The sequence below is a fragment of the Coregonus lavaretus genome, assembly GCF_964263955.1.
Source record: "Coregonus lavaretus genome assembly, chromosome: 31".
In the NCBI taxonomy this organism is placed as follows: domain Eukaryota; kingdom Metazoa; phylum Chordata; class Actinopteri; order Salmoniformes; family Salmonidae; genus Coregonus; species Coregonus lavaretus.
This window is the reverse complement of record NC_140018.1, coordinates 24,342,231-24,408,321: the sequence shown is the minus strand read 5'-3', so window position 1 is coordinate 24,408,321 and position 66,091 is coordinate 24,342,231. Positions and strand designations below refer to the sequence as shown.

The window sequence follows — 66,091 nt, the reverse complement described above, 5'->3', positions numbered from 1 at the left end:
TTCAGGTCATTGACCAGGTCCTGCCGTGTAGTTCTGGGCTGATCCCTCACCTTCCTCATGATCATTGATGCCCCACGAGGTGAGATCTTGCATGGAGCCCCAGACCGAGGGTGATTGACCGTCATCTTGAACTTCTTCCATTTGCTAATAATTGCGCCAACAGTTGTTGCCTTCTCACCAAGCTGCTTGCCTATTGTCCTGTATTCCATCCCAGCCTTGTGCAGGTCTAAATTTTATCCCTGATGTCCTTACACAGCTCTCTGGTCTTGGCCATTGTGGAGAGGTTGGAGTCTGTTTGATTGAGTGTGTGGACAGGTGTCTTTTATACAGGTAATGAGTTCAAACAGGTGCAGTTAATACAGGTAATGAGTGGAGAACAGGAGCGCTTCTTAAAGAAAAACTAACAGGTCGGTGAGAGCCGGAATTCTTACTGGTTGGTAGGTGATCAAATACTTATGTCATGCAATAAAATGCAAATTAATTACTTAAAAATCATACAATGTGTTTTTCAGGATTTTTGTTTTAGATTCCGTCTCTCACAGTTGAAGTGTACCTATGATAAAAATTACAGACCTCTACATGCTTTGTAAGTAGGAAAACCTGCAAAATTGGCAGTGTATCAAATACTTGTTCTCCCCACTGTATATATATACACATGTACAGTCGTGGTCAAAAGTTTTGAGAATGACACAAATACTAATTTTCACAAAGTCTGCTGCCTCAGTTTCAATTATGGCAATTTGCATATAGTCCAGAACGTCATGAAGAGTGATCAGATTAATTGCAATTAATTGCAAAGTCCCTCTTTACCATGAAAATGAACTTAATCCCCCAAAAACATTTCCACTGCATTTCAGCCCTGCCACAAAAGGATCAGCTGCCATCATGTCAGTGATTCTTTTGTTAACACAGGTGAGAGTGTTGACGAGGACAAGGCTGGAGATCACTCTGTCATGCTGATTGAGTTAGAATAACAGACTGGAAGCTTTAAAAGGAGGGTGGTGCTTGAAATCATTGTTCTTCCTCTGTTAACCATGGTTACCTGCAAGGTAACACATGCCATCATCATTGCTTTGCACAAAAAGGGCTTCACAGGCAAGGATATTGCTGCTATTAAGATTGCACCTAAATCAACCATTTATCGGATCATCATGAACTTCAAGGAGAGAGGTTCAATTGTTGTGAAGAAGGCGTCAGGGCGCCCAAGAAAGTCCAGCTAGCGCCAGGACCGTCTCCTAAATTTGATTGAGCTGCGGGATCGGGGAACCACCAGTGCAGAGCTTGCTCAGGAATGGCAGCAGGCAGGTGTGAGTGCATCTGCACGCACAGTGAGGCAAAGACTTTTGGAGGATGGCCTGGTGTCAAGAATGGCAGCAAAGAAGCCACTTCTCTCCAGGAAAAACATCAGGGACAGACTGATATTCTGCAAAAGGTACAGGAATTGGACTGCTGAGGACTGGGGTAAAGTCATTTTCTCTGATGAATCCCCTTTCCGATTGTTTGGGACATCCAGAAAACACCTTGTCCGGAGAAGACAATGTGAGCGCTACCATCAGTCCTGTGTCATGCCAACAGTAAAGCATCCTGAGACCATTCATGTGTGGGGTTGCTTCTCAGCCAAGGGAATGGGCTCACTCACAATTTTGCCTGAGAACACAGCTGAATAAAGAATGGTACCAACACATCCTCCGAGAGCAACTTCTCCCAACCATCCAAGAACAGTTTGGTGACGACCAATGCCTTTTCCAGCATGATGGAGCACCTTGCCGTAAGGCAAAAGTGATAACTAAGTGGCTCAGGGAACAAAATATTGAAATTTTGGGTCCATGGCCAGGAAACTCCCCAGACCTTAATCCCATTGAGAACTTGTGGTCAATCCTCAAGAGGCGGCTGGACAAACAAAACCCCACACATTTTGACAAACTCAAAGCATTGATTATGCAAGAATGGGCTGCCATCAGTCAGGATGTGGCCCAGAAGTTAATTGACAGCATGCCAGGGCGGATTGCAGAGGTCTTGAAAAAGAAGGGTCAACACTGCAAATATTGACTCTTTGCATAAACGTCATGTAATTGTCAATAAAAGACTTTGACACTTATGGAATGCTTGTAATTATACTTCAGTATACCATAGTAACATCTGACAAAAATATCTAAAAACACTGAAGCAGCAAACTTTGTGAAGACCAATACTTGTGTCATTCTCAAAACATTTGACCACGACTGTATATATAATAATCAATAATTAATATGCCATTTAGCAGACGCTTTTATCTAAAGCAACTTAGTCATGCTTGCATACATTTTACATAGGTGTGGTCCCGGGAATCAAACACACTACCCTAGCGTTACATGCGCTATTCTCTACCAACTGAGCTAAAGGACCATTTTTAATGCCTGAACACGTTCATTACTGGCTACTACGCCTCTTCTCCTCCGCAACGCAACCCTGCAGTGTCTTAGAGACACAGCCAAGATAAAACGGGACAACAAAACAATGCACAGCTGCCTCTAACATATAACACCAGGGACATAGATGGAAAGACTGTGTGAAGTCATCTAAAAGACATAAAAGAGGATGTTTGGATGTTAAAAACATTTTAAACAAAGCCTTGGATAATCCATAGGGACTCCTCAATAACTGAACAGATGCTCTAAGCGATACTTAGACTGGGTATTACTCCCTTATTAACTAACATTGTGTCATTGCTCTCCATGTTGAATACAAGCCTCTAAAGTAATAACAGTTACTCCCTGATCAAAGTAAGACAGTGTAATCTCTACTTTTGCTGTGCTGTGTGTGTGTTCACTGCTCTGCCGCCCTCCCTTGAAATTGACAGTCATATTCCACAGATTCCAGTTCCCCAGGGGCCTGCCCAGTTGCAAAATCTTGACAGTAATCCACAGATTAAATGTTTTGCGGCATCAACCCAGCCAGCAGAAACAAAAGCGATGTGAGGAGCGGCGACTGATGACAGTCTGCTTGACCATAATGAGGGCTGGTAATTAGCGTAGACTTGACCTACTGGGGTCCCTCGCATTGACCTCATAACTACAGCTCTTAAGGTTTTCAGGAAGCATAGAGCACTTTACAGGGCCTAAGCCTACGTGACAGCATTAACCGTGCCGTATTACCCTCTTAATTGGCTACAGTTCGGTACAGATAAAAGGAATGCAACACAATCCTATTCAGACAGAGAAAGATTGACATGTAGAGCTTGTGTTCTGAGTTTTTACATCTTAAATCATAGATTGTTTATGTTACATCACAAATATATATAGCAACACTCTCCATTACATAAGCAAGGCAGGCTGTTGAGTTCCTAGTATCCTCCTAGTTCACTCTGTAAGGCGATACAAAGGGCAGAGGGGGCATATAATGGCATTAAGTCCACTAAGGCTTAAGAGCTTTGCCTTCTGTCACTATTGTCTGTGTGGATTATTGGTTTGAAATGTAGAGGCTTGGAGGCTTCTGAAATAACATGCCTTGCTTCTCATACGATGCCTAGAATACTGTTGATAGTTAAAGTGTCTTTCATGGGCTTAGCCACATCCCTCGCTCACCTCAGTTCCACCCTACCCAAAGTATTTTTCAGTGTCTACAGTGTCTTCAGAAATCATTCACACCACTTGACCTTTTCCACATTTTGTTGGGTTACAGCCTGAATTGAAAAAGGACTAAATTGAGATTTTTTTGTCACTGGCCTACACACAATACCCCATAATGTCAAAGTGGAATTATGTTAATTTTCTTATATTTATTTTTACAAATTAATACAAAAAATGAAAAGCTGCAATGTCTTGAGTCAATAAGTATTCAACCCCTTTACTATGGCAAGCCTAAATAAGTTCCGGAGTAAAAGGTGCTTAACAAGTTGCATAATAACTTATAGACTCACTCTGTGTACAATAATAATGTTCAACATGATTTCTGAATGACTACCTCATCTCTGTACCCCACACATACAATTATCTGTAAGGTCCCTCAGTCGAGCACAGACACAGATTCAACCACAAAGACCAGGGAGGTTTTCCAATGCCTCGCAAAGAAGAGAACCAATTGGTAGATGGGTAAAAATAAAAAGCAGACATTGAATATCATGGAGAATGGTGAAGTTATTCATTACACTTTGGATGGTGTATCAATATACCCAGTCACTACAAAGATACAGGCGTCCTTCCTAAATCAGTTGCTGGAGAGGAAGGAAACCGCTCAAGGATTTCACCATGAGCCCAATGGTGACTTTAAAACAGTTACAGAGTTGAATGGCTGTGATAGGAGAAAACTGAGGATGGATCAACAGTATTGTAGTAACTCCACAATACTAACCTAAATGACCGAGTGAAAAGAAGGAAGCCTGTACATAATACAAATATTCTAAAACATGCATCCTGTTTGCAACAAGGCACTAAAGTAATACTGCAAAAAAAATTGGAAAAGCAATTAACCTTTTGTCCTGAATACAAAGTGTTATGTTTGGGCAAATCCAATACATCAATGAGTACCAATCTTCATATTTTCACGCATGATGGTGGCTGCATCATGTTATCGGTATGCTTGCCATCAGCAAGGACTAGGGAGTTTGTTCTTCCATCCTATCATCTCTTCCCTCTGCTAAATCCTTCTCCCTCCGATCTCCTGATTCTGCCTCCTCAACCCTCCTCTCCTCCCATTCTGCATCTTTTGACTCTCTATGTCCCCTATCCTCCCGGCCGGCTCGGTCCTCCCCTCCTGCTCCGTGGCTTGACGACTCATTGCGAGCTCACAGAACAGGGCTCCGGGCAGCCGAGCGGAAATGGAGGAAAACTAGACTCCCTGCGTACCTGTCATCTTTTCACTCCCTCCTCTCTACATTTTCTTCCTCTGTTTCTGCTGCTAAAGCCACTTTCTACCACTCAAAATTTCAAGCCTCTGCCTCTAACCCTAGGAATCTCTTTGCCACCTTCTCCTCCCTGCTGAATCCTCCTCCTCCTCCCTCCTTCCTCTCTGTGGATGACTTCGTCAACCATTTTGAAAAGAAGGTTGATTACATCCGATCCTCATTTATTAAGTCAAATGACACCGCTGGTCCTGCTCACACTGCCCTACCCTATGCTTTGACTTCTTTCTCCCCTCTCTCTCCAGATGAAATCTTGCGACTTGTGACGGCCGGCCGCCCAACAACCTTGACCCTATCCCCTCCTCTCTTCTCCAGACCATTTCCGGAGACCTTCTCCCTTACCTCACCTCGCTCATCAACTCATCCTTGACCACTGGCTATTTCCCTTTCGTCTTCAAGAGAGCGAGAGATGCACCCCTCCTCAAAAAACCTACACTCGATCCATCCGATGTCAACAACTACAGACCAGTATCCCTTTTTTCTTTTCTCTCCAAAACTCTTGAGCGTGCCGTCTCTAGCCAACTCTCCTGCTATCTCTCTCAGAATGACCTTTTTGATCCAAACCAGTCAGGTTTCAAGACTGGTCATTCAACTGAGACTGCTCTTCTCTGTGTCACGGAGGCTCTCCGCACTGCTAAAGCTAACTCTCTCTCCTCTGCTCTTATTCTTCTAGACCTATCTGCTGCCTTTGATACGGTGAACCATCAGATCCTCCTCTCTACCCTCTCCGAGTTGGGCATCTCCGGCACTGCTCACTCTTGGATTGCATCCTACCTGTCACTCCTACCAGGTGGCGTGGCGAGAATCTGTCTCTGCACCACGTGCTCTCACCACTGGTGTCCCCCAGGGCTCAGTTCTAGGCCTTCTCCTATTCTCTCTATACACCAAGTCACTTGGCTCTGTCATATCCTCACATGGTCTCTCCTATCATTGCTACGCAGACGACACACAATTAATTTTCTCCTTTCCCCCTTCTGATAACCAGGTGGCGAATCGCTTCTCTGCATGAAAGGCAGACATAACAGTGTGGATGTCGGATCACCACCTCAAGCTGAACGTCGGCAAGACGGAGCTGCTCTTCCTCCCGGGGAAGGACTGCCTCCTCCATGATCTCGCCATCACGGTTGACAACTCCAGTGTGTGCTCCTCCCAGAGTGCAAAGAACCTTGGCGTGACCCTGGACAACACCCTGTCGTTCTCCGCTAACATCAAAGTGGTGACCCGATCCTGCAGGTTCATGCTCTACAACATTCGCAGAGCATGACTCTACCTTACACAGAAAGCGGCACAGGTCCTAATCCAGGCACTTGTCATCTACCGTCTGGATTACTGCAACTCGCTGTTGGCTGGGCTCCCTGCCTGTGCCATTAAACCCCTACAACTTATCCAGAACGCTGCAGCCCGTCTGGTGTTCAACCTTCCCAAGTTCTCTCATGTCACCCTGCTCCTCCGCACACTCCACTGGCTTCCAGTTGAAGCTCGCATCTACCACAAAACCATAGTGCTTGCCTACGGAGCTGTGAGGGGAACGGCACCTCCTTACCTTCAGGCTCTGATCAGACCCTACACCCAAACGGGGGCACTACGTTCATCCACCTCTGGCCTGCTAGCCCCCCTTCCTCTACGGAAGCACAGTTCCCGCTCAGCCCAGTCAAAGCTATTCGCTGCTCTGGCACCCCAATGGTGGAACAAGCTCCCCCACGACGCCAGGACAGCGAATTCACTGACCACCTTCCGGAGACACTTGAAACCCTACCCCTTTAAGGAATACCTGGAATAGTATAACAGTAATCCTTCTACCCCCCCCCCCCCCCACCCCACCCCACCCCACAGTCTCCTGCTAGATTTATACTGTTGTTTAAGGCCTGAACCCTGGACAACCCAGGGAGGCTTGCGGGTAGTGAAGACTGAAGAGCAAGAGTCCCATTCTAGTCTCAAACAGAGTCACATCGGCAGCGCAAATATTGACCCATCTCTCTCTCGCTTGCTCCATCAGTGGCTGGTCCTTTGAGGGGAACCAGCCCGTCTGATTGGTAGTCCAGTGATTCACGCTTATTAGTGCATCACAGAGTCATTAGTGAGGCCTGCCAGAGTTCTGCTGCAGTTACCCCGGAGTCGTCTTTATCACCATGTCAACCGCTAACCTCATTTCCACAGTCCCTTCCACCAGGCATTGTGACTCTCCCAGACTCTCTCAGCCCCTGAATGCTAATGACTAAACCCAGTTGAGGGCATATGAGTGGAAAGATTTCGTCCCCAAATCCAAAAGGCAAGGGTAGATAGTCCTTCTGGACTGTGGAGAGAGGGGGAGAGAAGAGGGGAACAAAGGGAGAGGAGGAGAGGGTCGAATAGGGTTGGGGGCTGTCTGATCCCCCCGCAGTGGTTTGGTCTAGAGAGGCATTTGCTAGCTTTTCATTTTCTCCAGCGAGGTCATGAGTTAACCTCTGTCACAGCATAGCTACAGAGGGGACTGGGGAGCAGGTGAAGAGGAGAATGGTAGCATAACAGCTGGAAAAACTATCTCCAAACTAGGGCCACGTTGATACAGAGAGTTTGATCTCTGCACATGAGAAACTGATGGTGTCTCAGAGAAAAAAGAAATTCACAACAACTTACAAATGCTGAGTAAATTGTTGTGCCATCTTTTCTTTTCGGAAAATAAACAGGAAAATAAAAAGCATTTTTCTCATGAATAACCTCACTTTTTGTGCAACAGTTCCACTTGGAGTCAATTCGCTTCATACGGGTGTCTATGAGCAGGGGTTGTGAGAGAGAGCTTTCAATTTTGTGTAGATGAGGGATATACATTTTTAAATATAGTATACATCTAATCAAAAAAAATGTATTGTCCTATCATGATGGAACGATCTCCAACCCTATATCCTGGACACCCACCTGAGCGACCCATACACCAAAGAGAAGTTCCCATCTGTTTTATGGACCTGATGTAAATTGCCTATATGCAGCCTACACAGATAAATAAATGCGGTCAAAGACCTACTTAACCAGCACTGCCCCCTCAAGATTCTGAGCCTGCCTGGCAGGGTTAGTCCTACAAAGCCAGAGCCCCCGATGGGGGAGCATAATATACAAGGAAATTCTCAAAGCTGCTAATGAGAACCTTGACGACCTTGTACCTAGCCGGTGGGGATTCCGGTGGGGTACCCCCACCCAGGTGGTGGCAGTGCTGGCAACACTGGCTGCAGTAACCCATGGGGAGGGGGTCACACTCGGACAATCAGAGAGGGGGCTTACTATTGTGGCCCAAGTGGCACAAAATAATCAAAGGTATGACTGCACGGAGATGCTTGGGAAAATGGTTACAACGGGGAACCAGAGTGTTTGTGTCTCAGGTGAAGAGGGTGGATCTGATCTCCATCACCTAGGACTTAACATAGATTAAATAGATTAATCAAATCTCACATTGTTGTTCACTTTTGCTCAATCTTGCATGCTTTCTCAAATGGCTGTAACTGTATATGCATTCGTAGATCAGGTCGTTTCTTGAGTTGGGCGATGGGATGTATCAACTATTGAGCATCTGATCTTGTGGCCCTCGGGGGCATAGGGATCCGGGGGTCAGGGGTTATATGCTGATCACTGGGATGACGGCCCAACTTGGGATGGGGAGGGGTTTTAGCGGGGGAATTAGTGGAGAACAATTGGAGGGTTATTTAGTAACATTGCAAATACCATGGTATAGATATATGGACACTCAATCACTATGGTATTTTCTATTGGTAAATTTACAAACATATATAATGACAAATAGATTTGAAACTTGTATCTCATTATGGTATGTGGTGAAATAAGTATAGCCAGTTATAATAATATAATAGGGCCACGTTGATACAGAGAGTTTGATCTCTGCACATGAGAAACTGATGGTGTCTCAGAGAAAAAAGAAATTCACAACAACTTACAAATGCTGAGTAAATTGTTGTGCCATCTTTTCTTTTCGGAAAATAAACAGGAAAATAAAAAGCATTTTTCTCATGAATAACCTCACTTTTTGTGCAACAGTTCCACTTGGAGTCAATTCGCTTCATACGGGTGTCTATGAGCAGGGGTTGTGAGAGAGAGCTTTCAATTTTGTGTAGATGAGGGATATACATTTTTAAATATAGTATACATCTAATCAAACATTTTTTATTGTCCTATCATGATGGAACGATCTCCAACCCTATATCCTGGACACCCACCTGAGCGACCCATACACCAAAGAGAAGTTCCCATCTGTTTTATGGACCTGCTGTAAATTGCCTATATGCAGCCTACACAGATAAATAAATGCGGTCAGAGACCTACTTGAGCAGCACTGCCCCCTCAAGATTCTGAGCCTGCCTGGCAGGGTTAGTCCTACAAAGCCAGAGCCCCCGATGGGGGAGCATAATATACAAGGAAATTCTCAAAGCTGCTAATGAGAACCTTGACGACCTTGTACCTAGCCGGTGGGGATTCCGGTGGGGTACCCCCACCCAGGTGGTGGCAGTGCTGGCAACACTGGCTGCAGTAACCCATGGGGAGGGGGTCACACTCGGACAATCAGAGAGGGGGCTTACTATTGTGGCCCAAGTGGCACAAAATAATCAAAGGTATGACTGCACGGAGATGCTTGGGAAAATGGTTACAACGGGGAACCAGAGTGTTTGTGTCTCAGGTGAAGAGGGTGGATCTGATCTCCATCACCTAGGACTTAACATAGATTAAATAGATTAATCAAATCTCACATTGTTGTTCACTTTTGCTCAATCTTGCATGCTTTCTCAAATGGCTGTAACTGTATATGCATTCGTAGATCAGGTCGTTTCTTGAGTTGGGCGATGGGATGTATCAACTATTGAGCATCTGATCTTGTGGCCCTCGGGGGCATAGGGATCCGGGGGTCAGGGGTGGTATGCTGATCACTGGGATGACGGCCCAACTTGGGATGGGGAGGGGTTTTAGCGGGGGAATTAGTGGAGAACAATTGGAGGGTTATTTAGTAACATTGCAAATACCATGGTATAGATATATGGACACTCAATCACTATGGTATTTTCTATTGGTAAATTTACAAACATATATAATGACAAATAGATCTGAAACTTGTATCTCATTATGGTATGTGGTGAAATAAGTATAGGCAGTTATAATTGTAATGGCTTAGCAGATAATAACAAAAGAAGAACAATATTTACATGGCTCAAAGAGAAGGAATATAATATATATTGTTTACAGGAAACCCTTTCAACAATTCTAGATGAAGTTGTGTGGAAATAGGAATGAGGGGGGCGAAATATACTTCTCCCATGGGCTAAGAAACTCAAAAGGGGTGATGATATTAATTAGATGGATTATTTTAAATATGTTATTGGACCATAAAAAAATATGGCTCATTAACCTTTACGGACCAAATATTGATGATCCACACTTCTTTGAAAATATATATATTGAATTATCGACCTTGCAAGCAATTCAAGACTCCATTATTATGGTGGGAGATTATAATACCGTTTTAAATAGCTCAGTGGACGGTAAAGGAAATCACACTACAAACAATCACACTCATGCTCTTATGGAAATCGTGAATGTCATGGATACATTAGAACTAGTAGATATATGGAGGCTTAAATATCCTGATCTAGTGAGATATACATGGCGGAGACTCAATCAAGCTAGTCGTCTTGACTTCTTTCTTATGTCATTCTCGTTGGCACCAAAAGTTTAAAAAGTGTTGATAGGGGACAGAATGTGGTTGGACCATCATATAATTGGCATATACATTACTCTTACTGAATTTCCACGTGGGCGAGGATATTGGAAATGTAATCAAAGCCTATTGGATGATAACTTGTTTTTAACTAGGACAGAGGAATTTATAACTGATTTTTTCCGACATAACATAGGTACAGCAAATCCCCTTATTGTATGGGACACCTTTAAATGTGCCTTTAGAGGCCATGCAATTCAGTACTCATCTCGAAAACAAGAGCAATTTAGGTCAAAAGAGTCCACACTAACAAAGGAAATAGAAGGTCTAACAGAACAGATAGATAGCAATAAAAACTGTAACATAGAGGCTCAGAATAAAAAGAAATTGAGAAACTTATTCAAGAAAGATCAAGTGTAATATATTATAAAAATAAAGCAAACTGGATGGAATATGGGGAAAAATGCACCAAATTATTTTGTAATCTTCAACATAGGAATGCTACCAAAAATAATTTATTGAAACTGGTTACAAATGACGGAGTCACCCATGATTCACCAAATTATATTTTGAAGGAGGAAACAAAGTACTTTAAGCATATGTTTTCGTTTCAGTCGCCTCCATCTCCTCTAACTGAAGCAAATTGTAGAGATTTTTTTTCAATTGATAATGTAAAATTAACAGCCATACAGAAAGACTCATGTGAAGGTGAAATTACAGAGGAAGAACTTCTGGATGCAATTAAAGACTTTAAGTCCGGGAAAACTCCAGGGTTGGATGGCATACCAGTCGAGGTATACCAAACCTTTTTTGATATACTCAGAGGACCGTTATTAGCATGTTTTAAGCACTCCTATGTAAATGGTAGATAATCAGACACTCAAGAAGAAGGTCTGATTTCATTATTACTGAAACAGGATACAAGTGGAAAATATAAAGATCCAGTCCATTAAAAAAATTGGCGGCCCCTTACACTTCAGTGTTGTGATGCAAAAATTCTAGCAAAATGTATAGCGCATAGAATTGAAAAGGTATTGTCGGACATTATTCATTCTAATCAGACAGGTTTTTTACATGGACGATACATTGGAGATAATATAAGGCAAGTACTGGAAACAATAGAACACTATTAAAAATCTGGGAAACCAGGCCTACTATTCATAGCAGACTTCAAAAAGGCATTTGAGAAAGTACGACTGGGGTTTATATATAAATGCCTGGAGCATTTCAATTTTTTTTCAATAAATTGGGTCAAAATCATGTATAGTAACCCTAGGTGTAAAATAGTAAATAATGGCTATTTCTCAGAAAGTTTTAAACTGTCAAGAGGAGTGAAACAAGGTTGTCCACTATCAGCATATCTATTTATTATTGCCATTGAGATGTTAGCTATTAAAATCAGATCCAACAATAATATCAAGGGATTAGAAATCCAGGGCTTAAAAACAAAGGTGTCATTGTACGCTGATGATTCATGTTTTCTTTTAAATCCACAACTTGAATCCCTCCACAGCTTCATAGAGGATCTAGATACATTTTCTAACCACTCTGGATTACAACCAAATTATGATAAATGTACTATATTACGTATTGGATCACTAAAAAATAAAAAATTTACATTACCATGTAGTTTACCAATAAAATGGTCTGATGGTGATGTGGATATACTCGGAATACATATCCCGAATGAAATAAATGATCTCACTCCAAAAAGATTTAATAGAAAGTTAGCAAAAATAGATAAGATCTTGCTACCATGGAAAGGTAAATACCTGTCAATTTGTGGAAAAATCACCCTGATTAACTCTTTAGTATTATCCCAGTTTACTTATTTGCTTATGGTCTTGCCTACGCCTAGCAAACTGTTTTTTAAATTATATGAGAAAAAAATATTCCATTTTATTTATTTCTAAAACAAGCCATAGAAAGTTAGCTGCAATTTCAATTGAATCCTCCAGAAATGACAGAACAAATATTGCAACAAATATTGTGGTTAAACTCAAATATACTAATTGATAAAAAAACATTCTTTTTGAGAAAATATTTTTAAAAGGTATAATCTTCGTAAATTATATTATCAGCTAACAAAAACATATGGAAATGTCTACCCAAAATTACAACCAAATAATTGCAGCATTACCGCAAAAATGGAAGAGGAAAGTGGAAGGAGGAAAAAGTAAGGAACTTGTCTGTCGGCCTTGCATTAAAGAACATAATTGGTTAAAGAAAATTGTGATAAATAAAAAAGTTGACCAGTTTCATTTAAGGACCAAAGGATTGACAGCCGTCCCATATAGATTGCAAAATAGTTGGGAAGAGATTTTTGACGTACCGATTCCATGGCATAGTGTTTATGAACAGATACGCAAAACGACGCCGGATTCAAAACTTATAATTTTTCAATTTAAATTATTATATAAAATTCTTGCTACCAATAGAATGTTATTTGTATGGGGGATACAATCTTCCCAGCTCTGCAGATTTGGCTGTGAAGAGACAGAATCATTAGATAATTTGTTTTGGTACTGTCCATTTGTAGCTTGTTTCTGGACACAGGTCCAGGAATGGCTGAAGGATTGCAATATTTGCATGGAGCTGACCCTGCAGATAGCACTACTGGGTGATCTGAAAAGTCATAGTCAATTGATCAATAATATAATAATACTTTTAGCAAAAATGTTTATTTTCAATTTACAATCTGTAGAAACAATTAGAATAGAAAGGTTCAGAACTTTTGTAAAACATCACAGTACAGTTGAAAAATATATGGCAAATAGAAATCCAATATGGATGGTGTTAAGAGATAGATGGGAGGTGTTGAATGGAGCTGAATGATGGGACTAATAACAACAACTAATAACAACAAGATAACTAGTGTAAGACATGCTGTATCCATAATAAGTATATAGGTTATATATTTTGAGCTTTTGTGAAAGAGCACAGTTAGAAAGATATGGCATATAGAAACATACAGTGAGGGAAAAAAGTATTTGATCCCCTGCTGATTTTGTACGTTTGCCCACTGACAAAGACATGATCAGTCTATAATTTTAAATGGTAGGTTTATTTGAACAGTGAGAGACAGAATAACAACAACAAAATCCAGAAAAACGCATGTCAAAAATGTTATAAATTGATTTGCATTTTAATGAGGGAAATAAGTATTTGACCCCTCTGCAAAACATGACTTATTACTTGGTGGCAAAACCCTTGTTGGCAATCACAGAGGTCAGACGTTTCTTGAAGTTGGCCACCAGGTTTGCACACATCTCAGGAGGGATTTTGTTCCACTCCTCTTTGCAGATCTTCTCCAAGTCATTAAGGTTTCAAGGCTGACGTTTGGCAACTCTGACCTTCAGCTCCCTCAACAGATTTTCTATGGGATTAAGGTCTGGAGACTGGCTAGGCCACTCCAGGACCTTAATGTGCTTCTTCTTGAGCCACTCCTTTGTTGCCTTGGCCGTGTGTTTTGGGTCATTGTCATGCTGGAATACCCAACCACGACCCATTTTCAATGCCCTGGCTGAGGGAAGGAGGTACTCACCCAAGATTTGACGGTACATGGCCCCGACCATCGTCCCTTTGATGCGGTGAAGTTGTCCTGTCCCCTTAGCAGAAAAACACCCCCAAAGCATAATGTTTCCACCTCCATGTTTGACGGTGGGGATGGTGTTCTTGGGGTCATAGGCAGCATTCCTCCTCCTCCAAACACGGCGAGTTGAGTTGATGCCAAAGAGCTCCATTTTGGTCTCATCTGACCACAATACTTTCACCCAGTTCTCCTCTGAATCATTCAGATGTTCATTGGCAAACTTCAGACGGGCCTGTATATGTGCTTTCTTGAGCAGGGGGACCTTGCGGGCGCTGCAGGATCTCAGTCCTTCACGGCGTAGTGTGTTACCATTTGTTTCTTGGTGACTATGGTCCCAGCTGCCTTGAGATCATTGACAAGATCCGCCCGTGTAGTTCTGGGCTGATTCCTCACCGTTCTCATGATCATTGCAACTCCACGAGGTGAGATCTTGCATGGAGCCCCAGGCCGAGGGAGATTGACAGTTATTTTGTGTTTCTTCCATTTGCGTATAATTGCACCAACTGTTGTCACCTACTCACCAAGCTGCTTGGCGATGGTCTTGTAGCCCATTCCAGCCTTGTGTAGGTCTACAATCTTGTCCCTGACATCCTTGGAGAGCTCTTTGGTCTTGGCCATGGTGGAGAGTTTGGAATCTGATTGATTGATTGCTTCTGTGGACAGGTGTCTTTTATACAGGTAACAAGCTGAGATTAGGAGCACTCCCTTTAAAGAGTGTGCTCCTAATCTCAGCTCGTTACCTGTATAAAAGACACCTGGGAGCCAGAATTCTTTCTGATTGAGAGGGGGTCAAATACTTATTTCCCTCATTAAAATGCAAATCAAATTATAACATTTTTGACATGCGTTTTTCTGGATTTTGTTGTTGTTATTCTGTCTCTCACTGTTCAAATAAACCTACCAATAAAATTATAGACTGATCATTTATTTGTCAGTGGGCAAACGTACAAAATCAGCAGGGGATCAAATACATTTTTCCCTCACTGTACCAGATTGACATCATGAAAATTATCGGAGGAAGTTCAGGAGTAAAAACAAACAAAATATAATTATTGACTGTGTCCATAAAATGTATATAGTATGTATAAGCATGAAGTAGAGGCCTAAGCATTGTTGTTCACTAGTTTACTCAAATTAGGGAAGGGATGGTGGGGTTGGAATATAATAAAGGGAAATATATATATATTTAAAGGATATTTATGTATATATATTTATATATATATATATATTTATATGCGCATATGTATGTATGTGTGTATATATATATATATATATATATATATATATATATATATATATATATATATATATATATATATATATATATATATATATGCGAGAGAAAAAAAGAAAACAAACATATGGGGGATTGGAAGTGACGCAGACAATTACATTGATGGAAGTTACAATCGATCTGCAATATTAAAGCTGATCTATCCCCTAAAAAATAATAATAATAAAAATATTTGCTTTATACTGCAAGCAAAGCAATTCACAGTTTACAGTGTATTCAATAACTGCCAGGCGTTTTAAAAGCAATAACCATACAGTGTACATAGTAGTTAGTTATCTATTTCTCTATGATTTCAACATGTCACAGAGAAATCAATAAGAGGTAAAAAAGTTTGTAAAAAAATTTGGCCTTTTGCAATTACAGTACCAGTCCAAAGTTTGGACACACCTACTCATTCCAAGGTTTTTCTTTATTTTTACTATTTTCTACATTGTAGAATAATAGTGAAGACATCAAGACTATGAAATAACACACATGGAATCATGTAGTAACCAAAAAAGTGTTAAACAAATCAAAATATATATAGGGTATAGCCACCCTTTGCCTTGACCACAGCTTTGCACACTCTTGGCATTCTCTCAACCAGCTTCACCTGGAATGCTTTTCCAACAGTCTTGAAGGAGTTCCCACATGTGCTGAGCACTTGTTGGCTGCTTTTCCTTCACTCTGCGATCCGACTCATCCCAAACCATCTCAATTGGGTTGAGGTCGGGGGACTGTGGAGGCCAGGTCACCTGATGCAGCATTCCATCACTCTCCTTCTTGGTAAAATAGCCCTTACACAGCCTGGAAGTGTGTTGGGTCATTGTCCTGTTGAAAAACAAATGATAGTCCCACTAAGCCCAAACCAGATGGTATGGCGTATCACTGCAGAATGCTGTGGTAGCCATGCTGGTTGTGTGCCTTGAATTCTAAATCAATCATTGACAGTGTCACCAGCAAAGCACCCCCACACCATAACACCTCCTCCTCCATGCTTTAGGGTGGGAAATACACATGCGGAGATCATCTGTTCACCCACACCGTGTCTCACAAAGCCACGGCGGTTGGAACCAAAAATCTCAAATTTGGAAAAGTTTCCACCGGTCTAATGTCCATTGCTCGTGTTTCTTGGCCCAAACAAGTCTCTTCTTATTATTGGTGTCCTTTAGTAGTGGTTTCTTTGCAGCAATTTGACCATGAAGGCCTGATTCACACAGTCTCCTCTGAACAGTTGATGTTGAGATGTGTCTGTTACTTGAACTCTGTGAAGCATTTATTTGGGCTGCAATTTCTGAGGCTGGTAACTCTAATGAACTTATCCTCTGCAGCAGAGGTAACTCTGGGTCTTCCATTTCTGTGGCGGTCCTCATGAGAGCCAGTTTCATCATAGCTCTTGATGGTTTTTGTGACTGCATTAAAATAAACTTTCAAAGTTCTTGAAATGTTCCGTATTGACTGACCTTCATGTCTTAAAGTAATGATGGACTGTTGTTTCTCTTTGCTTATTTGAGCTGTTCTTGCCACAATATGGACTTGGTCTTTTACCAAATAGGGCTATCTTCTATATACCCCCCTACCTTGTCACAACACAACTGATTGGCTCAAACGCATTAAGAAGGAAATAAATTCCACAAATTAACTTTTAACAAGGCACACCTGTTAATTGAAATGCATTCGAGGTGACCCTCTCATGAAGCTGGTTGAGAGAATGCCAAGAGTGTGCAAAGCTGTCATCAAGGCAAAGGGTTGCTATTTGAAGAATCTCAAATATGAAATATATTTTGATTTGTTTTACACTTTTTTTGGCTACTACATGATTCCATATGTGTTATTTCAAAGTTTTGATGTCTTCACTATTATTCCACAATGTAAAAATAGTAAAAATAAAGAAAAACCCTTGAATGAGTAGGTGTGTCCAAACTGTTGACTGGTGACTGGTATTGTATATAATTATCAACATTATCATCTGGTATTGTGTCCACATTTCGACCTTGGAGTTGCTTAAATTGTAATTGAAAACATATGAAATATCTCTACAGCATTTATAAAATCCCAGAATTTTTCCATTACAGAAACTCACAATAAAATCCCTGTTTTAGTGTCCATTTTCAATACATTTGAAATAGGTCCAAGGACTGCACCTCACAGACCTGAGTCAGCTTGCAGGCCCCATCACCCACAATGGTATCATCATAGCTCACCATAAAATCGCAAAAATACTTCTGAACCACTTCGCTCTGCTGCATCTCTAAACTCAGGGCAAGTTTAAACAAGCTGTGTGGCTGAATATCCTTTCATCCAAACGGTTCAGTCATTACGTATTCAATTTTCCAGTCAGATCTTTGGCTTCGGTGAGATTCAAGTAGTACTGCCAAATTTCCTTCAGAGAGAGAAAGACTATTTCAAAACCATGAAAAGCAATATAAAAAAAAATCGGTCTGAGAGAGTACCTTGATTAGAAGTAGATGTGTTATGAATGACAGTACCATTAATCATGAAGGAACAGCATTGCTGTGGGTCTAGGGCAGGGATCATCAACTAGATTCAGCCGCGGGACAATTTTTTCTTGAGCGGATGGTCGGGAAGCCAGAACATGATTACAAATCATTTGTAGACTGCAAATTGACTGCAAGAAGCCCAAACCAATATAATATTTTACTAAAACATAATAATTTCAAGCCTTGCTTACATTTGTATACGATCACGTGTCTCTCTCTGTATTATGCATGGTAATAATAGGGAATAGATTTCCAAAATGTATAATGATTTGGAGCTGATTTCCTGGGGGTTTTACAGTCTTTTATGTCCAACAATGAAAATCCCCTCCTCCCTCCCCCCAAAATGGCCACCAGCTGGGGAACCCTGGTCTAGGGGTTTGTTAAGCTGTTGAGACTGAATGCTCCTCATTTGAAAAAGTATAGTCAAGAGTTCTGATTCGTTCTTATTTTCCACAAGGCCTTTTCTTAACAGATTACCCCAGGAAGTAGAGTTACAAAGAGACTGACGGTGATTTTCAAAGGCTGTGCCCTCCCCACTGTTGACTGTGGCGCTTACATGTTTGAGCTCCCGTCTTTGGGGCATGCTGAAATCACCTGTAAGCTACTCTGAGCTCTATGCTGTATGAACGAGAATGGGATTGCTCTGGGATTGCTCTGAAGAAACTGTACTTTGATATACCAATACAAGGACAGATCAGTGTTGACCTTATGAAAATTATAGGAGGGGAAGTGAAAATGCAGAACTGAAATCAACCTCTGCATGGTAATGATTAAATAAGTTCAGCCTAACTACATCACCTTGAGAGGGTTAATGTTAGACATGAGGATGATAATACATAATGAATGGATATTTCCAAACATGTTCAAATGAAAGTAGATTGTCCCAAACCCCCGGATAATGGTGGTTTACAAGTTAACTGAGTTCCCCACTTACCAGCTGCCCGTAGTCCTATGGGTTATAGTGGTACATGCGGAAGGCTGGGTTGTTGGAGTACGGCTCTTCTGCACTTTTGATTGGAGTAACAGCCGGTGTGACAAACAGGGAATTAATTGGCTCCCCTTCAAAGCAAACAAATGATGATTTGGTTAAATAAATACATGGCTAAAGGCATTAATTCCTTAGTTCCTCCTCCATTGCATTAAGCTAGCTAATTATACAAACAAGCATTTTTGTGGCTGTGGGGATTCTAGCCAACACTGACAGTCATGATAACACTGAACCCACAGGAGGTTAATGGGTCACATTGGTGGATGTGGATTGTCTGAGTAGTTGAACATGTTCTAAATGCGTCATTATAGTTGGAAAGGTACAAAAGGTCACTCGGCATATGATGCCTCGTTGGTTTGTAGGAAGGAGAGTTCCTAATTTGATGATAGATAAAAATAATGTTCAAACCTCATCCTGACCCAGTCACTTACCAGACAAAAATGCACTTTGGCAAAAGAGGGTATGATTAAGTTTACAGCATATTATCTATTGAATACTATTAATGCTATCAATACTATAAGTTAATCAATACTAGTTACCCCTTGATGACAGTCACTTATCCAACAGAGCCTTGACACTATCCAGTGACTTACCTTGCTGATTGTGCAAGACCATTATGCTGTCTCTGTGAGTGTGGCCATAGAAATGCCCTGAGATGATGTCACTGTAGTTGCGAAAGGTCTTCACAAGTCTCTCATTGTAGACTTCTCTGACGACGGTGGTATTCCTGGCATAGGGCAAGTAACCCACTGGAACATGAGCAATGACAGGAGAAACAGCATGCTTAGGCACCATAGGACTGGTTTGGAGTCAAACCTTGCTTTAAAAAGATGTCAGTCTTCCATGTTATATCCTGTATAAGCAGTCTTCTGGTGCTTAGAATCCATGCAGGACTATTCAGAAGCCATCCTCACCTGGCTAGACATATTCCATCTACTAAGTAATGTAGCTACAGTGCCTTCAGAAAGTATTCACATGCCTTGAGTTTTTCCACATTTTGTTGTTTTACAAAGTGAGATTAAAATTGATTAATTGTAATTCTTTGTCAACGATCTACACAAAATACTCAAATGTCAAAGTGGAAGAAAAATTGTAACATTTGTAAAAAACTTCAATGAAAATAAAACTAATATATCTTGATTAGATAAGTATTCAACCCCCTGAGTCAATACATGTTAGAATCACCTTCAGCAGTGAGTCTTTCTGGGTAAATCTCTAAGAGCTTTCCACACCTGGATTATGCAACATTTGTCCATTACTCTTTTCAAAATTCTTCAAGCTCTGTCAAATTGGTTGTTGGTCATTGCTAGAAAACCCTTTTCAGGTCTTGCCATAGATTTTCAATCAGATTTAAGTCAAAACTGTAACTCGGCCATTAAGGAACATTCCCTGTCTTCTTGGTAAGCAACTCCAGTGTAGATTTGGCCTTGTGTTTTAGGTTATTGTCCTGCTGAAAGGTGAATTCATCTCCCAGTGTCTGGTGGAAAGCAGACTGAACCAAGTTTTCCTCTAGGATTTTGCCTGTGCTTAGCTCCATTCCTGTTTTTTTATCCTGAAAAACTCCACAGTCCTTAATGATTACAAGCATACCCATAACATAATGCAGCCAGCACTATGCTTGAAAATATGGAGAGTGGTACTCAGGGATGTGTTGTGTTGGATTTGCCCCAAACATAAGACTTTGTATTCAGGACCAGAAGTTAATTCCTTTGCCATTGTTTTGCAGTATTACTTTATAGCCTTGTTGCAGACAGGATGCATGTTTAGGAAAAAATGTATTCTGTACAGGCATCCTTCTTCTCACTCTGTCAATTAGGTGAGTATTGTGGACTAACTACAATGTTGTTGATCCATCCGTTTTCTCCTATCACAGCCATTAAACTCTGTTTAAAAGTAACCATTGGCCTCATGGTGAAATCCCTGAGCGGTTTCCTTCCTCTCCAGCAACTGAGTTAGGAAGGACGCCTATATCTTTGTAGTGACTGGGTGTATTGATACACCATCCAAAGTTTCATTAATAACTTCACCATGACCAAAGGGATATTCAATGTATTTTTTATTTTTTTACCCATCTACCAATAGGTGCCTTTCTTTGCGAGGTGCCTTTCTATGCATTGGAAAACCACCCTGGTCTTTGTGGATGCATCTGTGTTTGAAATTCAATGCTCGACTGAGGGACCTTGCAGATAATTGTATGTGTGGGGTACAGAGATGAGGTAGTCATTCAAATATCATATTGAACACTATTATTGCACACAAAGTGAGTCCATTCAACTTATTACGTGACTTGTTAAGAACATTTTTACTCCTGAACTTATTTAGGCTTGCCATAACAAATGGATTGAATACTTACTGACTCAAGACATTTTCAGCTTTTCATTTTTAAATAATTTGTAAAACATAAATAAAAAAACATGATTCCACTTTGACATTATGGGGTATTGTGTATAGGCCAGTGAAGCATTTTAAATTACAGGTTGTAATGCAACAAAATAGGAAAATCGCCATGGAGGATTAATACTTTTGCAAGGCACTGTAGTATAGGATTGTGTTCAGGCTTATCAGTCGCAGCTTGGGCTGCATCAACTGAGAGTAAAATCCGCCTTCACAAAATGGACACTTACATTTTTACATTTTAGTCATTTAGCAGACACTCTTATCCAGAGTGACTTAGAGTAGTGAGTGCATACATTTTCATTCGTACTGGTTCCCCGTGGGAATTGAACCCACAACCCTGGCGTTGCAAGTGTCATGCTCTACCAACTGAGACCCGCAGGACAAAAAATTCCAGGTAAGGTTATTGTGTGCTGGGTCAAGTTATTGTGAGTTCTGCAATGGTGATCAATATGTAATGTTTATGGACATTAAAAACAATGCAAAAAATAATTGCAAAGTACCAAGAGGCCTGATCAGCAGGCCTAAAATGAGTTCTCTCACGTCCTAGCCACAAGCAGCTTACCTTCTCTTTGAGTTACAAGGGCTTCTGGCTTCAACCAAGGCTCCCACAGTTTGGCTGCAGCCTGGTAAATATCATTAGTAGAGGTCGGAAGTTGATCCTGAAAATAATATTTAACACTATCATGAAAATACAGTACATATACAAAAAAATGAAACAGAAACATTCTTATAGAGGTAAAATGGGCAATCAACTGCTGCCCACACTAAAAATGCATGAAGGAAACTATCTTTCAGACACGCCGATACAATCTCCGGTTTGACCCAGGGTGTCTACCACTCTCAGCATTTAACATGATGTCTAAATAATGTATGCGCTAACTGTAAGTCGCTCTGGATAAGAGCGTCTGCTAAATGACTAAAATGTAAATGTTTCCATCACAGGTCATCTCCACCCCATCACCTCCCACATGTGGAATAGATAGAATACCTGTGGTCAATAGTCGCGGTTCCCGAGGGCGGGGTACAACGGCATGTCTAGGAGGAACTCCCTGATGGTTTGAGTCATGTTGCTGATGACTTGGATCACCACGTCCGTGGATAGCTCCCCTGATGGGACATGTGGAGGACTGTCTCTAAAGAGAGGAATAAGCTCATTCTAATAACTTATTAGAGAGAGCCCAGGGCAGAATTAATTAAATAAAACAAAGATCTGCTCATATATTACCCCTAAATCCCTGTAATCACATTTGAATCTAGGTGCAGTGGCAGGGCCTTTCACCAAAGCATCTTAATTATGCTTACCAGGCATTATACATGCCAATAAAATGTCAGGCTTAACCGATTAACTGAAGATTTGTGAAATGAACTAGCTTAGCACCATACACATGCAGTACAAGTCCTTTCGTGTTATGTATGATTCATATTTTCAGGCCTTAGCATAGCATTTAGTACATTTTAGTAGCCTTTGCTATGCATTGCTCTTTACTCTATTCATATGCACACCTATCTGATGCTGAGTCATCCCCACTGGTTGCACGTTGGCATAATGACTTTATAGCACTGTTTTCATATCAGCAGAAGGATTTAAGGCCTATTTGGCTGCTGTGCAAATTACTTATTGCATTTCGGGTTGAGACAGCCTAGAGCCGATTCAAGACGATACACTATACAGACATTGTTCATGCTTCACTGAGTAAATCACAGATTTGTTGCTTATTTTACAACAATTCCATCAGTGACAAAATCATTGTTAGTTATCCAATGACAGGTAGGAGGAAGCAATATGTTTTTGTTAATTGTTTAACCTCTCAAATGGTGCACAGTGTACTTCTCCAATTTTGTGGTATATGAAACAGGAAAACAAATCCACATTAACACCACATATTGATTTCCATTCCATATAAAGCTACAAACCCTGTCCAAATCATAAACTCCGGCTGTGGGGGCACTTGTTTCGTTTTGTTTTTCATACCAGATAAAGCTACAAACCTTGTCCAGATCATAAACTCTGGCTGTGGGGCCACTTGTTTCACCCTGTCGTACATGAAAAGTCCAGGAGGCCGGCGGTTTCTGTGATACTGGAACCGGCATGCCTGGCACCGACGATCATGCCACGGTCAAAGTCTCTTAGGTCACTCGTTTTGCCCATTCTAATGTTCAATCTAACAGTACCTGAATGCCTCGATGCCTGTCTGCCTGCTATATACAGTGGGGAGAACAAGTATTTGATACACTGCCGATTTTGCAGGTTTTCCTACTTACAAAGCATGTAGAGGTCTGTAATTCAAGAAAATCACATTGTATGATTTTAAAGTAATTAATTTGCATTTTATTGCATGACATAAGTATTTGATACATCAGAAAAGCAGAACTTAATACTTGGTACAGAAACCTTTGTTTGCAATTACAGAGATCATACGTTTCCTGTAGGTCTTGACCAGGTTTGCACACACTGCAGCAGGGATTTTGGCCCACTCCTCCATACAGACCTTCTCCAGATCCTTCAGGTTTCGGGGCTGTCGCTGGGCAATACGGACTTTCAGTTCCCTCCAAAGATGTTCTATTGGGTTCAGGTCTGGAGACTGGCTAGGCCACTCCAGGACCTTGAGATGCTTCTTATGGAGCCACTCTTTAGTTGCCCTGGCTGTGTGTTTGGGGTCGTTGTCATGCTGGAAGACCCAGCCACGACCCATCTTCACTGCTCTTACTGAGGGAAGGAGGTTGTTGGCCAAGATCTCGCGATACATGGCCCCATCCATCCTTCCCTCAATACGGTGCAGTCGTCCTGTCCCCTTTGCAGAAAAGCATCCCCAAAGAATGATGTTTCCACCTCCATGCTTCACGGTTGGGATGGTGTTCTTGGGGTTGTACTCATCCTTCTTCTTCCTCCAAACACAGCGAGTGGAGTTTAGACCAAAAAGCTCTATTTTTGTCTCATCAGACCACATGACCTTCTCCCATTCCTCCTCTGGATCATCCAGATGGTCATTGGCAAACTTCAGATGGGCCTGGACATGCGCTGGCTTGAGCAGGGGAACCTTGCGTGCGCTGCAGGATTTTAATCCATGACGGCGTAGTGTGATACTAATGGTTTTCTTTGAGACTGTGGTCCCAGCTCTCTTCAGGTCATTGACCAGGTCCTGCCGTGTAGTTCTGGGCTGGTCCCTCACCTTCCTCATAATCATTGATGCCCCACGAGGTGAGAACTTGCATGGAGCCCCAGACCGAGAGTGATTGACCGTCATCTTGAACTTCTTCCATTTTCTAATAATTGCGCCAACAGTTGTTGCCTTCTCACCAAGCTGCTTGCCTATTGTCCTGTAGCCCATCCCAGCCTTGTGCAGGTCTACAATTTTATCCCTGATGTCCTTACACAGCTCTCTGGTCTTGGCCATTGTGGAGAGGTTGGAGTCTGTTTGATTGAGTGTGTGGACAGGTGTCTTTTATACAGGTAACGAGTTCAAACAGGTGCAGTTAATACAGGTAATGAGTGGAGAACAGGAGGGCTTCTTAAAGAAAAACTAACAGGTCTGTGAGAGCCGGAATTCTTACTGGTTGGTAGGTGATCAAATACTTATGTCATGCAATAAAATGCAAATTAATTACTTAAAAATCATACAATATGATTTTCTGGATTTTTGTTTTAGATTCAGTCTCTCACAGTTGAAGTGTACCTATGATAAAAAATTACAGACCTCTACATGCTTTGTAAGTAGGAAAACCTGCAAAATCGGCAGTGTATCAAATACTTGTTTTCCCCACTGTACGTATAGCAAGCCACGACCACGTGACTTTTTCGTCATTTTCGTGAATGGGGTGGTGTACCTAATTAACTGGCCCCTGTGTATACCACCTTTTGCAAAACTTCACAGAATAGTAACAAATTGTTTTCATCAGAAGAGAAATCTGTGCAATTGTGTTCACTGTTTCCGGTAATCAATAAATACTACTACACAGAATTCTAAATCACACTATCAGTGTCACACCATGTAAAATACATGGATAGATCTAGACAATGGGGACTGTCTAATTGTGTTAGGATGTTTTACAATATTGTGGACAGGCAGAGATTTAGAGAATGAAGTTGGGTTACTTCTAAGTCATTGTCTTCAACATTGCGACCTTCCATTACATAACTTTGCTTGTGTGTGGATTGAGGCCTATACATTCAAATCAGTTGTTTCTCCATTGTATCAACATTTCCTTATTTCTATTGTGGATTGTGTTTCTACAAAACTATAAGCAAACCAGCCTTTGTATTGAATGCATGGAATTGGATTGTGATGACACTGATTAATGAATCCTGCACACTGTCTATTTGATTTGATGAATATGAAATTGTTTGGTAAGATATGCTTAAAATTTTTGTAATTACCCATAATTCTGCACATTTGGTTAGTTGTCCTTCCGATTTTGATTATCATGATTTAGTGACCATAAATAAAATGGGTTGATCTACTGGGATTTTTTTTTTTAAACAGACTAACTTTCTGTTTTGTCTGTTTGGACTAGTAGCCTATCATTGCCTTAATCTTTTTGCAGGCAGTCATGTTCTTTTGTTAATGTATTTGCAATTTTGACCACATTTTGAAAACGCATTTACTGTTTGCAAAAGGCCACAGAGTTGTGAAAATCCACAATATAGTTTTTTTAAAATGCTGTACACCATTGAGAAAAACTGTACAAACATAGAATAGAATATAAATGGCAAATACCAGCATGCGCTTACAATTTATTTGCAAAAATGGTTGACAGCTCAACAATCAGCTTACAAAATCATTCATGGGTGCAATCAACGCATATAAACAACGTACCTATGCTTGGCAGGTGAATGCTATTTACAGGTGCAAGAGGCGCCACGTAAATCAGCAACCCGTTGAACAGCAGCCCAACCAGAAGGGACACGACGCTCATACTGTCACATTAAGCTCATAAAATGTGAGCGGAAATGCATCGTTGAAGTTTAGATACAATCAGGAAGTATGGTGGTCATGTGACTGATTTATCCGCTCCCGGGTTGTGAAAACAGTGCGGTCACCCGAGCACTTTAGATAGCTTACATTTCAAAGAGAGTCGAGAGAAAGCAGAGGTCGCCCGGCGCTGATCTACTAAAATAATATTTGACTTTGGCGCACGCATACACACGCCAAAGGCCCTTTTGCAACATTGTTACAACATGGACTTCCAAGTGATGTGAGCTTGATTTCTGCTGATACATTGTATCGAATAGTCATAACATGAATACATTGTGGCAGACACAGACGTAAGATCTTACCTATGAGAAGAACTACTGCAATGCAGGACATTTAAAACGTGTAGTGTATTCGAGGTTTAGAAAGGCTTCTGAAGTTTCCACTTTGAAATGTCAGACTTGATTTTTCCTTACGAAAAATGTATCAACCGCTATAAAAATGTTCATTAATTATAATCCACATAATAATTCACATTTCCTGTTGTTGCAGAACTATTTTCCTGTTGTAGCAAACTGGCTCCAATTAAGATCCTACATATGTCGGCTACACATTGTTTCAATCTCAATGCAAGTTTGGAACACCATTATAATTGTTTGATTAGGATATATTTTCTCCATCTAACATGTTACATAACAGTTAATAACACTAAATGTGTGAACTAATATATGGCCTATTATTGTGAGGTAGGACTACAGATAGGTAGCCTACAAAAGCCTCAAAATGACAGATAGTGGTTTGAGGATTTCACTCTCTGTGAGATATATACCAACTCAGCCTACACAAGTGATAACTTGACAGTCTCACAGACAGACTTGCTCAATCATTGAGTGAGTGAATATGTTGACTTTGAGGAAATTGCACAATCAATGGGTATCAGTCATTTAAATATTAGAGTAAAAATATATACTTTTTGAGTTAATTTTTTTATTTCAGTATGTTTCACACAGGTTTACAAAGGATGATCTATCATGAAAGAAATGTATATAAAAATTTCTTACAAAAAAGATTTCCAGCCCATGTCATAAAACAGTTGGAAGGATGAAGTGCAAAGGTCAGCATACAGTAAAAAACAAAAAACATATTGGCTGTCTTCCAGTAAAATGGACTCAAATGATTTAACTAGTGATGACTCTCAGCTCATGCCTTCTCATAGGTACGCACCGCCACAATGTCTTCAAATGTGAGAGTCTGTGGATCAGATAAAATAAAAAATAAATAACTGTGAAATTAGTAAATCAAACATGAAATAGAGTATATGAATGAAATGAATTAATTAATATGAATTACATTTTATTTTAGTGTCAAATCGCCAATTGGCAACCCATCCCGTTTGGGATTAATTGACACAAACAAACATTACAATAATTCACTGTGGTAATTCAATGATAATTCTTCTTCCGGTGTTCTCTGCATTGCACATTGCATAAAGAGTGAACAAAATGTAAGGTAAAAATCTATACATAATAGTAAATAAGGTTATCCAAACAATAATTATATCCCTAGAGCAGTAAAATAATATACATACATACACACATACATACATACATACATACATACATACATACATACATACATACATACATACATACATACATACATACATACATACATACATATATACATACATACATACATACATACATACAGATGGTTATTCATAATTATTAAAAGTACAATATTGCTCGTTTTATGGTGATAAAAATAAGAGTCCAGTTTCTATTAGCAATACATCTCATCAGGTCAGACCGGAAATGATCATTGTATAATATGATAATTGTATTATATGATACTTGTATAATATGATAATTGCATAATATGGACTATTAGAGGTAAGCCTGCAAACTTGCATTTAAAAAATGTGATGTAAAACTACAGTCATCATGTTGAACTGATGAGGACAATGCACATTTTCTTTACTAATTTGCAGATCTCTCCACATTGACAACTATACTACTATGCTTCAGCATAAAGGCTTTCAACATAGAAATACCCTTTCCACCAGTACTAGTACTAGTGGGCTTGCTTCCTCACTGCCTTGTTTCATCATCCATATTATCCAGGAATTCACATTTCAGAATTAACTCAGTAAGGCTCTTACCATGACCAATTTTCCGTCCTTGATTTCTCTCACAAACTTGGTCTCCTTGCCGTCCCACTTCTGAACGTGCGCAAGCTTATCGCCATCCAAACTCACAGTGGACTGCAAACAGATGGGAAAAATAGGTCAGAATATTGCTCTCACCAACTAGTTACATATAGTTACAATGTTATTGTAACTTATATCAAGCAAGAGATACAATACTTGCAATCTTTCCGTACAACATCCAAAACATAATCCAGATCATATTACTCTTACAAATATATTTGGACTGGGCTCTGTAACAGGCTTCTCAAACCCAGTGAAAAATATGAGCCATGTAGTGTATATCCACAATTTTGACCATGAATCCCACGTTGTAGCACTTACTTTACAGTTTCTGTCATCTGCAGTTGCTTCATCAAACTCCTCTCCCAGTTTGAAGGATATTTCAGTGTTCTTGAAAGTACTCTGGGTTTTTACGACCACTTTGTCCCCCTCTTTTGCGATGATAACGGTTGGTTTGGTCACATTTCCGACCTGCCTTGTTGCAAAACCAACACCTGCGAAATTAAAGAAAAAAGTAAATGAGAGGTGTGATCATGCAAAAGACATGACCTGATGCGCACTACCATACATCATGTAATTGATCAAATATAGGTCATGAATAAAATGTGGTATTATTAGGTTATAATTTGAAAGTTATAAAAACTTACCAAGTGCTTTCATGTACTCATCGAAGTTTTCACTGTCGACCAGTTTCCAGGTGGCACAGAAGGCATCAACCATGATGAAGAGTTAGAGGACCGTGCAATAAGAGAACTGAGGTAAAGTTGAAACTGATGGTGCCGTGAGTCTTTATGAGCGTTTTCAGTAACACCTACATTATTGTTTGGGGCTTATTAATATTCATCCTATATGGGGCGGATACTTACTTCCCATTGGCTCAGGAGATGCTCTCTATCTTCTGATTGGTGTTGAGCGCTTCTAAAGCTATATTTCGATTTTTACTTTACGTAGCGTGATTTGACTCGAAGTACCCATTGCAAAATACAATTATTATTTATCAACTGATCGTGCATTGATTGCAGTTGCATATCTGTCTTGTGACTTACTAGAGTAAAGTTCTGCACGGTAAATGGAATGTGTCATATCTAGGGCTGTGAAAACACTCAGCCGGAATCAGAGCTTGTTTGATAATCCTTTGTCAAGTGGATTAATCCACTCAAACAGTCTCATGGACTTTCAGCATTGAGGACAGCCATTATGCACTCTGTGTGCATTCAACTAAGGCATATGTTTCAGGCAAAGAAAGCTATTAATTTCCAGTATCCTAAATCTGAAGCAAAGTAAAAATTGAAAGTTTATTTATTGCATTATTGGGTAGGCTATGGTTAAAGTAATTATTCCATAGCATGACATCAGGTTCTGACTATTCTGATTAAATATGTGATGAATATGTATGCATGTGCATGTATGAATACTATTAGGAGACAATCATCTGTTTTACTTGGCCCTCTAAAGATGTTCAGTGCTTTGTTTCCAAGCGTTGTGAAATTTGATACAGAGTAAATTAACATGGGTAGCCTAATTCATAGCGATAGTTACCGGAGTGTAACTCCAGTTCTATGAGTGGAGCAGAGCCCCATAGGGGAGCTCTGCTCCTATTGGTTGCCTAGGCAGCGGGGTAAACCAATAGGAGCAGAGCTCCCCTATGGGGCGGAGCTCCACGATATAGAACATGTAGATTCTTATTACAGTAACACGCATAATCCATATTTGAACAAAGATGTCTCCTTCATTTATTGTTTCAGTATATCTATATTCAGTTAACAATTTGCTATATATTTAATGTCAATAAAAAAGGGTGTTATAAAAAGAGAATGTACTGTGTATTTGCCAGTGGCTTCTGTAAAATCCGTTAATGTCGGTGTGAAAGACATGTTTGGTGCCCTCCTCTGGCCAAATCAGTCACCAGACACTACGGTACAAGACAGTATAAGACACATAAATCTAAAAAATCTTTATTTTTTCAATGGTGACAAACACACCACAATATTCTGGTTTCATGGCTAAGAAAAGCTCTGCTGACATACTGTATTATTTCAGCTGACTAAGGGAAAGTAGGACAGACAATGTAATCACCATTTTACTGCCAATGATTACACAACGTAAGTTGGTATCAATTTTACTGTGTAATGAGATGCCTCCCTTTTACAAAGACAATAAACAAACATATATTTTTTAATTATAGCCTCTGAAAAATATTCACAACAATGCCGTACATAGAGCATAATGTTTATTACCTGCAGTGGAAATTGAAATGCATTTTACAGGGTGGCAAATATAATGTAAAACTCTATTTACAGCCCGAAAATACATGTATTTTTTACTTCTAATAACTCTGTTGTTAATAATGTATATTTTAACAGTAAAAAACACACGGTAGAGGTTGCACTGTAGCACACTAATAAACCACAATTATAAGATTGTACTTACAGTGAGGGAAAAAAGTATTTGATCCCCTGCTGATTTTGTACATTTGCCCACTGACAAAGAAATGATCAGTCTATAATTGTAATGGTAGTTTTATTTGAACAGTGAGAGACAGAATAACAACAAAGAAATCCAGAAAAACACATGTCAAAAATGTTATAAATCGATATGCATTTTAATGAGGGAAATAAGTATTTGACCCCCTCTCAATCAGAAAGATTTCTAGCTCCCAGGTGTCTTTTATACAGGTAACGAGCTGAGATTAGGAGCACACTTAAAGGCAGTGCTCCTAATCTCAGTTTGTTACCTGTATAAAAGACACCTGTCCACAGAAGCAATCAATCAATCAGATTCCAAACTCTCCACCATGACCAAGACCAAAGAGCTCTCCAAGGATGTCAGGGACAGGATTGTAGACCTATACAAGGCTGGAATGGGCTACAAGACCATCGCCAAGCAGCTTGGTGAGAAGGTGACAACAGTTGGTGCGATTATTCGCAAATGGAAGAAACACAAAATAACTGTCAATCCAATCTCCCTCGGCCTGGGGCTCCATGCAAGATCTCACCTCGTGGAGTTGCAATGATCATGAGAACGGTGAGGAATCAGCCCAGAACTACACGGGAGGATCTTGTCAATGATCTCAAGGCAGCTGGGACCATAGTCACCAAGAAAACAATTGGTAACACACTACGCCGTGAAGGACTGAAATCCTGCAGCGCCCGCAAGGTCCCCCTGCTCAAGAAAGCACATATACATGCCCGTCTGAAGTGTGCCAATTAACATCTGAATGATTCAGAGGAGAACTGGGTGAAAGTGTTGTGGTCAGATGAGACCAAAATGGAGCTCTTTGGCATCAACTCAACTCGCCGTGTTTGGAGGAGGAGGAATGCTGCCTATGACCCCAAGAACACCATCCCCACCGTCAAACATGGAGGTGGAAACATTCTGCTTTGGGGGTGTTTTTCTGCTAAGGGGACAGGACAACTTTACCGCATCAAAGGGACAATGGACAGGGCCATGTACCGTCAAATCTTGGGTGAGAACCTCCTTCCCTCAGCCAGGGCATTGAAATTGCGTTGTGGATGGGTATTCCAGCATGACAATGATCCAAAACACACGGCCAAGGCAACAAAGGAGTGGCTCAAGAAGAAGTACATTAAGATTCTGGAGTGGCCTAGCCAGTCTCCAGACCTTAATCCCATAGAAAATCTGTGGAGGGAGCTGGAGGTTCGAGTTGCCAAACATCAGCCTCGAAACCTTAATGACTTGGAGAAGATCTGTAAAGAGGAGTGGGACAAAATCCCTCCTGAGATGTGTGCAAACCTGGTGGCCAACTACAAGAAACATCTGACCTCTGTGACTGCCAACAAGGGTTTTGCCACCAAGTACTAAGTAATGTTTTGCAGAGGGGTCAAATACTTACTTCCCTCAATAAAATGCAAATCAATTTATAACATTTTTTACATGCGTTTTTCTGGAGTTTTTTGTTGTTAATCTGTCTCTCACTGTTCAAATAAACCTACCATTAAAATTATAGACTAATCATTTCTTTGTCAATGGGCAAACGTACAAAATCAGCAGGGGATCAAATACTTTTTTCCCCTCACTGTACATCACCAAATGGAATGTTTATACTTTTGTTGTGCAAAAATAGACATTCCTGTAACTACATGTTGACATTCTGAGAAAATGCTTTCATTGGAACACCTCCATATGCAGCATATGTACAAGTCACTCTTGCTCAAATATGAAATGACATTTTTCAGAGTCATGCCCAACTGTCAGCCACTTCACCAGTTCACTGCATATGCTAAGATGAACAAGACATAAATGCCGGCTCATTCACCGTACATCTAATGAATTATGGGTAATCTTGAATGAATACCCCCTTAAAGCTACAAAGAAACAACCACTTCATTCTTAGCGACAGAGCTTTCCCTTCCCTTCATCATCCAGCAGCTCTTTAAGTTTTCATCATAGGTGTCCTGATGTTGCATAGCACGGTGCATGACGATTACAGTTGTCTGGTCAATGGGGTTTGTTTGAGGAGAAGCGGGGCATGTTAGAGACAGTCTCTCTCTTGTTCTCCATCTTCTCTCGTAGTCAGTTAGCCAGAGACCAAGGCCCAATTACGTCCCCTCTGCCTTCTCCTCACCCTCTGTAGGACTCTTCGGTGGGCTTCCAGAGGACGAGCCCTCTCCTCCTTCTCCTCCATCATCTGAGAAACACACAGAACAACATTCATTATTTCAGTCAGAAACATATAATTGAAAATGCCTCAAGGGCCATGTAGTTGAAAATGTCTGCATTCCAATTATAATCCAAACTGTGTACTCTCCCCTCTTTTGTGTTGGTTTGTAAGATATGGAGGATATGTTGCATTCACAAGATAAAAGGAATATGAGATTGTCAACCTCATCACATAACATATAGCTGGCTGACACCTTGAATATCAACAGAGACTAATCATAGTATAGACCCTCACAACTCAACCGCTTTGTTCATATCCAGCATTTTAATACTGATTTGAACACTGTCAAAGTGCAATACTCCACATAGAGATTTAATTGAGATGAGAATCTTCTGGGGAAATGGGCCAATACCGACTGCTTCTTGCCAGACACTTACGGTATTTTATTCTAACGATCAAACACTACTCTGCTTTGATCCTCATAGGGCAAGGCCTGGGGGATTTATACTACAAATTACAGGCAACTATGTTATATCTGGTTCATGCCCTCTATAACACGAGGACCTATTGACCCCGACATTGCACTGCAGCTACTAAGTGAAAGGAAGCAGTGCTGAGTAATAAAGTTATACATCTACAAAGGCCTCCAACTAACAATGACTTCCCCCCCTATGAACCAATGCATGGATTGGCTTCCCCTCACTGATAGGTAGCCCTTTCCGAATGACCCTCACAGCCATTGAGCTATTACTAAAAGAGAAAGATGGCTGTTCCCTTCTTTTGTTTCCATTGAAACCGTTAAAGCTGTGGTACATTTTCCATACTGTTAACTTCCAGATGCCCTTTCCACTAAACCCTGCTTGATTAATGGAAAGCTGGCTGTCCAGACAGACACTTGCTAATGGTGATGGGTACTAGGCTGGCAGGGCCTAACAAAAGCACCCAACCATCTAAGTGTTTCTTTAATGACAGAGTGCTTTGTTCTCTGTTGTTAAGTGATGCTCTGCCACGCTTTTCCCTTATGTTTAGATTTGGATTGTATCATTTATGGAAAAGTGCATGTACTTCTGTGATCGAAAAACAGACAGAGTACTATCTTTAATATTCACAAAATACTGCATCTAAAATAAACAGATACAAATTGTAATCTTAATGTTGAGATGAAAATACCTTCAATTGTACAATTCATTCTAATCATTAACAGAGTGAAAGCATGCATTCACGTACTGTAGGCCTATGTAAATTGTAGTAAATATTGCTGAAAGTATGCAATCAAGTACTGTATGTAATTTAAAGTGCATTTCACTACCCACCTACAACAGAAAGCTCTGCTAGTTTGTCTGACAGGTCAGCAGGCCCCGCCTCAACGATATCAGGTACAGCGTTCCTCCGGCCAGTCCTCCCCGTGGCTGCAAAGTCGGTGACAACAGGCTCCACATCAGTCATCGCTGGGCCCTGTCCTCATAGCATAGTCTAGAGGGAAAGGAACACAACACCACAGTGTAATTTATGTCTAAACATATTGTAACTGGTTGATAACACTGAGTTACAAATCATTACAAAAGCTCTCAGTCACACATCACAGTACAACAGAATATCTACAGTGCCCATTACATAGGTAATCAATCACAAGAAGTTGGTGGCACCTTAATTGGGGAGGATGGGCTCGTGGTAATGGCTGGAGCGGAATAGGTGGAATGGTATCAAATACATCAAACACATGATTTCCGCGTGTTTGATGCCATTCCATTGACTTCGTTCCAGCCATTATTATGAGTCATCCTCCCCTCAGCAGCCTCCACTGTAATCAATGTATTGGGCACACTGCAACACACACTTAATAAGCAGTAATAGGCCTAATATTTTTGAAAATAATAATGATCAGAATAAATCAGTCCATATTTCTTTGTCTGGTAAAGTGTCATGCTTTTAACTCCAACTATCTGGTAAAGTATTGTACGGTATGGTAAAGCTCTACAGACTGAACCATAATATGAGCAATATTACAGTACCCTGCTCTAATGACATTTGGTCCTTTAGCTCTAGTCTAAATATCCAGGACCTTTGTTAACTTGGCCTAAAGGCTATTGATTGGTATTACCACAGGGACATATAAATCCGATCAGTATTGTGATCAATACTCAACTATGTGTTATGCAACCTTTCCTGCAGCTCCATTTCCCATTTGAATATACAACCCTGCGTTTTACATTATGAGACCTAACGTAGTAAGACTAAATATCATGCAATGCAGTGTACAATTTGACCAGCAGATAGCGCATTTCACAGAAGTACATTTTACATTTTAGTCATTTAGCAGACGCTCTTATCCAGAGCGACTTACAGTTAGTGAGTGCCTACATAATTTTTTTTTCATACTCGAACCCACAACCCTGGCGTTGCAAACACCATGCTCTATCAACTGAGCTACATCCCTGCCGGCCATTCCCTCCCCTACCCTGGACGACGCTGGGCCAATTATTCGCCGACCCATGGGTCTCCCGGTCGCGGCCGGCTACAACAGAGCCTGGATTCGAACCAGGATCTCTAGTGGCACAGCTAGCACTGCAATGCAGTGCCTTAGACCACTGCGCCACTCGCCTTAGACCACTGTGCCTTAGACCACTGCGCCACTCGGGAGTACAGTAATTAGGTCTAATAATAATCTGCTGTGCATGTTAAACAGGGAGTAACCCATTCCCTCTTGTTTTTACTCAGACACTGGATTACAGTCTCTCCTGGACTATTCACTATCTTTGATTTTTAACACCAGAGATAACATTTAGACAGCCTATACATTTAGAGAGCCTATACATTTCCAAAGGCAATATGTCCTACCTCCACGAAAACAACACACACACACACACGGATAGTGCCTAAAAACCCCATCTAGCCATCCTTCAACAGATGGTGCATCGCCTCCAGTGGGTGTAGATCAAGGCCGTAGATGATAAGCACCCGCTGGATATCAAAAGATTTAGAATTTAATCAAAACCCCCTTAGACAACACAGGCTATTCTTGGATTAGCTTTGTCGCTATTTTTAATAGGGCTCCAGTTTAACACCTGCGGCACCGGTGAGACAGGTCAGAAAGAAGCAGGGAGACGTTAGTCAGAATCAGGGCCAAGCAGGGCCATTTGGACTAGAAATGTAATTGTTTTGACTTAGAACGGTGAGTGACTAATGGTGTTAAGCAGTGGTGTAAAGTACTTAAGTACAAATACTTTAAATTACTACTTAAGTCGTTTCTGGGGGGTATCTGTACTTTACGATTTATATTTTACTTCACTACATTCCTAAAGAAAATATTGTTACATTTTGAATGCTTAGCAGGACAGGAAAATTGTGAAATGCACACACTTATCAAGAGAACAAGAAAATTGTGCCATCTGGTTTGCTTAATATATATAAGGAATTTGAAATGATTTATACTTTTACTTTTGACACTTACGTATATTTAAAACCAAATACTTTTAGACTTTTACTCAAGAAGTATTTTACTGGGTGACTTTTCTATTAAGGTGTCTTTACTTTTACTTCCGTATGACAATTGGGTACTTTTTCCACCACTAGTGTTATGTAAACATTCACTAGGTGAACAACGTTTCCAAAATGGGTCCTCTAATCCTCATTGCTCCCTCTCCTTTATCTGTGTCCAGCTTTAGAAGATGGAATGCTGGTTAAGCAGCATGGCCCATATAAAGGCCCGGTGTGTGCTGAGAGTGAGACACTGAGGAGTGATCCTGCATGTTTAAAGGCCCACTGCTAAACACATGCATCCATAACTGTCTGAGACTACAGAGAGACTGCTGTATTTGGACTTGGGTCGCATCCAACAGAGGGCTCTGGGTAGCAGTGGAACCAACAGTGCCCTCGCAGAGTGGGAGCAGCAGGAACTGGTGTTGGCATTCTCCTCAGTGCAGCCGTTCAATCATCTAACTCCACTGGAATAAAAGGAGCTGGCTGCGTTGCCAGCAGGCCCCTGTGCCAAGCAGCCAACGAGAGCCCAGTGCCAGAAGGCAGGAGGGAAGCAGCAGCTTGTGTGTGTTTGACTGAGAACATCACCGCCCATTGCTGTTAGAAACACAAGCTTGTCTCCGTATGGTTGAGCTCACTCACACACTGCAGCAAGGAGGGCGTCGTAAAGCATCATGTGCAAATGTGGGTTGAAAGGTGTAGGTGTGTAAAGGCCTATTGTTGTCAGAATCAGAAAGGATAGAATCTGACTACAGGTTAGACCACTAAAGACTGACTAGAAGAGCCTTGCCAATCAGCAAACATGTTTCCCTTGAAAGTATGCAAGGAAGTCAAATATCTTAAAATCAGCACTTGAGCAACACTAGCCTGGTGGAACCAGCCTGATTGCTGCATTCACCATTCTGATTCACAAGTGCAATAGAATGATGAACACAGCGATCAGACTGGTTTCACCAGGCTACTTCAACACAGGCATTATCTAATAACAAACCCCTCTAAAACAAAGACTGTTAATACAGTATTGGAGCAGCACAACATCTTATCTCCTAATACTTTACACCTATGACTACAAGAAGTTGTTAATGGAGAGAAATCTCCTCATTCCTGAATGCATTTCCTTTCATGTCTATTTATGGTAATGCTCAATGACATTTTAGTCATTTTAGCAGACGCTCTTATCCAGAGCAACTTACAGTTAGTGAGTGCATACATTATTTTTTCATACTGGCCCCCCGTGGGAATCGAACCCACAACCCTGGCGTTGCAAACGCCATGCTCTACCAACTGAGCTACATCCCTGCCGGCCATTCCCTCCCCTACACTGGACGACGCTGGGCCAATTGTGCGCCGCCCCATGGGTCTCCCGGTCGCGGCCGGCTACGACAGAGCCTGGATTCCAACCAGGATCTCTAGTGGCACAGCTAGCACTGTGATGCAGTGCCTTAGACCACTGCACATTTGGTTCCTTGGAAGTTGTGGGAATGTACGTTTTTGGTTTCCGATTGGTTCTGGGAACGAAGCCATACGTTTCCTGTCCGGAACTTTTTTTTAATGTTCTGAGAACGGAAGTGAACATTTCAGCTATTCTAGGTATGTTAATTTTTTAGGAAATTATAGGTTATCTGTTGTGCAATTTAGTTGGGGATGGGATTGAAGGGACAAATATAGGAAAAATATACTGACTGAGCACAGCCCAGATGACTGTCATCTCTCCATCAGATGAAGATTTACAATCTTGACAAAAACATGAAACCCAGGTAACAGTTCCAAAATGCAAACATTAATGTGGAATATCTCCAAAACATATGCAATTATTTTAGTCAACAACAGAGAGGTAGAGCCGTCTTCCATTTCTGGGACGTCAAAGCTAAATATACAAGGTAACACTACCTGTGAAGTAAACAAATAAACCCATGAATTGCAAAAATATGTCTAAATGGCTGACCTTGGAATGGACCCTGGGAGATGAGTGATTCATTTCCTGTCTTTGATCTTTACAATAAACCAAGCATACGCTAAAACTCTGACTATGTTCTAACTTATCAATATATGAAATCAGTTGTAATGGACTGAAAATACTCAATCCATCTTATTGACTTAATGAGCCATCCCTTTAAAACATAGGATTGGTTATAGGGACAGTAGGACTATACAGATACTTATTTATGCAGCAAGCACTCATGCATACGATGAAGAATGTATGACGTGTGACCACTCTACGTTACATTTTATGAAGCATGAAAAGAAACACACCGTGTAAAAAACTGTGGGGAAATAATGATCAGGTTTCAAACTTATTGGACATAGAACCCTCAGGTCCTTTGGGTTATATTTACGTTCCAACAAACAAGATAAGCAAAACATGTTTGAGTTCAGTGAATCATCGCTGCTCTACGGACCGGGGATAAGATCTGCACAGCCACTGTGACGCAACGCCATTCACATGGCATTTCCCAGGAGACACTGCACAGACTAAAACTAACTCTGCACAAAGACGTAAACACACTTAACTAGGCTCTGCTACTGAGAATGTTTCACTGCAGAACTCTATGTGGAAAATACCTGGATGAGCCTACTACTTCTCTTTCTGTAATTTTAATGGAAATCTCTCCTTGTAATGGAAGCTTCTTAGGTCATGTGGTCTGCTCTCACAACCTGTCAAAGCTTTGTCATTTTAGTGTCTTGAATTGTCTCACTAACTAATGGCTGAACTGTATACCGTCTCCCTCTGTCCAACAGTGCTGGTTGGACCAATGTGGAGTGATGACCTAAAGCAGCTTGGCTGAGTGTGATAAGGGCAGCCACCTCCACTCATCACTAGTGTTGCACACCCTGCCAGCCACAAGGTTTCTTGATCCTCCTCATATTAAATGGAGAATATAGCACACTTCCAATACCCCCACTGCCTCTTAATCTACAGGGAAATAAGCTTTCAATTGTGGTAAGAGGATTAATAGGTGAGTGAAAGTGGATCTGTTACAACAGCTCAGATGAGAAACAGGGTGCAGGGTCAACATGTCAATTAGCTCATAAGGGAACGGAAATAACTTCAGTGCATACTTTTCTATTTCAACCAACTATTTCTAGAGCCTTCTATAGTATTTCCTCTCTTGGTGACAAATACAATTTGTAAGCAAATCATCCACCATAAACAACATTCAACCAGCTGTCATAAAGGCCATTGTTGTGATAAGGTTACCCGACAGTACCCGTATGTCCGATTGCCAGGAGGCTTGCACGGACGGATATAAGTGATCCTCTGTAGCTTAGTTGGTAGAGCATGGTGCTTGCAACAGTAGGATATTGGGTTTGATTCCCTGGAACACCCATACTTAAAATGTATGCACACGACAAACTAAGTTGCTTTGGATAAAAGCATCTGCTAAATGGCATATACAGTATATTATAGGTGGATGAACTGCATGCAGAGGAAAACGCCTGAGGCTCCACCATGGCCCTGTTCCTGGGTCCCCCTCTTCCTTCCACTCCACTGAGAGAAGAGAGAGCTCCCGACATCCGATAATGAGCTGTGTTCAGTGGGAAACTTAAGTCACATGGCAGCATTGTGAATAAACAGTTGGCTGTTCATTATTCAGGTGGGTCAGGGGCTCTCATAACTGTAGCCCCACACAAACAAAAGAGTCCTGCTCACAGAGCATAAGGAACAGCCTGCCTCTCCACTCCCACTGTTTACCCCCGCTGTTACCCGGTCATATAGCAGCGCAAAGCATAACATGACATCATTGATCTGGCACCATTGTCCACTGAAGTATTATTGAAAACAATGATTTTCCACAGATGACAGATACTCTACAAGGAAGAGAAATGGCCATCCAAGAGTGTTGTATCCTGCCCATATGGGCTCTTTACCCAACCCAGTGGTAGCAGTGTTGCTCCCGCTGTCCCTCTCAGCAGGCTCACAGGCTTTTCCCAGCAACCCTCTGTCCAAAAGGGCAGCATGTGACCAAGCGAGCGGTCAGATAACACGGCCAACACAGAGAGACCCCACCTAGGCAACGGGGATGACTGCCAAACATAACCTAGAAGTACTGTGAAAACATTTGATTAAGGGACAGCAGATCAGAAATAAAACACAAACACGCTCGTAACAGCCATTAGGCTAATGGAGAAAATGAGTCATCTCTTTGAATGTTGTAGGAGCCAAATGCTTGTTGATGTAACTGATAAGAAACCACATTACATTGCGGAAACATGCAATTCAATTAATCACAGGCATCATGGCTACAGTACAGTATGTGTAGAGATTATGTTATTTCAGCGTTACTATAAAGGCTTCTGACAGCAATTGCCCATTTGCCTCATTGGACCTCTTCTACACAGAAATATATCCCAGTGGGGGAGGCCACAATATTCCTCTCTTTTTTTCAACCTCATTTTCCTGATATTTGTAATTTTGCTATGGAAAGAGGGTAATTAAGTAAATGTCTCCCATAGCAGCCAGGAAGAGAAGAGGGCCCTCCACTTCCATTTAGGGCTATATTTGGACAAGAGGTCTCCTGCTACCTGGGCTTTAGAGGACACAACCACCAGGGCTGCACATTCTCTGTCACTCAAATGTAAGAGCACCAAACTGACAAGTGACTTTAGTGCACTGAAAAGCTTATATTTTTCAAATCACTGAGTAGGGCTCCTCCAGTGTATTTCCAATCGAGAGATTCATAAGCCTGATTGAGCATCTCTTCCATTCATACCATCTGCAAATTCTTGTTGCCATTTCTCATAAATATCCTACATTAGCGTAGCTAGTGTCACATCTGCTCAGACAGATTCATTCTAAAGCCACTGATGAGCTCATAAAGAGTCTTTATAAACACCCCCAGTGCTCAAAGAATACATGTTACAAGCAATGGAGAGAGAAAAAAACCTAAACATACTTAGCAGGCGAGTTGAAGATGCTGTGCAGGTAAGCCGGATGAGAGGTTTTAATCTTTCCCTATTTATAGCCAAGTGAGTCGGCCTGAGCAGCAGCAGCGAGTAGAGATGAGGCAGAGCAGAAAGGCAATGTGATTCATCTTCTTCTGACCACTGGAGAGGCGGGACCATGGTCGTTCTCCCCTCACAGAGAGAGGCCGTCCCTGGAGGATGCCTGTCCTGCTGGCCACCTGCCTCCTCAAATAAACATGAGACATGATAGGCTTCATATGGGCTGTTTCCCAAATTGAACCCTATCCCCTATATAGTGCACTACATTTGACCAGGGCCCATAGGTCAAAAGTAGTGTAATAGGTATTGGGTTGCCATTTGGGACACACATATGATCAAATCCCTCCAAGCTTTAGTAAAATCCTTTGAACTGGATAGTCAATTGGATATCTTACATGCTTTGAAGTGAAGAAAGCCAGTACCTGATCTTGAAATAAGCCACAACAGAGCTTTGGAAAACAGCTGCCCGTGGCTGAGTTGGAAATTTGCAGAATACAACACATTGAGGTCTTATAGATGTTGAGCATTTGTAGAACAAAAGGAATTTTTCACTTAATATTTCTGTAAAAGACCTAGCTAAGTCATAATATCTAAGAAATCACCCAGATGCCTAAAATAGTCCCACAAAATGTATAATACCCAAACAAACATTGGCAATTAACATTTCTACCACACCAGTGTGTTAAACTGATCAAGGCTATATTGAAGCAATAAGGCCAGAGGGGGTGTGGTATATGGCCAATATACTGTACCACGGCACGACGCAACACCGTGGGATAGGCACGATGCAACGCTGTGGTATATTGGCCATATACCACAAACCCCCGAGGTGCCATATCGCTATTATAAACTGGTTACCAACTTAATTAGAACAGTAAACAATACATTCTGTGTCATATCCATGGTATATGTTCTTATATACCACGGCTTTCAGCCAAACAGCATTCAGGGATCGAACGACCCCGTTTATAAGCACAATTAATGCATATCTTAGATGCTGGTTTCAAAGCTTGATGCTGTGACCCGTCGTGTTGCCAAGGGCATCTTTGAGACACACTGTCAAGTCATGGCCCTCTCCCCCAGGAAGCAGCCTGTGACTTTGAAAAGGCTTCCTCCCTCTGCACAAATCACCTTGAGAAGATTTATGAGGAGTTTAATGTCTGGGAGAGCAAGAGTCAGGGAGCGGAAATGCACCTGAAAGCCGATTCATTACACACACCTGCCAAAACAGGCATGCTCCCCAACACTGTAAATCCTCTCTCTGGCAGGTCTGATGGCCTCACAGTGCCCAAATGACAATGACCCTATCAAATAAAAACAGCTCTCTCTGCTCACCGAAGATTGAATACAATTGCATAATTAATGATAAGCGTATTTGAATAAAATTTTCATATTTTGTACTGTGTTTATGTACACACATGCACTTGCATTCTCTACAAATAGTTATTTATGGTGACTCATCTATTTGGCTTCATGTGAAATAATACATTTTCAATAGGCCCAAAGATCCTCCTTTATAATCAGTCAATCAATACTTAAAGTGCCTTCAGAAAGTATTCACACCCCTTTACCTTTTTTCACATTTTGTTGTGTTACAGCCTGAATGTAAAATGGATTAAATTGCAATTATTTTTGTCACTGGCCTACACACAATACCCCATAATGTCAAAGTGGAATTATGTTTCTAGACATTTTTACAAATGTATTAAAAATGAAAAGCTGAAATGTCTTGAGTCAATACGTATTCTACCCCTTTAGGCAAGCCTAAATAAGGTCAGGAGTAAAAATAATAAGTCGCATAATAAGTTGCATGGACTCACTCTGTGTGCAATAATAGTGTTTAACATGATTTTTTTTATGACTATCTCTGTACCCCACACATACAGATAATTTATAAGGTCCCTCAGTCGAGCAGTGAATTTCAAACACAGACTCAACCAAAGACCAGGGAGGTTTTCCAATGCCTCGCAAAGAAGGGCACCTATTGGTAAATGGGTAAAAATAAAAAAGCAGACATTGAATATCCCTTTGAGCATGGTGAAGTTATTAATTACACTTTGGATGGTTTATCAATACACCCAGTCACTACAAAGATACAGGCGTCCTTCCTAACTCAGTTGCCGGAGAGGAAGGAGACCGCTCAGGGATTTCACCATGAGGCAAATGAAAACTTTAAAACAGTTACAGAGTTTAATAGCTGTGATAGGAGAAAACTGCGGATGGATCAACAACATTGTAGTTACTCCACAATACTCGCCTAATTGACAGAGTGAAAAGAAGGAACCCTGTACAGAATAAACAAATATTCCAAAACATACATCCTGTTTTCAACAAGGCACTAAAGTAATACTGGAAAACATTTGGCATTTTTGTCCCCATTCAAGTCATGGGACTGATATTAGCATTTTTCGCGCATCATGTCCAAATAATTCGAAAGTATCTCAAATTGATTGTGAAGCTCAACAAATTCACATAGCTGTTTTGGACATGATGGGCGGAAAATGCTAATATCAGTCCCATGACTTGAATGGGATTTGTGCTACAAATGCTAAAACGTTAGCTTGTGGAAACAGTTCCAGGGAAACTAAACCAAAGCATGGATTGCTGTCATACCTTGTCCATAGACTGCTTACAGGGTAAGGAAACTAATATGTAATTTTGTAATGTGGGTGAACTATCGCTTGTAAATAAAAAAAATCAATAAATCAATAAAAACGTCAATTATCATTGGCATGAATAAATAATACATTTCCTGACATTCGAGAGAATTCCTCCCAGAGGTTGATAACAAACTTTGTGAATGAAACCCTTGCCTTTATATCAGCCCATACAGTATATCATGTGTCACAGGAATACAGGTGGTTTGTCTAGAAGTAAATGAGAGTACCATTTCATCAAATCACATAGGGCAGTCTACAATAAACAACCGACTTGTTGAAGACTTTACCAGGCAGTTGTGCGGTCTGCTGGGGCCAAACAATAACAGCTAGGCGGTCTGTCTCATATTTGTTATTCCTTGTACAGAGTGTCTTGTTCAACTGCAGCTTCATTAACAGAGTGCAACACAGGATATAAAGCAGGGCGACGAGTACAGCCCAGATTGCTTGTGGTTTATCTTTAGCCTCTGTGATGACTCAGCTCAAATCCAGTGATTTAAGATTACACAATCCTGGTTGTTTTATTGCCAAAAGTCTCTAGACTTTACACAAGGCTGGATACAGACAAGGATTAGGCCTCAGAGCTGTGTGACTGTGGGGCTCTTCACCCATCACTGTGTGTGCTCTGTGAATTATAATGTGTATGGTTATAATTTATACAGATGTACAATGTGGTTTATTTGTGTTTTAAAGAAAATCTATGTCTGCAGTATGAATTGCCATCTGTGGCCCTGGGAACAAGGAACCCAACCTGTGTTGTGGTCTTAAAATGACTTTTGCTGGTATGCACCAGTGCACTGTGTAGACTAGAGTAACATAATTGCACACACTACCAGTGAGAGCGAAGTACTCTCATTGGGTTGCTGCATGTGTGTCATGTAAGACTGGCACTACAACATATAGTAAGCTCCACTGTCCTCTTTTCAGTGACAAACTGGCAGCTGGTGACCTGAAGGGACTAAGATAGAGAAGGATGGACAAAGACAAAGCAAGACGGTAGGAACCTCGGAGGAATAGCGTTGTTCACTGTGGGTCAATGGGCCAATCAGCACATTTGGATCGAAATCCAGTGTGGCAACAACAGTGAAGTGGAGATTTAATCCCCCAAAATTTTATTTACTCCAAAAACAGGATGAATTTAACACTACTACAGTACACAACATAAGCACAACAATGTGGGATTGCATTGCTTTGCTGTTCCGCCACTAACCAATGGCTCCTTTCATTACCAATATGCCAGAGGTTTAAAGGGCAAAAAAGGACCAAATGTGACCCAGTAGCATGGATAAAGCATTAGCAATACATCCAAAAATAGTTTCCCCATATTCAATATTTCACAGAAAGGACATGTGTGTTTGCAGCAGTCTCTGCAAGCTGTTCTGACTCTGGCAGAGCAGTCCAGAATGACAATGTTAGACTCCCACAAATGGCCAGATTTGTGATCATTTTATTGACTCAATAGTGAGAGGAGCGATAGCATGCTTGGCTAAGTGCTAAAACTGAGGTGGTTTCACAAGAGCCAATATAGAGAAAAAGTAATAGCGTCTTTTTGTAGGCACTAACTCTGCCATGGTTCGTTGGACAAAGCATATGGGGAAATTAATTGAGTTTTGGTAAGGTTTTTGATAAACGCAGAAAATAAGGTATTTGGTAAACACAGGCTTAGGAGATCTTATACATTTTGTTCTATGAGATCATCTTCATCAGCTAAAGTTACTTTTTGGGCATTTTTAAGCATTTATGTAATAAAAAAGCACATAAAGGCTTCATAATTCATAAAGTTCATGTTAACTGACTGATATTATAATCATAGAACAAAACGTATAAGATCTCTTAAGCCTGTGTCAACCTCAGACCTTATTTTCTGCGTTTATCCCACAACCCTATTCTTTCCCCATTCATTTTCTCCATAGGAATGGCTGAACGAACCAGAGGTAACTCATTTCTGTTTTTAAGGACTACAAGCTGGCGAGCTCTATTAATTACCGTGGGGCTGACTAAGCTGAGAGGGAGCCATGCAGAAAAGAGGAATGATGGAAAAGAGGAGCCCTCCTGGGGCATTGCTAGTGAAATACCAGCACAGAAACTGTCAAAGGCATTCACAGATGCCTTGATGACACTCATGGAAGAAAAAAAACTTCAAACAGCATGAGCCACAACTGTTACAAAACCGCTTTCCTGTAGCAGGCAGACTGTAGTTAAAGATGGCCAAATTCAAATGCCACCTATTGTCAGTGTTTACCTGACTAAGCCCTAATCCCTTCAGACGCCATCTTTAAAAGACTGTTGGTCTCTGGGGCTTTCAGGTAGAGGTGTCTTCGATCAAACTCCTGATGAGTCTCTGATCAGGTTACAGTTTACACTCTTTGTTTGATACAACAAAAAGCACAGTTTCTCTCTGCATTTGTTTTATCAGACGTTCCTGAGAAGAACTATTGATGTGTAGACACGACACAATTTGATCACAGGGAAATAAGTGGTACCAAACTGCCCTTTTCATTCCCATCATGTGCGCAATTACGTATACTAGTAGGCAGACACCATTACTAATTATCTGTCATCAACTCAGTCAATTAACAGGATTATACAAATGGGAGGCACCTAAACTCATTAACTGAATACATTCTTTAAAAGTACAGTCACGACTGACCATATTGGAATGACCTACTGTGACATAAGATCCTGAGTGACAGGCAGATGATGGTCACTAGTCCACATGAATTATGAATAGTTATATTTGCATATCTAACACCGGACAACCTCCAGATAGCAGAATATAAGCCTATAGGCAGTTACCAGCTCGGGACAGACAAACCCCACCTCTAAGGTAATAAGGGTAAAAGCGTTCTTCACATTTCTCTTTACCTTTCCAGAGAGTAATAATAATGATATAGTGTTGCGAGGTGAAGGAGCGCTGAGTCTATTTGACAAAGTGCTGACCAGAGGAAGCAGAGGTGGGTTTAATGCTATGTGTCGCCTGCAGCTTCAGCTGTCACTCTGGATATGCGTTAACAACATCTCACTTCCACTTTTAGTATCCTCTTTAGAAAATACAGCAGTCAGTAGACAACAACAGCCTGGTCCAAGCTGAGTGGCACTGTTTGGATGGTAAACTGACACCTACACTACAGTCATTCTAAACTTATACAATGATTATTGTGGAGAAGGTCAGACAGATTGTACAAAAGGGTCTGGAAATGACATGTTACATAGGATTCTAATGACTAGACTAGAGCAGGCAGTCAACAGATTTAATATTAGAATGTGTCTGCAATCTCTTCTCTCTCCATATCATAATCAACACATTTCCACGGGCTGGCTCATTATACTGCCAGGCATGTAGTCTCTCAGGGCAGGTGTTGACTGGTGGATGTGTTGATGGTGGGAGTGAAAGGAATAGCATGGTGCTTACCCTCTACTCAGCAGGAGCTAGGGAGTCAGAGCACTGGAATGGAATACATGCTGCAATCAGGAATAAACCTAGTGCTTGGAGATCACCATAACTACAACATCCTACTGCATGATGCATGAAGGCCAAACACTATTTCAAACCATAGGTTTGAGTTGTCATAGGAAAGGTTTTAGCAGAGTGTCACCTTCATCAAACAGCTTATTCAATAGAGGAGAACCATATGAATGTGACCATGCTTTATTTGATCAGTGGGAATAATATCAATAAAATAAATGAGGAAACATTGATTGATAGAATCATTATTGTTCCTTGTGATTGCACTGCAGTCAGGTAAGCTAATTGAAACATTTATTGCATTAAATCAAATCAGCTAGATATACAGAGAGGGACAGACAATTGAATTAGAGATAGGTGAACAGTGTTTCAAGTATTGAATAGCCTTCAAAGGCAAATGTCATTTGGAATGAGAGGAGGAGTTGTCATTAAAATACAACGACCTTATGATCAATTAATAATAACCCTGATTATCAATCAATCCAAGTGGCATGATATTCATTGATATTCTTCTGCATGACAAACAACATGATTGTTCAATAACAATGGAATACATGTAGCCTACAACGGATCCATCGATTGACAAAAAGGTTGCTCAAACATCTGCACATTGTAGCCTATAGTGTGTATGACATTGCATATAAAGCATTGTCATGTGTTGTATTTACATGACTGTAATTCTATGGCTGCAGATTTCTACCGCAAGCGATGGCAACAATAACCAGCTGAATTAAGAACCATATAACTTGCGCATAAATTAGGCTTCAGCAGCTTGTAGGTTACTTGTCGGCATTGGGCAACAACCTGACGACGGGTAGCCTTCCGAAAAACGAAATATTGTGACACTTACTTACCCAATGTGTAGAGCAAATGGTTGTTACAATAATGTATTTTAAATGCGCTCCCCCGAAATATATCTTTCACCATCGACAACCCATGGATAGGACGCGGTGTGCATAGTCTGTCCTCATCGTGATTTCCTCTACTCTCTTTATTCTAGTGAGATGAACTATATCCCCGCCGCGGTGACATCACGCAGGCATGTTTCGCACCGGAACGCGCAGAGGCCAGTGCGGGCTAAACTTGAGCACATTTGTTTCGCCCTCTATCACTGTATCTTTGAAGTCTATTTTAATGTAATTATGAGCCTATATCATCAGTTTGATGGACATTCAGATTGACATATGCCCTGATAAGGAACTGATAATTTAGTATTGGAATTTGCATTGCTTCAGTTTGAATTTACCTGTCATGCAATGGGAAACAAAGGCCTATGACCTACTATGTCAATATAGCAATTTCAGTCATTGCATATTTCTGATGGATAAAGATAGCCTACCAAATGAATGCTTGAATTCCTTTCTTGTCTAGTGGTTCATTTATTTGTACAATACATATGCATCACTGAACACTAGGTGATGTATACGTCTCCACATTATTGCTCTGTTCCCAGAAATAAAATGAGCAATGAGGTTTCCTGGAAATTATTAAATTTAACATTAAATTCGAGAGCAGACAGACAGCCACAGAGAAAATTAATTTTCCAAGGTATAATTGTGATATTAAATATACATGTATGCATGGGAGGACAGGGAACACCCCTTTTCAGCTGGAGAAAACACAGACTAACTAAACTGGGACAAAGCCACAGCAGCACAGTTATGTGTGGTGAACTATATGTATCAGATGTAATTCCATTTCAAGAGTCTCAAATGGTTGGGGTCTCTTCTGGTGGTGAGATTTATTTAAAATTTTTATGAATTGCATTAATTCCCCCCATACTTTCCTATTGTATTAAATCATCAGGGATAGGATATAGTAAGTAGCTTGGAGGGGTAGAACAAACTGCCTCCAAAATAAATTGCATACTGTCACGGATCCCCCCGGTACTGCCGCTCATTCCGTTCACCAGCTCTGGAGGTCTACGTCATCGGCCTTCTAGGCGTCACTGACCTGGATCATTACCACCAACCCCGGAATGTCTTGTCTCATTACGCACACCTGGTTCCCATTCCCCCTGATTAGTACGCACACCTGGTTCCCCGTTGTCGATTATTGTCCCCATGTACGTTGGTCGCGTGAGTACCTGTGCGCTGTTGTATCGGCTTTCGGGCTACTGTACTTTGTATTACATACAGTGTAATTGTGCACTTGTTATTACGGGTCTCGTCCTGTGTATTATTTAGAGGTTTACACCTCGCTCTTTTGCTTGGGTTACATCCCGGTGTATGTGTTTGTTTTGGGCTTTGTCCCCGTCGTTTTTCATGACTTACCTTATGTTAGGTAGAGGGAAGAAAAAATAAATAACGTACGTATTCCTGCACCTGTCTATCATTATACAACGTGACACATACTGCGTATCTGCAAATGTGATTTCACTTATCACTGCATTCAAACAAATATCATATACTGAGAATATATGAAGACCTTTTATAGAATTAGGCTACTGTGTCCCTAATCTTTTCCTGATTCCTATTAATGCAATTCGTTTTATGTACTGTCTGAACAAGCAGTAATTGCTGTAAAAGAATAGCCACTGCTTTGACTTAAATTAAATGTGATTTCAAACCATCTGGCACTCTTCTTACTGCGTAGAGTAGGCCTATCTCAGGCTTTCATCCAAACTAAACAGGTTAAGAGTATAATTAGATCAGCGAGGAAATTAATCTTCAAAATCTAACTTAAGCAAATAAAATGGCAAGCTCAGACTGCTCAATACACAGCAAAATCAGGGTAGCCTAATATTCATTAAGGAAAGGCTCAATTATCACCTGGGCAAGGTACCTGGCTGAAAAACGGATGCACATGTGAAACCCACAAGGCAAGTCTACTTATGTACTTACTTACATGTGAAACCCAAGGTACTCATGAATGACTTCCTAATACTCCATAGCCAGAAAATGTCATTATCCAAATTAGCCTAATCTGATATGTTGAAGGCGATAAAGCTACCAAGTATCTGACTGAATTTTAACAGTAGCCCTTTGTACTGTTGCTCACTGCAAAACCCATGAATGACTCATTTACATACCACTTTTCCACACATTATCTTTTTCCCTATCTTAATGTCTCCCACTGCTGAGGCCATTAGTGAATGATTCAGAGCAGAACTTTGTGCTCGGGGCATTTACATGTTCACTGTGACTTAATTATTCAATTTATAAAACGGCTAAGAAATAAATCAATTCAACGAGATGGGGAGAATGCATTTAGGATACTTTTTTCTTCTCAAATTAAAGTGATGGTGATGGAATCCACGGGAGAGATTTAAATGTCAATTTCACCCCCTCGATTGACAAATAGATTTCTTTCCAATAAGGAAGAAACATGATTCCAGAATTATCCCTGCTTGTCCCCTTAAACAGCCCAGGGTCTATTAATAGAAGTTTCCTAGAGATGACCTTGTGACAAGGAGGTGTCTGAGCTCACTCCTCGCCAGAGCTGTCTGTCTCCCACAGCTGGGCATTTTGGGTAGAGAAAAGCTGTCTTTTAGAATGTGTCACGCTTTATAAACCCTTCTAATCAGTTAGGTTCATCCTAAATCATTGCTATTATGGGTTTTTATTGGTTGGACGTGTTGTAGTAGCTACAAGAATAGGAAATTTGGCATCCACTATTCAAGAAGTGAATGACTTGACTATATACTGAACCAAAATATAAATGGAACATGCAACAATTTCAACAATTTTACTGAGTTACAGTTCATATAAGGAAATCAGTCAATTGAAAAATTCATTAGGCCCTAATTTATGGATTTCACATGACTGGGCATGGGCACAGCCATGGGTGAGCCTGGGAGGGCATAGGCCCACACACTTGGGAGCCAGGCCCAGCCAATCAGAATGAGTTTTTCCCCACTAAAGGGCTTTATTACAGACAGAAATACTCCTCAGTTTTATCGGATGGCTGGTCTCAGACGATCCCGCAGGTGAAGAAGCCGGATGTGGAGGTCCTGGGCTGGCGTTGTTACACGTGGTCTGCAATTGTGAGGCCGGTTGGACGTACTGCCAAATTCTTTAAAACACCGTTGGAGACGGCTTATGGTAGAGAAATGAATATTAAATTCTCTGGCAACAGCTCTGATTCCTGCAGCCATCTGTGGCATTGTGTTGTGTGACACAACTGCACATTTTAGTGGCTTTTTATTGTCCCCAGCACAAGTGGAAACCTGTGTAATGATACTGTTTAATCACCTTCTTGATATGCCACACCTGTCAGGTGGATAGATTATCTTGGCAAAGGAGAAATGCTCACTAACAGGGATGTAAACAAATTTGTGCACAACATTTTAGAGAAATACGTTTTTTTTTTTGAATGGAACATTTCTGGGATCTTTTATTTCAGCTCATGAAACATGGGACCAGCACTTTACATGTTACGTTTATATTTTTGTTCAGTATAGGACTACATACTGACACAGAACAGGTTGAGCCATCCAGCAAAGAGGGAGCAGAATTTTATTTACTGCCTTTGTTGGAGTGAAATTGAGTGGAATGTGTGGAATATTTCCACCCCTGGATACTGTTGCCTTCAATGTGTTACAATGTTAATTCAACAACAATGAGGTCATTGTTTTTAGAACAAACAGAATCAAAGCAACAAATGTTCCAATTTTCTGAGTCATAGATGGGGGGGTGTTTCCCATATAAAAGAAACGGGAAAGTCAGTGAGATTGTAAACCGATGATGAGCGGGTAAGAAAAATGGCATCCCCTTGAGAGGGCAACAACAAGATGTCAGGAGAAGTGCAGTATTATACTAAGGAGACGTATACTTGGAATACAGAGGCAGAATGGAGGGAAAAAGAGAGCGGGAGGAAGAGGGTGAGCTTGAATTGGTTAAAAATTGTGGGATAAAGGGAGATGGTTTGTTAAAGAAGAATGGTAGAAAGTGTAAGCAGAGTGAGCTGTACACCAGATCGAAGATGGGAGGAGAAATGGAAGTGAATGAGGGAGAAGTATCAGAGAGGGTAGGTGTAGTGAAGTTCTTGGAGCCTGAGGCTTGCACCAAGGGTCAGGATAAAGATGAGACGTGACGGTATGAGTGACATTTTTTGAAAAAGTGGACCCTTGCCTTTTGGCTGATCCATTTGTGGTTTCAGGGTGGGTGAAAACAGAGTTGGGTGCTGTGGAATCGGTGAAGGTTGTTGATAATTGTTTGTGTTTCTGCTGGTCATGACCTCCGCATTAAACGAATAGGGACAAGAGATGTGAATTGTTTTGCTCTCAAGAAAAGGGCGCCATTGAAAGGAGTGATTACCGGGGTAGCGGTAAATGTGAAAGTTGACCAACTGAAGGGAAAGATTCCAGGTGCTTGTGATGCTTGTCGTTTGGTGTGCTGCAGACAGGGTGGCGTGAGTGGAGAAACAGAGTCGTCTGTTCTTTTGAGTTTTGATGTTGAGTCTTGCCTGACAAAGTTATCCCTTACGAGCTTTTGCGTCGAATACATTACGTTGTTACAGGTGTTAAGCTTATGGGCATGTGGCAGCAGTGTGTAGGAGGGAGGTTCATAGATGTGTGAAGAAGGGCATGTGACAAAGGAATGTGTAGCATTGGAGAAAGTAGTGGTATGTGTTAATTGTAGGGGTACCCATGGGGCTGGGGATCAGAAAGGTTCAAAGGAGAGAGGCTGGTTGAGGTTTCCAGGGTTAGAGTAGCGCAGAAGTTGTCGAATGCTGAGGCAGTGAAGAAAGTAGAGGAAGATGGGTCAAGGGGGAGGGATCCTGAGAGGAGTGGTGTGAGTAGTAGATCTGTACCAGTACAAAGGGATAAGCCAACAAGTGATATATGCTTCAGTAAGATTAGATTTTTAGCACTTATAGCAATAGTTATCAACTTTACTGCAGAGATGGAATATAAGTCACAGAAAATTGAGGTTGTGGTGGCAGCTGCAGATAGGTATTTGGGTGTACGAGACCTGACATCAGAAGAGTTACAGTGTGTTGAGTGGTGGTGTCCCGTCCTTTCAGGCTGTTGGCCTGAGGTAGGACTAGATAGATGTAAATAGTGGAGTAGGGTGGTGGGTTTTTTGTGAGTGTAGGTTTAGATGGTAGGGTATTTGTTGATTATTTGTTTGTTTTCAAGCAAGGTATAAGCGAGTTATACTCCAGTCTAGTAGGTGGCGGTAATGCATCATTTATTGGATGCCAACCGCCGTTAAACCTCAAAGATGAAGAAGAAGAGCTGGTAAACAGACGAGAAGCATCCATCTTTCTTCACAGAGAAGTCGTATTTCAGCAAAACATCATGGGGGCCGTTCTTGGACTGTGCTCCATGGCAAGTTGGGTAAGTCTTTAATTAATTAAAATAAAATTCGACATCATATCCAGTTATTTAAAAAAAAAGGGCCGAATCAACTATTTCTTCCGAGATACATTCGCTAGCTCAGCTGCTACAGCCTCAATGCGCAACAAGAAAGCCAGGGTGGTTCCTCCCTGTTCAGCTGTCAGGACCTGGCGAATTGCCTTTTAATTAAATAAATTGTCCCTGGATGATCTTTCCAAAACATGAACACAATGTATTAACAAATTATTGTAAAATTATCATTTTATTTGGCAAACAACCGTCATACCAATGTGGGTTTTGATAGTTCGACCCCGGGTTTGTTTTATGCAAATTAGCGATTGCTCTCTACGGTCTACGTTTTACATTTTCGATACACAGCAATGTACGCTAGCACTACGTGAAAGCTAACTAGATAGCCACTTTGTCATTGATAGCTAAACTAGCTAACTAACGTTAGCTATCGGTACTTGGAAATATTTCAACACCGTCGCGGTCAAAGCAGAATCAAATGTCAGATAACAGCTACAGTAGCAAGCTATGACGTCTCCACTTAACGTTAGCCTAGTAGTGAATTGCGAAATGTGGGTCATGAAAATACACTAAGTTCAGTTAGACAATAACAGGCATATGTCTGGTATTTTTCCTATTTAGTTTAACTAATACTATTCCTGAAACCGTTCTAAGCTAAAAGTGGGGCGTTAGCTGTTTGGTCATTCTCTTCCACATCCACTTGATTAGGTTTGACAACAGACATGGTCAGATCTCTATTCCTGGCATGGATTTGGTTTCCATAGTAGTTAGCAACTTATCAAAAACAACATTGTTGGTGTTATGTCAACCCTAGGTGGATTGATTAACTTTTATCAATGAATGAATACCTTATTGACTTGGTACCGTTATTCTATTTGTTAAACCATTCAGCGGTAGCTACACAGATACATAATTCTGTCACCATCAGTTCAATGCTTGTATTATTAGCTAATTAGTTAATAATGTTGTCTTCCCTGTAGATCCCCTGCCTGTGTGGCACAGCCCCCTGCCTGCTGTGCAGATGCTGCCCCAGCGGGAATAACTCCACCGTCACCCGACTTACCTATGCCTTCTTCCTCCTCCTGGGTGTGGGCATCGCATGCATCATGCTAATGCCTGGGATGGAAGAGCAACTCAAGAAGGTACCAAACTTTGTGGTTATGTGTTTGATATACAACATTTACACTGACTGTATAAAACATTAGGAACACATTTTACATTTTTTTTTTTTTACATTTGTCATTTTAGCAGATGCTCTTATCCAGAGCGACTTACAGTTAGTGAGTGCATACATTGTTTTCCCCAATTTTTTTTCTTCTTTCATACACCTTCCTAATATTGAGTTGCACCCCTCCCCCTTTGCCCTCAGAACAGCCTCAATTCGTCGGGGCTTGGAATCTACAAGGTGTTGAAAGCGTTCCACAGGGATGCTGGCCCATGTTGACTCCAATGCTTCCCACAGTTGTCAAGTTGGCTGGATGTCCTTTGGGTGGTGGACCATTCTTGATACACATGGGAAACTGTTGAGTGTGAAAAACTCAGCAGCGTTGCAGTTCTTGACACACTCAAACCGATGCTGCTGGCACCTACCATACCCAGTTCAAAGGCACTTAAATCTTGTGTTGCCCATTCACTCTGAATGGCACACATACACACAATCCATGTCTCAAGACTTAAAAATCCTTCTTTTACCTGTCTCCTCCCCATCATGTACACTAATTGAAGTGGATTTAACAAGTGACATCAATAAGGGATCATAGCTTTCACCTGGTCAGTGTGTCATGGGAAGAGCAGGTGTTCCTAATGTTTTGTGCGCTCAGTGACATCTAATTCTATAAATTTTTTATTCGCCTGACTAAATACCTGTGCATCTTGGCTCTTGCAGATTCCAGGATTCTGTGATGGGGGAATGGGTACATCAATCCCAGGTGTGGAGGGTCACGTGAACTGTGATGTCTTGGTCGGCTACAAGGCTGTGTACCGCGTCTGCTTCGGCATGGCCATGTTCTTCCTGCTCTTCTCCCTCCTCATGGTCAAGGTCAAGAGTAGCCAGGATCCTAGAGCTGCAGTACACAACGGGTAAAAATGGCACAGCGAGTCTATTATTATAATCATAATAATGGGTAATGACGATATCAGTAAGCTTATAATACTGCAAGGGTATGTGTTTATAAAGAAGTTAAAACAAAGGTCAGACAGTTCAAATACTTTCTTTTTAGGTTTTGGTTCTTCAAGTTTGCTGCTGCGACTGCCATTACCATCGGTGCATTCTTCATTCCAGAGGGTGCCTTCACAACTGGTAACACCCCTTTTCATTAAAATATATTTGTCGCATGGAAATATTAGCGTAGCCTGCAGCTCTTTGAAGGTAGTTCACACTTCGCCCTTCTCTCCCTTAGTTTGGTTCTACATAGGAATGGCTGGAGCTTTTTGTTTCATCCTGATCCAGTTGGTCCTGCTGATTGACTTTGCCCACTCCTGGAATGAGTCCTGGGTGGAGAAGATGGAAGAGGGCAACTCTCGCTGCTGGTATGCAGGTATGCGAATCAACATGAGCTTCTCTTTGAGAATACCTTGTGGAAATGGTGACAGGTTGAGTTAAAGCAGTCCTCTGCGTCTACTCTTCTCTAACCTCCGCTGTCCCCATTCTCCAGAAATAACCAGTAAGTGTCATTCCTCCCCTGCAGCTCTGCTGTCTGCTACAACCATCAACTACATCCTGTCCGTGGTGTCCCTGGTCATGTTCTATGTCTACTACACCCACACCGACGGCTGCACTGAGAACAAGGCCTTCATCAGTGTCAACATGCTGCTGTGTGTGGGAGCCTCAGTCATGTCCATCCTGCCACAGATTCAGGTAAGGAAGTGCATTGGACCAGCATGTCACCTCACACTCCACTTTGTAGCCCTTCATCTCTGGACCTTCATGTTATATAATATGTTCTAAGACATTTACATCTTTGTGTTCTCTCACCCCTTTTCTCAACAGGAGTCCCAGCCAAGGTCCGGGTTGCTGCAGTCTTCCATTGTGACTCTGTACACAATGTATCTCACCTGGTCTGCCATGACCAACGAGCCAGGTGAGGATTTGAATGATCCAATGTCTCCCTTTTCAATACACCAATCAGTGGCTAGCTCTTCATCAAGACAACATGAGTGAATGTGTTGGTCTTTGCCATCTACAGACAGGAAATGCAACCCAAGCTTGCTGGGTATCATTGGCCTCAACAGCACCACCCCAGCTGGCAAGGACCATCCGGTTGTTCAGTGGTGGGATGCCCAGGGCATTGTGGGGCTGGTCCTGTTCCTGATGTGTGTTCTATACTCAAGGTAAGGAAACAGGTCAAACTCCAACTGTCTGCAGTGTTCTATAATAAGGAACTGCTAATGTTATTTTACCATTTACCAGCTTTGTGCAGTTGCCATTGACCCTGACAATAACATGTTATCAATTCACTCCTCTAGCATCCGCAACTCATCCAACACCCAAGTGAACAAACTGACTCTGACCAGTGACGAGTCTGCCCTGATCGAGGATGGCCCCCACCCTGAGAACTTTGACGCGGAAGACGGCGAGAACCGGGCAGTGGACAACGAGAAGGACGGGGTCACCTACAGCTATTCCTTCTTCCACTTCATGCTCTTCCTGGCTTCCCTCTACATCATGATGACCCTCACCAACTGGTACAGGTGTGTATCTCTTACTCTCCCTGGTTGATCTGGTCTGATACCATGATAATTAGGCAATTGCCATAATGAGTCTGCAGCCTAAGTATTGGATATTGTGAACATATACACAGGTCACTCATTTTAAGAGGTCTCTTGTTTTTGATTTCCCCAGCCCTGACTCCAGCTATGAGACAATGACCAGCAAGTGGCCCTCTGTGTGGGTGAAGATCTCCTCCAGCTGGATCTGCATTGCCCTTTATGTGTGGACCCTGGCGGCCCCACTGGTCCTGGTCAACCGAGACTTCGACTGAGGATCTAAAGAATTTGTGTGTGAGGGGGGGGGGGGGGGGGGGGGGGGGGGGGGGGGGGGGGCGCGCAATCATTTGCTCATGATCGTGAATTGTGTAAGGTGAACGAGCTCTGTATGTGCATTCTCCGTGGATAACCCACCCACCCTTTTTGGTTTTAACCAACTGCATGCATGCAATAGTATTGAGTACATAGGTGTTATCCACTGTGTTTTATCCACTGTTTTATCCTATTGCAAAATTAAAGAATGAGGATTACTTTTGCAGAGTTGGGATTGTAAAGGTTGCTGGGGCTTGGGGAGACGTCAGTTAAAGGGAGAAGGACTCTTCCTCTCAACTGTAATCGGTTCTGGATAAGAGACATTCAGAAATAAGTTAATTTGTTACAAAATGGAAAAGACTGCTTTATGTTTGATATGCTACCCTTTCCTTCACTGTAAGTTATGCATATGTAATGGTGAAGTGCAGGGTTTCAGATATTAGCTAACATTGTTATCCTAGGTTCATTTCCATCAGTGACAATGAGTTACATGTGATGCACCATTTGCATGATATTATAGGCTAATCTACCATCATGTAAATCTTAATGTTGCTGTGCTTGCCTTTTCAGAACATCCTCCCAGATTGCTAAACTGCAGCTTTCCATTTTGGGCAACTTGCAATAGGTCAAATAAGTCCCTCAGTTTTATGTACCTTGTGTTACTTATGATTTGCACTAGTTATCTTCTAAAGGTAAACTACTGATGTTCAAACAGTGGATAAGTTATTTTGTAGGTGCTTTAGCATAATTGAAATGTGTATTCAGTGTTTCTACCAGACTGACAAGGTACATTGCAGAAAATGTCAACTCCCATTCCTCTAGAATAGTTTTAGCCTTTCGACATGTATTAAAGTACATTGTAACCCAAGGCAACCATGTCCCTATTCATTATACCGTCACCTACATAAAGCATTCAGAATGACAAGACGCTTTTGTTGTTCTTTTAATGTCATTGTGCAGCTTAACAGTGAATCTCACAGGATAGGCAAAATCACAGAAGTCTTATAACATGACACCTTATGATACACACCAGACTACAGTATTTGAAGTTCTGAGCACTGTGGTTCTAAGACAAGGAAATATGCAGGCACTTATGTTTTTTTTCATTAAAAGGTTGTGATCGTTGAAACATTTGACCTATCGATACAGAAATCAATAATACATAGTGAAACAAACAACAAAATGGCAGCCTCTATCAGGGTTTACCTACAACTGCTAGTGGAAATAGTGGAGAAACCATATCAACAGCTAAATTATGGAATGTCTTTTGACCTGTGGACATAAATGTACCAAAAGATACAAGGAAATAAATACCGTAAATCATTTGAGTCTTTTTTCTGCTCCTTGGTTAACCTTGTTAAATCTCCAGCTGTGTCGAGTCAGTGGTGCCCCCCTCTGGATTGAGTTCACACAGGTAGAAAAGCGTGGCCTCTGCCTCAGTCAGGGGCTCCAGGCGGATCAGGGAGCTCCGTCTAGGCTCCTCATCTGGCTCCAGGAGGTCTGTGGGTACCTCAGTGCTGGGCTGCAGCAGGCTGTCTCCCAGCTCTGTGGCTGTGCTGCTGTCTGGCTCTGGGGCCAAAGGGGTGCAGCCATCGAGGAAGGCCAGCAGAGGGCAGGACGTGTACTGGACCAGCTGCTTATCTGCAGAGATGCCAGACTTGCCTCCTTTGGATAGTAGCCCTGCATTTCCTTTGGAACCACCACTCTCCTGAAGATTACATAATTGAGTGAAATGAATTCAGTAACACAAATAAAAAGGACAATTCAGACAGGAAGACTTGATGTTGAGTAAAGAGGGGGAACCAGGTAAACAGATATGAGTAGCCTCACTGTAGATTTGTGTACTGCCTGTTTGACAGGACTCACTTAAACTGTGCAGATGCTGAAATCATGCAATTTGAACTGAAAGACTGAAGAGGAAACATAGAACTGAATAAAAACAACACTTTCTATGAAATGTCATTAACATAAACCTCTGGGGCCTATCAACTTCCCGGTTACATTTAAAAATGAAAAGCATACCTCTAAAATATCTGGATCAATGCTGAACTGCTTCCCGTACAACATAGCCTGAAAGTCTTCCAAACTGCAGTCAATGCTGTCCAAGTAGTCCATCAGCTCAACCCTGTTAAAACATGGATGCTTCTTATTAACTGCAAGCTGAAACAATAATTCAATAGGCCTATATATCTTCAGTAATGCAAAAATGCTACCCAGTAATATGGGACATATTGTGAGAGAGCCTTTTCGAGTTCTTCAGGAACTACGGACCACGAAGGTAAAGCAAGTCAAGTCTACTTACTTGCCGAGGAGGTTGATATTCTGAGAAATAGCTCCACTCTCATTGAGGATTGAGTCCATCATCTTCATGGGATCCTCCAGGCTCAAGCCTGATGGTTTGTTGAGCTGCAAGACGCTGCTGGTTGGAAGGCTATCATATGTGCTTATGGTGGTCTCTTCTGGTTCGAATACCAAAGAGTTGTTCTGTCCTGTATTGTCAGAGCCGTCTGTCTGTGACACAGTATTGCTGTCGAAGACCTCAACTATTTCTACATCCCTAAGAATAAAGGAGAGGAGAACAGGCATGAGGATAGATGATGGCACAGATGGAAATATACATGAAACAAAAATGTAGATGTTGACTTACGATTGATCCAATATTGAGGGGCCCTCTGTGATCTCTGTATCGTCGTCAGTTATGTCACAGATGACAACATCATCAATAAGATCAGCGTTCTTCAAACCACTGACAGAGGGCTGGGAGAGGAGTCAGAATATACATCTTTAGAATAGTTTCCATTGAAAAAACAGACTCTTGAAATAACATTATAAACTCATATTATGGAAAATTCCCCCCATGACAATGTCAAGTTTCATTGACTCTCACAATTTAAGCCATTTTTCTGGGCAATGATCCTGCCTCAATCTTGTCCAGAAAAATATCTATCTAGTGTATTTGCTAGTATCATTAGTGTGATGTCTGAATGGATGGACACCCCCATGTACACCTTACATAAGGAGGTAAATCCCTTCAGACCTCTACACATACTTTGTTGTGCTCCAGAGGAGGTTCATCGTAGATTTCATGGATGTATTTAGGCTTCTTTCCATTGTTGTTCAGTAGAATAGGCCTGCAAAATGGAGATTGAGAAGTAAAATGTATTAATAATGTTTCGTAATCGAAATTGTCATTCGGTGGAAGAATTGCTATACTATGAAGGCTTACCGTTTGCGTTTTAAACCCATAATCCGGTTCTTTTGTACGAATGTGACAATGAATTGTATCAACTGCAATGAATAAAGACCACAACAAGCAAAGTTAGATTAAACTTTTATAGCCTAAAGGCCAATTATGCATTCAATGGTTAAGCTGTTTTATTGTGAGAAAATTGTTTCCAATTCCATTTCCACTGAATATGTGAAGTAATTCTGGATGAAGAATGTTTTACTGCACCTTCTTAATGATTTGCTGCTGTTGGGAGTGCTTCTGTCTCAGGTCTGATATTTCCCTCCATAGACCTTCATTATCTCTGTAAACAGAAATTCAAGCATCAGCATAGTACCATCTCCAAACCAACACATCACTACTACTTTCTTACCACCATTTAATTGCCAAGGCATGGTAGTTTGCGTACCTTTTCAGTGTGTTGAGTCGGGAATCAATGCTTTCTTGTTTTCCGTGAACATTCTGAACACTGGCCAAAATATTGGACAGGTCTTCTTGTTTGATCTTAGTATCCTCTGGTCTTGCATTGGAAACCTGAAAAAAATGTGCCCATTAAACCTCTACCTTATTCAGTTTGACTACTTACTGATATAGGTCATTTATGTGTTTACCATTATATATTTGTTTCCCATGATGGTCTTACTTTTCTTTTGATGTTTTCCAGCAAGTCATCCTGCCCATGTTTAAAATAAGGATGCTGGAATTCAATTGGTCCATCACGCTCTTGCTTCACTATGCCTGTGTCGATGTGCATCACTTTGCGAAATCCATCTGCAGAGAGACCACCCATTAGACAGCTGCACAGGGGGCATTCCAATATAACAGCTGAGCAGCTATGTTTATAGAATAGCTGACTTACACATATTCAGCTGTCTGACAAAGCTGGCCATGTTGTTGTGTTTGAAGAACTTGGGAAGAATCTCCTTGGCAAATCGCTGTTCGTTCATGACGAGGAAACTGTTACCCTCCTAGAAAACGAAACATTATTATAGTTAGGAGACTACTATATCAACAACGTTACTTAAACTAAAGGAAATGTATTTGTGTTACATTTCAGGAACTAAACAGTGCATGGACTTCTTGCTTTATTTTCTGATTGAATGCTTATTGATGTGCTCTTATAAGGACACTAGCCAACTTGCAAACAGATCACTCAAATAACGTTAGCTATCTATAACGTTAACTTCTGGGGGGAGGGGATGGTTGTAGCGGAGAGGCTACTATGCTAGCTTTAGCCAGCAGGGACAACAATAGCAAATTAGTCTTTGACATCAGTAGCAAAACAAAATGATGCTTATTGAAGCCTACTACTGACACCTGCATCTAGGATTAAGCAGAAATATTATGACTCGGGTATATGAGGCCACAGATGATAAATAGCTAGATGGCTAGTTCGTTTCAAACCCTGCAGCGCTAGCGCTAACTCGCTAGCTAGCTCTGCCAGGCTGGTACGCTCAGCGGGGCAATTGACTTTACCTGACTCCAACAAATAAATTCATTTGTATCAGAATCCTCCACAAGAGTCCAAAGCTTGGTGAGGAAGGCTGGAACATTGGAGTTTTGTTTCATTTTGCAAACTGAAGGTGGAAAGATGCCTTTTTGGGATGAAAAAAGCAATTCGCTGAGAAGAAAATAACCTCGTAAACATGCATACAACTTCCTGTTTGAAGAGCAGAAGCTGATTGGTTGAACGTTGACTTACGTAATGTTTATCACGTGTAACGTAGAAGCATGGCTCAATTTGCAATTTGCAAATTGTTGCTGAAATTTGTTAGCATTTTTTTCTGTGAAATGCTTTAAAGCAACTGAAAATGTTTTCACACAGATATTGATATCTCTTGAGTCAGCTGGCATGGGAGGATGCTCATAGCTAGGTAACCCTACTTACCTAGATTTGTTTACATTCGATTGACGAGTCATTCTGTGTCTTGCCACTAGGTGTCAGCCTTAGATCATGTAAATTCCAACCTAAAGCGAATAATGGCACCATAGTCCTTAGCATAACCTTGTCACCCCTCAAGTTTACTCACTACAGGTACCATGTAACATTTTTAGGATAGTTTCCTACTTAAGATATTTCTCAGATTTCTGCTCCTATGTGTTTGTTTTCATCTTACAGTTTGCTTTCATTCAACTATTTACTGCATAATGGTCTAACACAAATACAAGTATAGCAATTATCAAAGTACTGAAGTGAAATTAAGATTACATTTCAATTGATCTGGATCATTCATTACATTTCTGGAATATCTGGAATATTTGCAATGTTCAGGACAAAATGTCCTGAAAAAATTGAGAGAAAAAAACTATTTACTTTTATAGTCATCTCAGTGGAAAAAGCCATAAAGGGGAAAAAGCCATAAAAGGATAGTTCAGGGGTTAAGTAAAACCATTTCCCTCCACAGGTTGAGAGGGCCACTGTTGACTACCTACCTGCTTTAGTGCAGCTAGAGTACAGCAGAAACAATGTGTGGGGTTGGTTGGCCAAAACTCCCTGCTCTGTGAAACAGATAAGCAAGGATGTCATTTATTCCCAATAGAGGGAGGACATTTCTCATTTGACATAAAAAGTACACTATTGTGATCTAGGTATCTTTTCGTTCGATTTTTTTTTTCATTCTTCAGAGGGATTCATGCAAATGTGTAAGAATCCAATGCTTCACAAGAAGAACATTTAATGATATGGTACTGTATTAATCACACAAACCTGTACATACACTTAATTTAAGTGTTTTTTTCCCTCTGTGGCTTAACAACATACACTAAGTAGGCTAACATACTACACAGAGAGGGGGACATTTTGCAGAAAGATCTATGTTGCCAACAGTGCATGCCTCTTTTAACATTCAGACATCATAACAAAATGAGGTTGACAAGTGCACAGCTAATTGGGACAGACGGTAATATTACATCAAAAGACGTCATGAAGTCCTTTCAAATGGCACTAATTAGAACATTCTTTGATTCTGAGACAGAGAGATTATAGGAAAGGCAAAAATCACAGCACATTAAAGTAAGGCAGGTGACATTCTGCCTTTCATTGTATAGTACAGGTAAGTAAGCTAAGTGCCATATTTACAATTGTCCTGGATAGATGTAAAATACTGCTTAAGCCTTGAACATTAATATATTTAAACAGGATGGTGCTGCTGTAATGTAAGTTGCTTCTTCTTATATTTGACAATAGCCATGCCACAGTTGAAAAACTTCCAAATGCTGGAGAGTAGGTGTAGCAACAGCAAATACAGTATGTATGGCTAGGTCTGAAGGGGATGTATGTCTCACTTGGTGGCAGCATTGTTAAAGGGCTAATTCGAAAGATTAATTTGGTTTGACTTTGTGTATGAATGTCGTGAAAGACTTTAACATACTGGCCAATCAGAAGTGACACCCTTCTTATCTGACCCTTCCTATCTGACTTGTAAGGTATTAATGCCATAGGAAAATATAGATTTGGCTGTGAACTGATCCATGTAGGATGCTTACAGTGTTCCAAAAGGAGTTGGCTACTGTATATGACTTGGTCTACATCTATATTTTTTACAGCGACTTTTATTCAGGCCTGCGTTTATATGAAGAGTTTCATTCCAAAACGCTATACAGTGCATTTGGAAAGTATTCAGACCCCTTGACCTTTCCCACATTTTGTTACGTTACAGCCTTATTCTAAAATATATTGTTATTTCCCCCCTCATCAGTCTATACACAATACCCCATAATGTCAAAGCAAAAACAAGTTTTTTGAAAATTTTGCAAATGTATTACTAATGTAACAATGAAATATCACATTTACATAAGTATTCAGACCCTTTACTCAGTACTTTGCTGAAGCACCTTTGGCAGCGATTACAGGCTCAAGTCTTCTTGGGTATGACGCTACAAGCTTGGCACACCTGTATTTGGGGAGTTTCTACCATTCTTCTCTGCAGATCCTCTCAAGCTCTGTCAGATTGGATGGGGAGCGTCGCTGCACAGCTATTTTCAGGTTTCTCCAGAGATGTTCCATCAGGTTCAAGTCCGGGCTCTGGCTGGGCCACTCAAGGACATTCAGAGACTTGTCCAGAAGCCACTCCTGCGTTGTCTTGGCTGTGTGCTTAGGGTCATTGTCCTGCTGGAAGGTGAACCTTCGCCCCCGTCTGAGGTCCTGAGCGCTCTGGAGCAGGTTTTCATCAAGGATCTCTCTGTACTTTGCTCCGTTCATCTTTCCCTCGATTGTGACTAGTCTCCCAGTCCCTGCCGCTGAAAAACATCCCAGCAGCATGATGCTGCCACCACCATGCTTCACTGTAGGGATGGTGCCAGGTTTCCTCCAGACGTGACGCTTGCATTCAGGCCAAAGAGTTCAATCTTGGTTGCATCAGACCAGAGAATCTTGTTTCTCATGGTCCGAGAGTCCTTTAGGTGCCTTTTGGCAAACTCCAAGTGGGCTGTCATGTGTCATTTACTGAGGAGTGGCTTTCGTCTGGCCACTCTACCATAAAGGCCTGATTGGTGGAGTGCTGCAGAGGTGGTTGTCCTTCTGGAAGTTTCTCCCATCTCCAGAGGAACTCTGGAGCACTGTCACCTCCCTTACCAAGGCCCTTCTCCCCCGATTGCTCAGTTTGGCCGGGCAGCCAGCTCTAGGAAGAGTCTTGGTGGTTCCAAACTTCTTCCATTTAAGAATGATGGAGGCCACTGTGTTCTTGGGGACCTTCAAAGCTGCAGACATTTTTTGGTACCCTTCCCCAGATCTTTGCTTCGACACAATCCTATCTCGGAGCTCTACGGACAATTCCTTCGACCTCATGGCTTTGTTTTTGCTTTGACATGCACTGTCAACTGTGGGACCTTATATAGACAGGTGTGTGCCTTTCCAAATCATGTCCAATCAATTGAATTTACCACAGGTGGACTCCAATCAAATTGTAGAAACATCTCAAGGATGATCAA

General features: G+C 41.2%; 3 protein-coding genes and 1 pseudogene across 4 annotated transcripts; 1 reads left to right on the top strand and 3 right to left on the bottom strand.

Annotated features, from left to right (window-relative positions):
* Window positions 1–17,325: 17,325 nt before the first annotated feature.
* On the bottom strand, window positions 17,326–26,236 carry LOC311106815 (cyclic GMP-AMP phosphodiesterase SMPDL3A-like; annotated as a pseudogene). Its single transcript, XR_014615868.1, has 6 exons — window positions 26,137–26,236; window positions 22,311–22,453; window positions 21,885–21,981; window positions 19,519–19,674; window positions 18,872–18,996; window positions 17,326–17,819 (listed from the first exon to the last, which is right to left on the bottom strand). The product of XR_014615868.1 is annotated as a cyclic GMP-AMP phosphodiesterase SMPDL3A-like (transcript).
* A 963-nt stretch (window positions 26,237–27,199) lies between these two features.
* On the bottom strand, window positions 27,200–29,245 carry LOC311106665 (fatty acid-binding protein, brain). Its single transcript, XM_084149059.1, has 4 exons — window positions 29,089–29,245; window positions 28,763–28,935; window positions 28,394–28,495; window positions 27,200–27,483 (listed from the first exon to the last, which is right to left on the bottom strand). The coding sequence occupies exons 1-4, from the start codon at window positions 29,159–29,161 to the stop codon at window positions 27,433–27,435; spliced, it is 399 nt and encodes a 132-aa protein (XP_084005185.1). The 5' UTR covers window positions 29,162–29,245; the 3' UTR covers window positions 27,200–27,432.
* A 24,535-nt stretch (window positions 29,246–53,780) lies between these two features.
* serinc1 (serine incorporator 1) lies at window positions 53,781–57,939 on the top strand. The gene is made up of 10 exons (XM_084149006.1): window positions 53,781–53,889; window positions 54,900–55,061; window positions 55,805–55,998; window positions 56,139–56,218; window positions 56,319–56,456; window positions 56,607–56,776; window positions 56,909–56,999; window positions 57,105–57,249; window positions 57,385–57,609; window positions 57,761–57,939. Exons 1-10 carry the CDS (start codon window positions 53,851–53,853, stop codon window positions 57,897–57,899), a joined length of 1,383 nt encoding a protein of 460 aa, XP_084005132.1. The 5' UTR covers window positions 53,781–53,850; the 3' UTR covers window positions 57,900–57,939.
* hsf2 (heat shock transcription factor 2) lies at window positions 57,936–62,829 on the bottom strand. The gene is made up of 11 exons (XM_084149005.1): window positions 62,639–62,829; window positions 62,022–62,130; window positions 61,806–61,933; window positions 61,572–61,696; window positions 61,391–61,466; window positions 61,163–61,224; window positions 60,986–61,067; window positions 60,584–60,693; window positions 60,239–60,493; window positions 59,959–60,061; window positions 57,936–59,644 (listed from the first exon to the last, which is right to left on the bottom strand). The coding sequence occupies exons 1-11, from the start codon at window positions 62,729–62,731 to the stop codon at window positions 59,294–59,296; spliced, it is 1,494 nt and encodes a 497-aa protein (XP_084005131.1). The 5' UTR covers window positions 62,732–62,829; the 3' UTR covers window positions 57,936–59,293.
* Window positions 62,830–66,091: the final 3,262 nt, after the last annotated feature.

Excerpts from the sequence above, each read along its gene's own strand:
- hsf2 (XM_084149005.1), bottom strand. The coding sequence starts at position 62,731 with ATGAAACAAAACTCCAATGTTCCAGCCTTCCTCACCAAGCTTTGGACT. Across the intron at positions 62,131-62,638 it reads AATTTATTTGTTGGAGTCAG|GAGGGTAACAGTTTCCTCGT; the intron begins GTAAAGTCAATT and ends TTCGTTTTCTAG. Across the intron at positions 60,062-60,238 it reads AATATCAACCTCCTCGGCAA|GGTTGAGCTGATGGACTACT; the intron begins GTAAGTAGACTT and ends ATGTTTTAACAG.
- LOC311106665 (XM_084149059.1), bottom strand. The coding sequence starts at position 29,161 with ATGGTTGATGCCTTCTGTGCCACCTGGAAACTGGTCGACAGTGAAAAC. Across the intron at positions 28,936-29,088 it reads TGAGTACATGAAAGCACTTG|GTGTTGGTTTTGCAACAAGG; the intron begins GTAAGTTTTTAT and ends TTAATTTCGCAG. Across the intron at positions 28,496-28,762 it reads CAGATGACAGAAACTGTAAA|TCCACTGTGAGTTTGGATGG; the intron begins GTAAGTGCTACA and ends ATCTGTTTGCAG.
- serinc1 (XM_084149006.1), top strand. The coding sequence starts at position 53,851 with ATGGGGGCCGTTCTTGGACTGTGCTCCATGGCAAGTTGG. Across the intron at positions 55,062-55,804 it reads TGGAAGAGCAACTCAAGAAG|ATTCCAGGATTCTGTGATGG; the intron begins GTACCAAACTTT and ends TGGCTCTTGCAG. Across the intron at positions 57,610-57,760 it reads ACCCTCACCAACTGGTACAG|CCCTGACTCCAGCTATGAGA; the intron begins GTGTGTATCTCT and ends TGATTTCCCCAG.